Source organism: Papaver somniferum, chromosome 2 (assembly GCF_003573695.1).
Source record: "Papaver somniferum cultivar HN1 chromosome 2, ASM357369v1, whole genome shotgun sequence".
Classification (NCBI taxonomy): domain Eukaryota; kingdom Viridiplantae; phylum Streptophyta; class Magnoliopsida; order Ranunculales; family Papaveraceae; genus Papaver; species Papaver somniferum.
This window is the reverse complement of record NC_039359.1, coordinates 84062762-84134140: the sequence shown is the minus strand read 5'-3', so window position 1 is coordinate 84134140 and position 71379 is coordinate 84062762. Positions and strand designations below refer to the sequence as shown.

General features: G+C 36.6%; 8 protein-coding genes, 1 long non-coding RNA gene and 1 pseudogene across 9 annotated transcripts; 1 reads left to right on the top strand and 9 right to left on the bottom strand.

Annotated features, from left to right (window-relative positions):
* Positions 1-18262: 18262 nt before the first annotated feature.
* On the bottom strand, positions 18263-20852 carry LOC113351524 (annotated as a pseudogene).
* A 628-nt stretch (positions 20853-21480) lies between these two features.
* LOC113351523 (E3 ubiquitin-protein ligase WAVH1-like) lies at positions 21481-23255 on the bottom strand. The gene is made up of 4 exons (XM_026595490.1): positions 23238-23255; positions 22405-23155; positions 21847-22291; positions 21481-21748 (listed from the first exon to the last, which is right to left on the bottom strand). Exons 1-4 carry the CDS (start codon positions 23253-23255, stop codon positions 21481-21483), a joined length of 1482 nt encoding a protein of 493 aa, XP_026451275.1.
* Positions 23256-30608: 7353 nt separating this feature from the next.
* LOC113353647 lies at positions 30609-34735 on the bottom strand. Its single transcript, XR_003361441.1, has 7 exons — positions 34640-34735; positions 34334-34451; positions 34000-34077; positions 33627-33732; positions 33074-33115; positions 32209-32325; positions 30609-31073 (listed from the first exon to the last, which is right to left on the bottom strand). It is a non-coding gene; the product is annotated as an uncharacterized LOC113353647 (long non-coding RNA).
* A 2367-nt stretch (positions 34736-37102) lies between these two features.
* Positions 37103-37591, bottom strand: LOC113351522 (probable E3 ubiquitin-protein ligase WAVH2). Its single transcript, XM_026595489.1, has one exon. It carries the CDS (start codon positions 37589-37591, stop codon positions 37103-37105), a length of 489 nt encoding a protein of 162 aa, XP_026451274.1.
* Positions 37592-38245: 654 nt separating this feature from the next.
* Positions 38246-38611, bottom strand: LOC113351521. Its single transcript, XM_026595488.1, has one exon. The coding sequence runs from the start codon at positions 38609-38611 to the stop codon at positions 38246-38248; it is 366 nt and encodes a 121-aa protein (XP_026451273.1).
* Positions 38612-44949: 6338 nt separating this feature from the next.
* On the bottom strand, positions 44950-47703 carry LOC113351520 (E3 ubiquitin-protein ligase WAVH1-like). Its single transcript, XM_026595487.1, has 2 exons — positions 47618-47703; positions 44950-47209 (listed from the first exon to the last, which is right to left on the bottom strand). Exon 2 carries the CDS (start codon positions 47167-47169, stop codon positions 44950-44952), a length of 2220 nt encoding a protein of 739 aa, XP_026451272.1. The 5' UTR covers positions 47170-47209; positions 47618-47703.
* A 554-nt stretch (positions 47704-48257) lies between these two features.
* On the bottom strand, positions 48258-49514 carry LOC113351519 (E3 ubiquitin-protein ligase WAV3-like). The gene has a single exon (XM_026595486.1). The coding sequence runs from the start codon at positions 49512-49514 to the stop codon at positions 48258-48260; it is 1257 nt and encodes a 418-aa protein (XP_026451271.1).
* Positions 49515-54189: 4675 nt separating this feature from the next.
* On the top strand, positions 54190-56775 carry LOC113348247. Its single transcript, XM_026591951.1, has 3 exons — positions 54190-54610; positions 54943-55029; positions 56311-56775. The coding sequence occupies exons 1-3, from the start codon at positions 54356-54358 to the stop codon at positions 56458-56460; spliced, it is 492 nt and encodes a 163-aa protein (XP_026447736.1). The 5' UTR covers positions 54190-54355; the 3' UTR covers positions 56461-56775.
* A 58-nt stretch (positions 56776-56833) lies between these two features.
* LOC113348246 (E3 ubiquitin-protein ligase WAV3-like) lies at positions 56834-59551 on the bottom strand. The gene is made up of 2 exons (XM_026591950.1): positions 59364-59551; positions 56834-58819 (listed from the first exon to the last, which is right to left on the bottom strand). The coding sequence occupies exons 1-2, from the start codon at positions 59532-59534 to the stop codon at positions 57044-57046; spliced, it is 1947 nt and encodes a 648-aa protein (XP_026447735.1). The 5' UTR covers positions 59535-59551; the 3' UTR covers positions 56834-57043.
* Positions 59552-61511: 1960 nt separating this feature from the next.
* On the bottom strand, positions 61512-63309 carry LOC113353645 (E3 ubiquitin-protein ligase WAV3-like). Its single transcript, XM_026597180.1, has 2 exons — positions 63212-63309; positions 61512-62813 (listed from the first exon to the last, which is right to left on the bottom strand). The coding sequence occupies exons 1-2, from the start codon at positions 63215-63217 to the stop codon at positions 61689-61691; spliced, it is 1131 nt and encodes a 376-aa protein (XP_026452965.1). The 5' UTR covers positions 63218-63309; the 3' UTR covers positions 61512-61688.
* Between the last annotated feature and the right edge of the window lie 8070 nt (positions 63310-71379).

Sequence of the window (71379 nt, the reverse complement as noted above, 5' to 3'; positions counted from 1 at the left end):
GTCCATACAAATTGCTAATCGAAATATTGGGTGAGGTTGTTAGACCCCCGCTTTTTCAGATCAGTATAACATGGAGGGGAATAATGAAGAATATGAGGATTGTTAGAGCATTGCTCGGTCGAACTCGCATGCGTTGCTATCTCAAGCATGTTTGTCAATGTTAGTGATCAAAACTATAAGTCTTGATTTCTAGTCTACTATATCTAAGTCTCGGACTATGATCGAAATTGTAGTTGAGCTCAAGGACTTCATGGCGATTCATCATACAAGAAGAAGAACTACTCAAGGAAACGGTGGAACTTCTCGAAAAAAAGGTATGTGAAGACTTGAACTTATATGTCACTCAAAAGTCTATCTACTCTATCTCTTACTTCTTGAGACAAAAATTCGTATGCTATATATAGACTAAGATTATACACATTTGGTATTTCGAGACGAATATACCTCGCCTATCTATATCTTGAAATATGTGTTGGTAAACATTTCGCTTCGACCATGTTTATCTTTACCTAGTGACGAAAGTCATGATATGTTTCAATCACTTTGAAAATTGCTTTCACGAGAAATGGTGTAACAACTATATGACATCCTCTAAGAATGTTTCAATGGTTGGAATGAGAATTTAGATTACATAACCAATGATGGATATAAGTATTGTTGTGGAAACACATACGTGCATAAGTCCTATCCCTTGAACCAAAGTTCGCGAACTTTGTTGATCAAGAGAAACCAGAAGAATGCATTGTTGTCAAGTCCGCGAACTCCCGAACTTCTCATCCCGAGAAATTCTGCTGGAGTTGACAAACTTGTTGCGTGAGTACCAGTCCACGAACCCTGTTCGCGAACCGGCGGAAAGTCTTTGCCGAGATTTTCTGCTAGAGTTTGTAAACTCTGCCCGGTTGCTTAATTCCGCGAACCTAGTGTGCGAACTTAAGAAGGTTATATATCTGAAGACGATTTCTGAACTTAAACTTATAAAAACTAAGAAACGCAATTTGCAAACCGTGGCTATAAAGTTCATGAACCGATTCGAGTGAATCAAATCATCTTTGCTTCAATTGTGTCTTGTGTAGTACATAAGATTTCCTTTCAATTGAACAACTCTCTAACTAGTTCATTTGAGTCATTTGAACTAGTTATGGTGAAGAAGAATATGGTTGGTATGAAATGCTCATATGGCTAACCTTTTGGTTAACTATTGTTGAACCAACAATTTACACGTATCGGTACGAATAAGAAAACTAGAAGCGTGCATTTTATTTGTGTATAACAAGCTAAGTTTTCGATATAACGGTTGAGAAATATTAGCTTGAATATAAATCAGGTTTTCATCTAACGGTGGATATTGTTTGCTTTGTGACTTAGGCGAAACCCTGACTTGAAAGACTATATAAGGGGACATCTAGAAACTCTGCAAAACCAATCCCCACACTTCACGTGTGATACTAGTTTGCGTGCTAGAGTCGTTTCTCCTTTAACCTTTGGTTTTATTCTTCTAAAACCACGTTAACGACTTAAAGACTTCATTGGGATTGTGAAGCCAAACCGATACTACTTTTACTGTAATTGTGTGATCTGATCTTGTATCTTCTATCGTATGAGTACAATCAGATTGATTTGCTTAAGATTAATGTATCCGATAGCAACATATGAAAAGTAGTCACAAACATCTTCGTCTCATTGTTTGTGATTCCGCAACATCTTGTTTCGCTACCATACGATTAAGATTGTTGTGAGGTGATTGATTTATCCGGTATGCTCTTCGAGAATATAAGACCGGATTATCAATTGGTTCCGGTTCACCTTGATTATTATCAAAAGACGGAATAAAAACTTTAGGGTTTTTCTGTGGGAGACAGATTGATCCTTTGATAGACTTGTCTGTGTGAGACACATTTGTTTATTGTTAAAGCCTGTGATTTTGGGTCGTAGCAACTCTTAGTTGTGGGTGAGATCATCTAAGGGAATCAAGTGTGCAGTATCCTACTGGGATCAGAGGTGTAGGGAGTACAACTGTGCCTTGGATCAGTGGGAGACTGATTGGGGTTCAACTACAGTCCAGTCCGAAGTTAGCTTGGAGTAGGCTAGTGTCTGTAGCGTCTTAATCCAGTGTGTGTGTTCAATCTGGACTAGGTCCCGAGGTTTTTCTGCATTTGTGGTTTCCTCGTTAACAAAATTTACGGAGTTTGTGTTATTTCAGTTTCCGCATTATATTGCTTTATCTTTATAATTGAAATAATACATGTTTTGTGTTAGATCATCAATTGAACTAATCCAACCTTTGGTTGTTGATTGTCATTGATTGATCCTTGTATATTGGTCTTTGGTACCATCCAAGTTATTCCTTGTTTTTTATTAGTACTTGCAGTTTCTGTTTGAGGAACTCAAATCAAGAGAGAGAGATATAAACTCGTTGATGTACTTTTAATTGATTGAGTCTTATTGATTCTCTTAAAAGTATATTTGAGTTTGTCCTTACAGATTGCTAAGCGAAATATTGGGTGGTGTTGTTAGACCCCCGCTTTTTCAATTGGTATCAGAGCAGACAAACACGTTTAAGACCTTACATATCTGTGTTTGTAGCGATCTGAATCTATGGACAGAGGTACTATCTCTATTAACGTACCACCAGTCTTTGATGGCTCTAATTACTTGTGGTGGAAAATTTCTATGCGAGCTTTTCTTCAAGCGCGTGATTTTCAATCATGGGTATATGTTGTTAATGGATATGATGCTCCCGTCGTGGCAGTTGGAGATATAAACTTTCCCAAGAATATTGGTGAATATAGTCCTTCCGAGCAACTTGCTGCAAAGCAAAACTCCGACGGTTTGAATGCCATCATACATGCCATTACCCCATACCTTCAGCATCATGTGTTAAATTTCATTAGGTCTAAAGATGCTTGGGATATCTTAGAAAACGTATTCGAAAGAAATACCAGTGAAAAGGAAGCCATACTTCAAAATCTGAATTCCAAACGGGAAAATCTTTGTATGGCAGATAATGAATCGATTGATGATTTTTACCAAAAAGTGTCTGAAATTGTTAATGCATCATTTGCATTGGGTAAGACCATTCCTGAAAAGGACATTGTGATGAAAATCCTCAGATCGCTGCTATCAAGATACGATTCCAAGAAGCATGCCATCATTGAGGGAAATAACCCTGATACACTTTCCAAGACATCACTAATTGGAAAGTTAAGAATTCTTGATCAAGAGACAGGAAAAACGTTCGCACTCAACGCTGTGAAAAAACCTGAGATGTCTTCCTCTCACCTATCCTGGGCTGATGAATGTGATCATTCACTAGTAGTCAAAGAGGTTAAGAATCTAATAAAAAGGAAGAATAGATTTGAAGGTTTTCCATCTTCTCTGGTTGCTGAAAATAATTCAACAGAAGACAATACTTCTCTGTATAACTAAGATGAGTCTAACTGGTGCAATGGATTTATTTCCCTTACTTCAGATTCTCTTTCAACTTCAAATTCTGATTCGGAACTTGAATTTGACGCTGAGTTGGTTGATCTCCTGAATAAAGAGATTCTTCAAGAGAACCTTCATCTTAAAGCCTCCTTAAGGAAAGTTGAATCATCACTCCAGAAGAAAAATATTGAGATAGAGCATCTTTATATTAAATTCGTCAAAACCATGTCTCTAAAGGAAGAAGAGATTAATTCTCTCATAGATGACCTGCAAAGGTTGTCTGGAAGCTCTGACAAAATTAGAGCAATGTTGTTTGGTCAGAGATCCTTTGGGAACAATCATGGTTTAGGATTCAAAAGCAAAACAGTAAAAGTGATGGATTCTGCAAATCAGGAAATAATGGTTGGGTGTTGTGTCAAACAGGAAAAATTACATGGAGATGAAAAATCCACATTAATCTGCTCCTTCCGTGGACACTCAAGACATGATAAATATACCTGTTGGAGATTCAAGAAAAGCAACAAAAGAGTCACCAAACTTCAAAAGAACATGCAAAGAGTGAGTCTAGATAAAGATAAGCAAGGTAAATATTCCATAAAAAGTAAGAAATCTGTTAGCACAACCAACAGTGACAAGCCACGAAAAAACAAGGGAAGTGGACATTTGGCCCGTCCGATCACCAACTGAATGATGACGTTTGCCTTCTCATCTTTAACTTAGGAAAGTTGAGAAGTGTCTGAGAAGTGGCTCAAGTCCATGTTCGTGAATTTGAATTTGTGTAGGTAATCTTATTTTTAGATTCTTGGAAGACTATGTCGAAATGGTCTAGGGTTTGACACTTATAAATTTCCTTTTATTGTTTATTTTCTCCTTCTTTCAATTACGTTCTCATGGCTCCTGTAACTAGAGGTACTACCAAAAGAGATGCAGTATAAGCAGTCAATGTACATTTGTGCAAAGGAATCACTTCCTCGAGAATGATAAAGAAGAAGTCAACAATCAATGGAGAAGGTTCTTCCTCTAACTGTCTCTTTTCTGTTTGTCGTGCTAGAGACATGGTGAAAGTTTTCATCAACAAGCGAAATGATTTAAAATCTCGAATCATGTCCTCTTTGGATGAGATAACTCACTATGAACAAAGGTTATCTCTGACCAAGAATAGCCTGCGTGATCTAAAAAGAGACCTTAGTGAGTTAACTGATATTTCTGAAAATATAGAGGAATTGAACGATCCCATAATCAATGGGTTTTTCAATAATAAGAAGGAATTTTCTGTAGATGCTCTGAGAAAGATCTACAATGCCTAGTAAGTCTTATTTTTGATTTAATTGGAAGAATAACTAGTGCTCGAATAGCAATGACTGTGACTACACATAGCTATTATTTTCATCTTCTTGTTCTTTTTTAGGTTTATTTGGTTTAAATTCTAAAAATATTTGGAGGATAATGGTTTGCAGTATTTAATCTTTATGATTTTTTATATTTCAATTTGTTATGGGATATTGGTGTTTACGTCCGTGAACTATGTTGTCCCATATTTTGTCAAAAGTAAAGTCATTCATGATCGGTATTCATGTATTGATTTAAGAATGAATAGACTTTTGACATATACAAAAGTTAAGCCTATATTGTCAATTCTTTGATGGAAGATAGGTTAAAATCTTTTGTGTTCAAGGATTATGTCTATTAAAAATTGTTATACAAATAGTGATGGAAGATAGAATGAATCCTTGTGCATTCCACAGTATTGATCTTCACTGATCCATATTTTATGTAATACTGTGAGGCTCCGTAATGTGTCTTATATTGAGCACGATACAACCAAGTTGATTAATTTTTTATTAGCTTTGTTGGTTGTTACGTAAGGTACTTTATGTGGAGCATTCTTGAACTAAATTAATCATCTTGTTTGGTTATTTAGTTATTTCTCCATAAGTCTTTTTATGTCGAGCAAAACAAATGACAATTAAATTGATTACTTTTGTAATTAGTTTGGTTGTGTATTCCAATTAGATTAATTATGGGTTCTCTTGTAATTAATCTAGTTGAGTATTTTCATACTCCGTAAGATTCCTCTTATGTTGAGTATATGAACCACTATCCTATTCATTTTCTAATGGTTATGTTAGTCGTATGCTCCGTAAGTTCTCTTATGTCGAGCATAATCAATTAAGTTGATCACTTTTGTGTTTAATTTGATTGTGTATTCCGATTAAATTAATCATGGGTTTACTTGTGATTAATTTGATTGAGTTTTTGGATATAGAAAATCATTCTCATGGTTTTTGGTGTCCAATCAAAATCCTTCTTTTCTTTTAAAATTAAGGTCGCTTTTGTTGTTCCCTTGGGAATGACATCAAATGGGGGAGAGTTCTTTTGAACTTATGCTTAATGATCATATCTTGAGGGGTGTGCGGCTGTGGAATTTTAAAGGGGTTATGTTGTATCTTTAAACTCCTTGATGAATGCTATTAGCTTCGGCTATATGATTGCATCTACATTAGATGGTATGTATTTTCTTTTAGTCATGAAATGTTTCTTACGGAAATTTCATTATGATCCTGTTCTTGTACCTTTGCCAATTTTATTGACAAAAATGGGGAGAACTAATATGTAGTTCACATTAAAAATAAATATGGTTTACGGATCATTGTGTAAGGGGGAGTGGTTTCCATGTGAGATGGAGTATTGACTAAGGGGGAGTGATACATATCACCATAGTATTATTGTTGAAGTTGTGATACAATTGGACTTTGACACTGTGTAATAATACTATGACACTGTATAACAATGGTCGAGACCAATGCTTTGTCATTGTTATAGCTACGGATCTTCAACAACGGTGATGCTAAACTTACAACCTTTGGGATCATTGGAGTACTTGGAAGTGACGAATATTTCGAGGAATGTTGAAGATTAGACATGTGGAATAGGAGCTACTAAAGTTTCTTTATCTTTTTTATATTCCATATGTATTGATGGTTTTGTCACTAAAATTGACAAAGGGGGAGATTGTTAGAGCATTGCTCGGTCGAACTCGCATGCGTTGCTATCTCAAGCATGTTTGTCAATGTTAGTGATCAAAACTGTAAGTCTTGATTTCTAGTCTACTATAGCTAAGTCTCGGACTAGGATAGAAAGTGTAGTTGAGCTCAAGGACTTCATGGAGATTCATCATACAAGAAGAAGAACTACTCAAGGAAACGGTGGAACTTCTCGAAAAAAAGGTATGTGAAGACTTGAACTTATATGTCACTCAAAAGTCTATCTACTCTATCTCTTACTTCTTGAGACAAAAATTTGTATGCTATATATAGACTAAGATTATACACATTTGGTATTTCGAGATGAATATACCTCGCCTATCTATATCTTGAAATATGTGTTGGTAAACGTTTCGCTTCGACCATGTTTATCTTTACCTAGTGACGAAAGTCATGATATGTTTTAATCACTTTGAAAATTGCTTTAACAATAAATGGTGTAACAACTATATAACGTCCTCTAAGAATGTTTCAATGGTTGGAATGAGAGTTTAGATTACATAACCAATGATGGACATAAGTATTGTTGTGGAAACACATATATGCATAAGTTCTATCCCTTGAACTAATGTTTGCGAACTTTGTTGATCAAGAGAAACTGGAAGAATCGCTTGTTTCCAAGTCCGCGAACTGCCGAACTTCACATCCCGAGAAATTCTACTAGAGTTGACAAACTTGTTGCGTGAGTCCCAGTCCGCGAACCCAGTCCGCGAATTGGCGGAAAGTATTTGCCGAGATTTTCTGCTGGAGTTTGTAAACTTTTCCCGGTTGCTTAAGTCCGCGAACCTAGTGTGCGAAATTAAGAAGGTTATATATCTAAAGATGATTTATGAACTTAAACTTATAAAGACTAAGGAATGCAATTTGCAAACCGTGGCTATAAAGTTTATGAACCGATTCGAGTGAATCAAATCATCTTTGCTTTAATTGTGTCTATGTAGTACATAAGATTTCCTTGCAATTGAACAACTCTCTAACTAGTTCATTTGAACTAGTTATGGTGAAGAAGAATATGGTTGGTATGAAATGCTCATATGGCTAACCTTTTGGTTAACTATTGTTGAACCAACAATGTACTCGTTTGGGTACAGTTAACAAACCTAGAAGCGAGCATTTCATTTGTTTATAACAAGCTAAGTTTTCGATCTAACGGTTGAGAAATATTATCTTGAATCTAAATCAGGTTTTCATCTAACGGTGGATATTGTTTGCTTTGTGACCAAGGCGAAACCCTGATTTAAAAGACTATATAAAGGGACATCTAGTAACTCTGAAAAACCAATCCCCACACCTCACGTGTGATACTAGTTTGCGTGCTAGAGTCGTTTCTCCTTTAACCTTTGGTTTTCTTCTTCTAAACCAGGTTAACGACTTAAAGACTTCATTGGGATTGTGAAGCCAGACCGATACTAGTATTATCGTAGTTGTGTGATCTGATCTTGCATCTTCTATCGTACGAGTACAATCAGATTGTTTGGCTTGAGATTAATATCTCCGATAAGCAAGATATAAAAAGTAGTCACAAACATCTTCGTCTCATTGTTTGTGATTCCACAACATCTTGTTTCACTACCATAAGATTAAGATTGTTGTGAGGCGATTGATTTATCTAGGCTGTTCTTCGGGAATATAAGACCGGATTATCAATTGGTTCATGTTCACCTTGATTATTATCAAAAGACGGAACAAAAACTTTAGGGCTTTTTTGTGGGAGACAGATTGATCATTTGATAGACTTATCTATGTGAGACAGATTTGTTTATTGTCAAAGCCTGCGATTTTGGGTCGTAGAAACTCTTAGTTGTGGGTGAGATCAGCTAAGGGAATCAAGTGCGCAGTATCCTGCTGGGATCAGAGGCGTAGGGAGTACAACTGTACCTTGGATTAGTGGGAGTCTGATTGGGGTTCAACTACAGTCCAGTCTGAAGTTAGCTTGGAGTAGGATAGTGTCTGTAGCGGCTTAATACAGTGTGTGTTCAATCTGGACTAGGTCCGGGTTTTTTCTGCATTTTCGGTTTCCTCGTTAACAAAATTTCTGGTGTCTGTGTTATTTCAGTTTCCGCATTTTATTGTTTTATCTTTATAATTGAAATAATACAGGTTGTGTGTTAGATTATCAATTAAAGTAATCCAACCTTTGGTTGTTGATTGTCATTGATTGATCCTTCGATATTGGTCTTTGGTACCATCCAAGTTATTCCTTGTATTTGATTAGTACTCGCAGTTTATGTTTGAGGAAATCAAATCAAGAGAGAGAGATATAAACTCGTTGATGTACATTTAATTGATTGAGTCTTGTTGATTCTCTTAAAAGTATATTTGAGTTTTTCCATACAGATTGTTAAGAGATATATTGGGTGGTGTTGTTAGACCCCCGCTTTTTCAAGGTTAATGACGATGAAGAGACTAAAAATAAGGGTTATGGTTTTGTTGCTTCAAGCAGCAGTAATATTGGACGCGACTTTTTATTATGAGGAAGACGATCATGAAAGTGACTACGAAGATGATTAATGGTGATCATTGGAAGGGCATGAGAAGGACTATGTGAGGAGAATTTCTAAAGATTAACTTCTTTAAAATATCTTGAACTACTGTGTGAAAATTTACAAGAGTTATTCTTATGCTTGTAGGTGTTGGAACTGATGAATGTATTTAGTTTCTCGTTATCCTTGTATTGCTGCGCAGTTCTCATGCTGGTTGGAATTATTTTTTGGAAAAAGTTGTTGATGTAGCAGGTTGGAGTTGGTATAGAGATGAAATTGTTGGTGTTGCAGTAGATGTAAATATGCAATTTTTGATGTGTGAGATGGCCTGTCAGCGTCATAATAAGCTTATTGGTAGTGGTTGTGTTTTTCTGTATTTGTTTAATGGTTACAGGCTCAGAACTATCTCTGGTTTTTGATGCAAATTTGTTAGTTTCGAGTTTATAACTGTCGGAGTTCATGATGTAAAAATGTTTTGCGTAATGGATTTTTTTCTGGTTTGTGAGATTAAGTTTGATGTGAGAATTGTCTTAGTACTCAATCTGGATATTTGAGTCTTACGAAGATAATTTTTTGAATAAAATTTAAGTTATGATTTTCAGGTAATTGAAAATTTGGATCACACAGTTAGGGGGATTTGTTTGATAATTGATAAATAAAGTTAACAAATTTAATTAGAATGTAGAAGAGATGAAATTTAAAGTAATAGCCAGAAAAATAAAGATTCAAAGATGAAGAACAATTCTTACGTTACTATTTTCCAGTCTGTATTTTCTGATTATAGATTGTGCTTAGGTATATCAAACTCTGCTGGTTGTTTAGGTTGGTAGGAATTTAATCTAGACGATTACATAGAAAAAAAGTATATCTTAGGTTTAGAATCATAACCCTCGTTGCACAACTCCGTAAATTAAATCAAGGATAGAGATTGAACGAAACTTGCAGTCACTTTGTACGGCTCTGCAAATCGGGCGAAAATGAGTCAACTCGGAGAAAATTTGCATTCTCTTTATTTCATTATCTGATACTATGATCTCTTTTCTTCACTTCTTCCTTCTTTTCAATCTTAATCTCCTGAATCCTTTTTTCTGGTTCCCTTACTTTGTATTCAATTCAACTGTTTTTAATTTCTTTTAGTTTGTTTTAAAACTCGTTTTTCACTTTTTTTTTTCCCGCATTGTCATACTATTAATTGACATTATGTTTTTTATCTATATTGGTTCTATAACACGACGACGGTTTTCTAATTTTTCAGGCCTTTGTTGTTCATCAGATCATGGGAAGCATTCAATTTTGTACCTTTCTTTTCAATGGTTTCCTCCTTATAACTTTATTGTTACAACCAAATATCGACATTTCATCAAGCTATTCAGCAGTATTGCAAGCCTCCAATATTTAAGAGGATCTTACCAGTATGAATCAGTATTATTTTCTTTATCATGTTTATGATTTAAATGTTGTTTTCGATCCAACTTTGATCAACTCGGTCGCAACAACTCAGTTTTTACATTTAGAATATTTGAATTTCAAAAAGTTCAACTTTCCCCCTATTACTCTCCGTAATGAAAGGATCTCTATTACTCAACCGCAATCTACTCAAAGGATAGTCAACTTTCCTCTTATAATATATATCATGTATCTTGATAGAATTATCTTCTTTAACTCCTTTAAAGGAAAAAATAATTCCGGTATAACTAATTATAGTTATTTTAGCTGTAATTTTAACCTTTATATCAGAACCTCTTTATCCCTAGAAACCATCTTCCGTCCGGTCTTCTTCATATCAAAACCTTACAAAAGAGCACATCTTAAAAATTATATGGCTTCGTCGTCAAATAATCAGATCTCGGCAATCATTGGCAAAATGCAAAACACTTAAATAAGAGACATCTATGCTAGGCAGATGAGAAGAGTAGTAGGTACTAAATCAGCTTTTTTCAAGGTCTCTGAGGACTATAACACTACTCTTATTGGAAAGTTTTTTTTTCAAAAGATACTTTTTATACTGATGTTATAAGGAAAGAAGTCCAACAACTATTGAACCAATATAGAACAAAGGATGTGAGAGCCATTGACAGGAACATATATCTTTTCAAGTTTCATAATGCTGAAGTTGTGAATACCGTTCTCAAAAAAGGTCCTTGGAATGCAAAAAAATGTCACTTGAATATCCTAGAATATGACGTGACTATTCCAGTTGACAAATGGGTATTCTTTCACCAAGAATGGAACGTGCAATTCAGCATCATTCAAAGGAAATTGTTGATGAAGCTATTGAGGAATTGGGAATCAAAGTTTGGACTGAACCGGAAGATTGCACACAAGTTTATGGCAGAAAAATTACAACAAGGATCAAAATTGATTTATCCAAACATCTTCACAGGGGAGGATGGTGGAACAATGCAGCTGGAGGAGTAACTTGTATTCACTTTCATTGGGAAAAACAACCACATTCTCTTTGTCCCAAGTGTTTCACAATTGATCACAAGGATGGAAATTGTGACACGATAGATGATGAGCTCAAGATAAGAAGATACATAAATGAGGAATACATTTCCTATATTCATTAATTGGATGCAACTTATGGGGTAGAAATCATTGAAGATTTGAATCTGTTGATATAAAGAATTGCTGAAGCTAGCCATAACCAGAAAGAAGAATCTAAAGAAGAAGAGGAGAATAGGGAAAATAAAAGGTCTAGAACTGATGATCAAGACTCAGTTAAGTTGGATGATAACAACATGGAAAGTAATATTGGTAACAATCCTCTTGTAACAGAGGCTGATGAAATGGAACATGACCTGGTTGAGGATGGAGCTAAGGAAATAGAGGAGACTTCTCATGAGATGAATGAGGCCTCTCCAAAATTGGTAATACAAATTTCTTTCTCAAACAATATTTTTTTCGATCATTCTCATCATTGTCATTATTTATGCAATACGAATAATTACACAAAAAACTATCTTCATAATCTTCATGTTTTGTTTCCGTATAATAACTTGAGTATCAAGTTTAGTGTTTTTTTTTTCACTTTTTTCACAATGAAAAAAATGAGTTGGAACTTTCAGGGTTTCTTAGGAAAACAAACTAGAGAACATCTCTTGCATCTTAATAACTTACATTTTCTAGATATAATCTTTTTGTGTGAAACTAAAATAAATGATAATAAGATTATAAATCTCACTAACTGTCTTAAGATGCCCAACAACTCCTTTGTCCCTTCCATTGGTCAAGCTGGAGGGATTGTTCTTTTGTGGAAAGATGGTTTCTCTTTAGAAATTTTCAACTCCTCTACTTATATGTTCCATGCTTTAGTAACTAATGACCCCGCTATAGGTGAATAGTTTCTCTCTTGTGTTTATGGCACACCTTATAGAGATGACCAACCATATCTATGAGATTACATTAAAAATCTTAGTAAAGTGGTAAAAATTCCCTGGGTCCTTATAGGGGATCTGAATATCACTTTTGATCCGTCTGAAAGAAACACTAACACAAACCCTACTTCTGATGAGGTCATTGAACACATTAAAGAAGCTGAACTTCTTGATTTAGGCTTTAGTGGAAATCCTTATACTTGGACTAGCAATAGTCATAGAAATGGTAAAATTAAATCCAGATTAGATAGATCTTTGGTAAATAATGATTGGCTCATTACTTTCCCAGATTCTAAATTAGTGCATCTCCCTATAAAAGGTTCAGATCATGCCCCTATCCTCTCGTCCTTGTATACTAACTTTTCAGGTTCTAGTAGAACTTGGAAGTTCTTTGAGCATTAACTTCAAAATGACACTTGCATAAATGAAACCAAGAATGCTTGGGTATCTAACACTACATGTTCTTCAGCTTTTATTATGATCAAAAAATTGTCTAACACTAGATATATTTTATCTAAATGGAGTAAAAACATCTATGGGAATATTCAAGGAAGAATTACAGCTCTTCAACAACAATTAGCTCAATTTCAGTATGCAGATATTCAAGGAAACAACACTAATGAGGTATTGAATCTTGAGAAAGAAATTGATACTTTAAATGAAATACAAGCTTCCTCTAATAGGCAAAAGTCAAAAGATCATATTTATAATGATATGGACAGGAATTTCAAATTTTTTTATATCATAGCAAACCAAAGAAGAGTTAGAAACATAATAGACTCCTTGCAAGCTCCAGATGGTACATGGTGTCAAGATAAAATCACTATATAAGATCTTCTAGTGTCTCACTTCAAGAGAATAAGCACAACATCAAATCCAGCTGATAGTGAAAATTTTCTTCAACATATTCCTTCTTGCATCTCAGAGGAAGACAATGCAGCCTTAATTTCCATTTCTTCAAACCAAGAAATTCACCAAGCTCTAAAGTTAATGGATCCTTGGACCTCCCCAGGAATCGATGGCTTTCCACAAGGTTTTTATCAATCTCAATGGCAGACAGTTCAAGATGATGTGTGTAAAACAGTTCAATCCTTCTTCAGTTCTGGATTCCTTCTAAAGAAACTAAGAAATATCAAAATTACTTTAATTCCTAAGACAAATTCAGCATACAAGCCAGAAGATTTCAGGCCCATTGATCTTTGCAACACAATCTACAAGCTTATTTCAAATATAATTGCTTTAAGACTTAAAAAACACATGGTCAACATTATGCTGTCATCTCATAATGCAGTGTATCAATACTACTCTGTGGAAATTATGGTTAATGGATCTCCCTCTAAAGCTTTCAAACCTACAAGAGGAATTAGACAAGGAGATCCCCTATCTCCTTATCTATTTATTCTTGCAATGGAGGCTTTCTCAAGACAAATGAATCATTTTGAAAACATGAATATGTTAACAGGTATGAAGATATCTAGAAATGATCCAAAAATTAACCACTTGTTGTTTGCAGATGACTGCCTACTTTTTTGTAAAGTTAATCAGATGCAAACAAATAAGCTTCTTCACCTGATTGGAGATTTTAGTGCCTTCTCAGGCCAACTTATAAATTTTCATAAATCTGCAGTTTATTTCAGCAACAACATGAGTCCTTCTTCTTGTCATCTTATTAGTGGTATTATTCAAGTTAGGAAACTAAACATTGAAGAAGAAAAATATTTAGGTCTCCCTATTTTTTGTAGGCAGAAACAAGAAGATTCCTTTTTCCATTCTAATTACTAAGATGAAAAACAGACCCTCAAGATGGAATGGTTCAAATATATCTGAAGCTGGTAGATCAGTTATGATCAAGAATGTAACCAATGCAATTCCAGTTCACCATATGGCCAGTTTCAAGCTACCAGACAACACAATTGATCAACTAAACTCTATTCAACAAAATTTTGGAGAAACAAGAAGACTAATAGAAGAAAGCACTTCATAAGCTGGAGGAGTGTTAATAATCCAAAAGAAGAAGGATGCATGGGTTTCAGAGATTTGCACTTATTCAATAGAGCTCTCCTTGCAAAATCTGCATAGAAATTATGTTCTGATACTACTTCTATTTATACTTCCTCATTTAAGGCTACATACTTTCAAGATGGTCATTTTCAATACTTCAGATAATGATAATTCAACCTGGTCCTGGAAAAGTATAGCTCTGAACAGCTCTTCATCAAGAAATATAGCTGCTGGAGTATAAGCAATGGGAAAAAAATTATGATACGGCATCATAGATGGATTCCTAAACTGGATCTTCCTCCAAAGCCTAAGGCTGGTGTTTCTTACTCTCAAGATTATACTTATGTCCTCCATTTATTCTCTGCAAAAAATGATGGTTGGAATTCAAGTTTAATCCTATCTCTGTTTGATTCACATATTGTTGCCGTAATTCTGAAAATCTCTACCCACAGTCACCAAGAAGACAAGCTGGTAGAGACTCTTGAAAAAAGTGGAAAATTTATAGTAAAGTCATCCTATAACAAAATGCTTAAAGAAAGAAATGGAGATTACTCAGTGGGTACAAGGATGCAGGGAATTTTTAAGAAACGGTGTAGGTTACATATACTTCCAAGAACTAAACGATTCGTGTGGAAATATGTGAAACGGATCCTGCCAACAAGAGACAAGATGCTGGAAGTGATTCGAGATGATGATTACAGCTGTCCCTTCTGTTCTCATGAACTTTAATATGATAATCATATTATTCTAGAATGTTCATTATCTAAAGAAGTTTGGTTTGCAGTTATGGGAATTCATATTTTGCAAGGAAGTAATCTAGCAGATTGGATATGTGGATGGTTTGATAAGTTCATAGCAAGGCAGATTCAAGAAACTGAAGTTTGCAAAATAGGAATTGTATCTTGGTGTATATGGACTGCTAGGTGTGACAAGGTCTTCAAAGGAGCTACCTTATCCCCTGAAAGCATCATCCAGAAATGCAGAAGAGAATTTGCAGTTTTAGAAAACAAACCAGTTACAAACCATAGACTTCCAGTTCCTTAAAACAGGATCAATCTTCACTGGCAGCCATCTTTATCTGGTTATTTTAAAATTAATTCTGATGGATCATATCTTGCAGAAAATAAAACTGGAGGCATTGGACTAATTTTTCGTGATTTTGCAGGTATACATCATGGATCAAAATGCATCTACCTGACCACTGCAAGTAGTCCAGAACAAGCTGAGAGTAAAGCTTTATGGGGGGCAATGCATTGGACATTAAAGAAGAAGCTGGAAAAGGTGATTTTTGAGCTGGATGCAAAGCTTGTAGTGGACGTAGTTTTGAGAGTTTCTCTTAACATTGATTGAAAAATACACAACTTAATCGTAGATATAAAAAACTTATTAAGCATTCATTCCTCTTGGGAATGTTTCCATGTGCCCAAAGGAAAAAATAAAATAGCAAATTTTCTTTCTAAGTTAGCTAGGACTCAATTTATTAGTGGTGTTTGGTTTTTAGCTCCTCCAAATGAAATTATTAATCAACTTCGTAACGATACAAACTATGTAAACACTATTTGATCTTCAATTCAATTTTTTAGTTTCAAAAAAAAACAATTCTTACGTTATTATGACTGAGCAGAGCAATATTCATGTTCATGTTGAACCTTGTAGTATTTTGATCGATCATCTAACTCTAACAACCATTGACACTGAGTGAATTAAAAAAAAAAGGGAGTCTATCATGACAGGATGGCGTGACTAGGCGAGGTAGGAACTAATAAATGTCCCAAGTATTTTTCTTCACTTTTGTCTGTTTTCTTTTGTTTTTTTCTTCCCTTTATGTACATTCGCCTAGACACATATCTTGGACTTGCATTGTCAACCTGGTACTGAGATGTGGTATAATCATTCACCCTTAATTAGCATTTAGAGCGTCCACAATGGTAGGAGCATAACCAAAGACCAAAGACTAAAAAAAAAGATCAAATTTGGGTTTAGTCCGTCATGTGGCATAGTGGGAAAATAGTAAATTTGATCGGGCGTTAGTATAATGTTCGCCTGAACGTCAAACGTTGATAAAGCTTACGCCTGCCATGGGGCGTTTATATAGATTACGCCTGGCATGGGGCGTTTATATAGATTACGCCTGGTCAGTGAGATTCCAAAAAACAAAAAAAAAATAATGGGGCGGAGGTATAAAGCCCGCCCCAAGCAAATCTTATTCAAAATTTATATAAACAGGCGTTAAGTATATGAACGCCCCTGCATCAGGCGAATTTTATATAAACGCCCCAAATCAGGCGTAATCTATATAAACGTCCCAAATCAGGCGTAATCTATATAAACGCCCCATGCCAGGCGTAATCTATACAAACGCCCCATGCCGGGCGTAAGCTTTATCTACGTCCGTTACAGGCGAATTCTTTACCAACGCCCCTGCATCAGGCGTTAACTTTACGAACGCGCGATGACTGACGGACATTATATCAACGCCCGTTGTGTAGGATCAGATTATATCAACGCCCGACTATATTTGGGTTTGGTCTTGGTCGTCGACCAAATTTGGTCTGGGTTTTAGTCTTTGATCAAATTTTGATCGATAGTCCGTCCCACTACGCCTGTCCACTGGATCAAATATTTGGGTTTAGTCGTCCACTACAGTTGCTCTTAGGTATCTTAAATTCTAGATTGATCGTGGATATCGACCGCAATATGTATTGAGTGAGACATAAAAAATGGACCCCCTATAAATTCCTGGGTGATGGGTCACAAGAGCATGTTCCCCTCCGTATATCTCACCGTGTAAAATCACGGTAAGTCTATAACTGCTCTTTCCGTATAAACAAGACTATAAAGTTAGCGTTCCCGCCAAAAAGAAATATTGCACTTTCCACATTGACATACGGAAAAAATTAGGAATATGGCACTTTCGAACACATATTTGGACTGCGGTACTTTAAATTCCGGTAGATTCCCGTAGATGTATTCTTTTAAATGTTTTCGAGAGACAAAATTTGTTGGGGATTTTTTATATTCCAGCCAATATAATCAGAATAAAATTGATTTAAAAAGTATTTTTTCTCATAAAAACACATCCAAAATTGCTTGTTGTTTTCTTTCAACTAAACCAAAATATATTTCATTTTATTTTATGTTTTTGAATGATTGCACAACTTCTGGAATATCGTACTCTAGTAATTTTTTTTACGTTGATTACCGCATGATGAGACATTTGGTACGATGCTATTATGATCTGGTCCAAGATCATTCTCATCATTTATAGTTGACTCCATAAAAAAAAGTTTAACTTCTTAAAAAAAAATGTAAAAAACTAAAAACATTCTCTATTTATAAATTCCTTTTTATTTATTGATAAATAAATAATTTTGCAAAACGAATATATTTTTTCCAGTCTCGAGATTATTCATTTATTGGGGTTCTATTGTATAGGAAGTGTGACGAAAACTTGACCGAAACTGACACAAAAATAGCTCGGGCGAGTAACCAATCAGATCCGTTAAGGACTAGAGTTTTTTTTTTTTTCCCGACTGGAACAAAAATCCAAGTACTAATCAGTACCGACAATGAGTATATCATTTCTTTCCTTTTCTTGTTGGTTTGGGTCTCCAAGACCCAGCAGAATGTTTCAAAAAAAAAAAAAGTATATTATTGGTGCATCAATTCCCCAATGCCTCACGGAGTCACAGTGTAAAACCATCCACAATAGACATCCACAAAAGAAACTGAAAACAAGAAATCTTATGAACAATAAATATTTCCGTACTTGATCAAATCTTAAATACCATCCTTCTAAATTCTAATCAAATCTGTTGCCTAACTCTACTTTATTCACCTACAGAACCTAAAAACTACGAACACAATATAGAATGTCAGCAATCTACTAAACTTTTATCAAGAAGATAAAAAGGAAAACCTGACTAGACAAGTGAAGACGGAAAGAAAAAGGCAGCACTAACCAGTAGTATGAGATTTGCTCACCATGTTTTCCATTGACTTTGCCTGGTAGACACGAACAAAGCCTGAGCTATCACTAGAAGTATCTCCTCGTGTTGTTGCCCTTTGCCCGGAATGCGAACTTATTCCAGAAAGAACATAATCCCTCCCAGATGACTCGTATATTTGCATGTTCTCCATTCTTGATCGGATCTCTTTGAGCTCCGAGCCTAATGCTGCACATAATTGGTTCCCAGTACGTGCAGAAGTTGTTTCTGACAGGTCCTTTGGACAACTCTCCAGGCTAGACCATGCACTAGATAGGTCACCTTTCTCAGCAGCATCACGTGATTCTGACATTGCTTTGGTAGCTCGAAGCCTACATTTTTGCTGGTCTACCTCAATAGGCACAACTACGAATCCTTCCTCCACAATCTCAGGTCTTCACCTCCTACTGCTGGAACATTTAGCGAGATGAGAAAACCCTTCTCTTCATTCTCATACAGATCTCCAACATCAATGAATCCAGTTTGATTCTCATCTGTTAAAAGAACTGAATAACTCCCTGCATTAAGTGAACCAATACGTATATCGGGGTGCACAGACTGAACATGTACTTGAACGTCCTGCAAAACCACACTAAGAAGTCCACCGATGCATTGAGCAAAAGCATCTTGTATGAACCCCTCAGCCTCAATGGAAGAAAATGTGCCCTTGCAGCCCTCGGAAATTGAGTACAACAAGACAGGATCATGGTTAAACTTTTTTGGAGTCTTGTTGTATCGTTAGATGTGTCCTTCCCATCTGATAACAGCATGATACTACAGAAGGGATTCTTTTCTTTTCGGGAATCAATCACTGAAGCACCCATTCTTAGTCCATTAAAAATATGAGTCCCATTACCGGTTGCCAAGGAGTTCACTGCTGACAGTGCTTGCTGCTTTCCCAAGACATTCATCCGACGAAGAGGTAAGAGCTGGTTGGCGTAAGTTGAGAAAGTAACTATAGATAACCGGTCAGAAGGGCCAAGGTTCTCTATCACAAACCTCATGGCTCGCTTTAACAACTCAATCTTGGAGCCCTTCATACTACCACTTACATCAAGAACTGTGACAAGGTCAACTGGAGCACGACAACTCTGAGAAGCATGTGCAGCATCATTATCTTGCATATTATCGGTAAGAAGAGCTTTAAGATTAATCAGCACACTGAAGTTTTCTTTCATAATTGATCGTTGAACAGCTGACATTTCTGGGTACGTTTTGATATCAATGTATGGTGAGCTATTAGAGGTAAATTGAGGTTGTGAATCCAAGGAATCTTCATTGACCCAAAAGTTGAGAGTTCTCGGGCCTAAGACATTCGACTCAAACGTTCCGACATTTGCAGGCAAAGGTGCATTTGTTACCAAAGGATGGTAAGCTTCCATGTTGGTTCTTACCCTTTTATTAGAGAGATCTGGTGAAATAGCACCTAACTGGAAAGGTCTACCCTCCCAATTGGCTGCGTAATTTACCAGGCCATTTCCTAGGTTAGTCAATTGCCTTGGCTTCTGATGAAGGAGATTTGTAGAATTAACAACACCCTGTAAAGGATTTCCCATGCCAGTCACTAGACTTTGCTGTTGATGAAGGAGATTTGTAGAAGTAGCAGCACCTTGTAAAAAATTTCCGGTGTTAGTTAATTGCCTTTGCAGCTGCTGTTGCTGAAGGAGCTGTTGCAGTTGCAGTTTCTGTTGCTGAAGAAGCTGTTTCTGCCTTTGCTGTTGCTGTTGCTGAAAGCGAATTGTAGAAATAGTACCTTGTGAAGTATGTAGCGCGTCATTTAGAATCCTTTGCTGTTGCTGTTGCTGAAAGAGAATTGTAGAAGTTGTACCTTGTGAAGGATTTAGCGCGTTACTTAGCAGCCTTTGCTGTTGCTGAAGGGGATTTGTGGAAGTAGCACCTTGTAAAGGATTAACCTTCCATTTGGTTTGGCAAATGATGCAGGTCTGGCTGCCACTCTTGGCATTTGAAACGACGCACAAGAAAATGGAAGCAGTGAGAGCATTCTGCATGGGCTTTCCATCTCCTACTTCCATAGCTAAGTTGCATATAGCACAAGTCATCTACATAACACACCAAAACACAGACCAAAGTAGAAAATCAAAAGCCAACAACAACAAGGACTGCAATAATGTGTAATATCAATCTTAAGTAATGCTAAAAATGGAAAAAAAAAATGTTATGCCAAGAGTAAGATCCTAATTTCAATACATTCACTTTAGGAATCAAGAAACACCATTTGAGAGACAACATCATATTGACCTTAAACAAGTTGAATAGTTCATGATCAGTGATAAAAACAGTAAAGATCAAACAGAAAATCATGTCAAATTTGCTTAGGAGCTAAGATTATACCATTAGAAGTACTATAATACACCCAAACAATCAAATACCCCCAAACCCTAAAATTCATGAACAAAAACAAATATACAATCAGTTCAAAGATCAATTTTTTTCTTCAAAAGTAAAATTATACGCACCATATTTTTTTGAAGAAAACTAAACGATGATCACTTCTGGAGAGTACTCTTAGGAGCGAAGGAATACTAATAATAAAGAGAAATGGGGAGTCATAAGTCAAGTCCTTGAAGACTTTATATAGTGAGAGACTTCATAATCTTAAAGACAAGGTATTTTTGTCAACTACTTACGCTGCCATCATGCTCGTAAACTACCACTTCCATTTAGGAAATGCGATACTTTCATTTTTATTTTTTTTGAGGTAGTATTAGATATTTACAACACAGTATATGAGATGATACCATTTTATTATTCAGTTTGGAGGCTTTGGGAAGCTCACCTAGAGATGACTTCTTTAGGGCGCAAGACCAAGTTTTGGTTTGCAGTGTCCCCTAGCAAACCATTAGTATTTCCTACTGATTTACATCTAAATTTAGCTCGCATTAGTTGTCTGTGTCAGTCAGTCTTACAGGAAACACCTGTGCGCACATTATATGATCTCACATTAAGAACAAGGAAGCCTGACAGAGACTCCGGTGAACTCTTCATAATAAAAAAGTTTTCACAAATATTATTACTTATTATAGTCCTGGACAAGAAGAAAAAGAATAACAAAAGTCAGTTGTATCCTAAAATGAGAATCACACTAATGTATCCAGAGAAGCAAAACCAAAGAAATCGCTATGTAAAGCTCATTTTTGTTCAACTATTTTTTGTCTGTCTTGTCAGTAGCACGAGATCTATTAACCATTCCACGCATACAATCTGTGTCGTACATACTGCCAACAGAAACTCCTCGAGTTGCAGCCGTTTGTCTCGAATGTGCCCTCATTCCTGAAAGTAGATATCCCCTTCCTGCTCTCTCATATGTTTTCTTGTTTACCATCCTCGATCTTACCTCTTCAAGCTCTACATCTAAATCAGCAGAAAATGTGTCACCGGCGTGTGCAGAGGCAGTTTCTGAAATCTGTATCCTACAATTATCAATTATAGACAACGCGGCGTGCAGATCACCTCTCTCAGCAGCAGCATGCGAATCACACAAAGCCTTAGCCGCTCAGCGACCTGCAACCGATTCTTCTGCCTATCAACCTCTATAGAAACAGCCATATCTTCATTAACGATTTCGGGTCTTTGAAGTTTCACTTGTATAGCTTCAGTAGTGACAGGTTCTTTAATAAAAGGATCTTTGTAAACACACCACACACTAACCAACTTCATCTGATCGTTGGAATTCCCATCAGTTGCAACTGGAAGGTTAACAAGCACGAGAAAATCCCTCTCTTCATTTGCATACAAATCCCCGATGTCGACAGATCCTACTTGGTTCTCGCCTGTCAAAGAAGTGGAATAACCCCCTGCTTTTAGTTGACTAATGCAAAGATGAGGGTCAAGCGATTGAATGTGTACTTGCAAGTCTTGCAAAACTACACTAAGGAGACCACCAATACGTTGAGGAAATGCTTCTTGTATTACTCTTTCAGCTTCGATAAAAGAAAAAGTTCCCTTCGAACTCTCTGCAATTGAATGCAACATGATGGGGTCATGGTCTGTACCAAATCCAAATGTATGGACTGGAATTTGCAACTTAGAAATTTCTTTAAGGTTGATCGTCCTTGTGTGCGTGCACGTGTCCTTCGATCTTCAATAACCTTTGTGCCTTTCTTGAGTCCTTCTACGATGTTTGTCATACTAGAAGCAAACAAAGAATTCAAAGCTTGTAGTGCACGTTGTTTACCAGAATCAGTCATGAGGAGAAGGGGGAAGAGGCGATGGGCATCAGATGAGAAGCTAATTACAGATAATCTGTCAGAAGGGCCAAGGTTTTGTATCACAAACCTCATGGCTCCCTTTAACAACTGAATTTTTTCACCTCGCATGCTACTATTTATATCAAGAACCGTGACGAGGTAAATTGGTGTACGACAAGTATCACTATTACCAGTAAGATTAGATTTGAGATTGACGAGTATATGGAAGTTTTCTTGCGAAACTGACAGCGGGACTGCTGGGAATTCAGTGTGTGTTTTGATATCTATGGACCTGATAATAGAATTGTTGTTAGATGAAAAGTTGGATTGGAAATCTATGGGATCGTCGTCATTGTAGACAAGTGGCTCAGAAATGACCCGATTATGAATTCTTCGTTTAGGAATACGCGGCCGTAATGCGGCTGGTGCAGGGCCAACGGAAGGAATATCCTTCCATTTAGCATCACCAGTTGGACAAATGGGGTTTCCATACTTGACATATGTTCTGATGCAATTGAAATTATAGCACTCTGCAGTAAAAATGGCATTACCAGCTCCAACTTTCAAGTCGCCATCACAATTAGTAAGCCTTCTGGCAATCCTCAAGATTTTCGTGGTCAGCAGCGAATTCTATAAAGAGATTTTTTCATGAATGGCCAAATTTACAGTTTCAAAGCAAATATTCAGAAGTGATAATGATTGTAATAAAAACTTGAGAAGTACTCACCATGATTACTTGATGAAGCTCCGAGGAAGAAAACTGTTAGTAAAAGGGTAGAGGTTAGGAGGAGTCCAAGACTTAATAAGACTGCTACTGTTAGTGGGCTTAAAGATATGAGACCAACAAGACTTGATTTTGAGCATGAAGAGCAAGTGGAATTGACAGAAGCATCTGTTGCTGACAACCATGTTCATGAATCTCAAAGTATTCCTACACAGTCATCTGTTGCAGCCAACCATGTACAGGGGTATGAAGATGACCAGGTGAATTTGCCTAATGTACATCAAGATGAGTGTCATCCTGATGACAAGCCTGACTTTCTCTTTAAGGACTATGATGAGGAAGAGGATGGTGAAGATGAAAGTGAGGATGAAAGTGGAGATGATAGTGAAGAAGAAACACAAGAACAGATGAATTATGAAGATTGGGTTTCTATGTGTGCTAGGGGTATAGATGTTGGTAATGACCCTGATGATGTAATGAAGATTTCAATGTAGGTGGCTTTTATGAAGAGCAGAGTGCACCAGTGAATGCATCTTCAGATGAAGATATTCCCAGCCAAGAAGTCACTCAAGAGGAAGAAACTAAGTGGGAAGAAGATTTTGGTCAGCATTTAAATGAACCACAACGTCTAGAAATGATAAATGAAGATACTCCTGAGGTCACACCTGGTGAAATAAGTACTGGTATGGCTTTTGGAAGTATGCAAGCTTATAAGGATCATTTAAGAGAATATGCAGTGTTGAAACATAGGGATTTTAAGGTGAAGAAAGGAGATAAAATCAGACATTATTCTTAATGTGCTTACAAGGATGCCCAAAACTGTGCTTGGATGGTGAATGCAAGAAAGGTACCAGAGAAAGATGATATGACAGTCACAGTCAGAGAATGCAACATAGAACACACTTGTAAAAATCCCAATGAAGACTACAGCAGAAAATGCAATGCAAAATTTGTAGCTAAGTATTTGTTGAAGACGATGGATGTTGCTTCACCAGTGGAGAAGGCAGATGATATATCTAAGAAAATCATTAGACCTCAGTTGCAAACTGAAATACCAAAATGGGTTGCTCGTCATGCAAGGGTATCATGTTTATGCTTTGTTTTTGTTACCTTTTGTTTGTTTATTTAATAAATTTTGGTATATTTGAATTGCTAATTTTTTATCTGTGTGTGTACACAGAGATTGGTGCTAGCAGAAAGGGATGGAACATTTGAGACTTGTTACAAAAAAACACCACAATTGGTCATAGCTGCTACCTCATTGAACCCAAGGAGCATAGGTCATTTCAGCTGGTCCAAAGATGATAAAGATAACAGATTTGAGAGTCTCATTTTGGCGTATAATGCACAAATAAAAGGTTTTATGAATGGTTGTAGAATGGTTATTGGGTTAGATGGAGCTCACCTAACTGGTAAGTTTGGTGGTGTGATGCTTTCAGCAACAGGTATAGATGCTCAGAATGGGGTATTTCCTTTATGTATGATGATTTGTATGGGTGAAACTGAAGAAAATTGGTTTATGATGTTAAAAGAATTGAGAAAAAGGATACCAGATATGGCTGGACTGACCTTTATTTCTGATAGAATGAAGGGAATTCTTGAATCAGTAAAAAGATTGTATCCTTTGTCAAATCATAGATACTGCCTAAGGTACATTTGGTTTTGACTGGTAATTTTGTTTAATAATTTTTAAAGATAACAAATTTTTTTAACAGTGAAATTTATTAACATTTGTCCTTGTTTATTATCTATTTTTTTTCAGGCACCTATACAAGAATTTCTTGACCAAAGGATTCAGAAATCCAAGACTGTACAGCTTCTTTGGCAGGCTGCAAAGGCATACAAATATCATCATTGGGAGGTAAGAAATGTTTGATTATATTGAATGTTCATTTTTTTAGTCAAGCCTTATTACATCAGATTATTTAACTTAGACACCTATTTGTAGGAGGAATACTTCCAATATGATAACATTACATTAACCTTTTCTGACATGAGTTTTGGTTGTGCTTTATCTTCTAATTGTGCACTTTATCTTTAGTTGTGCACAAATTTGATATTCAATATTATCTAATTGCTTTTGTTTCTTCATAAAGATTGCATCAGAAACCCATTGGAAATCTTCACATTCTAGGCATTTTAGGTAGCCAATACCATAATTCCATGATGTTTGAGCTATGTTTAAAATCCTCACCTTTGTTGAATTGCATTTGGGGTTGATACATCTAATCTGTGACCAAGGACAATCAGAAAATTTGTGATCACCAACACAAGCTTTACAACCTCCATTGTACTGAGGTGCAATGGATTTAATTGCATCATCAAACCATTCGAAGTATGAACACATGGGATTAGAGCAACAGAAGAATTTCTTCCCTGAATTAGCACCATCTTTGACCTTTAAAAGTTTACGAATACCATTACAAGGAACTAATTTACACCTTGTGTAGATCCAATGACAATCAATTGATTGATGATTTCTTTCATTGCACATCTCACATTCCCGGCTTGATGTAGCAGCCATTATGAAGAAAAAAAATTTTTTTACTGATTTTTGGTTGGATCATCTTCACAATTTATAAGTCAGGGGAGACAAAAAAAATGACCGTTATTACAACGGTCGGAAAATCTAGCCGTTGATTAGCTAGGATGTTCCACGTGTCGCGATCCTAGCTAATAGGATACCGTGGTCATTTAAAAAAAAATCGGTAAATGTAAAACCCAAAATCTATCGCCGTCCATTTTTGTAATCGACACGTGTCGCAATCTCAGTAAATGACGAAAATAGGACCCTAGATTTTCATCTTGGTGAACAGAAGGGTATAAATGTCAATCGATTTCCACGTGCGGGCCACATGCTTACGCATTTGACCACTTAACGCTCTGAAACGGAAAACATAACAGAATGGGGCATTTTGATACGGTTTTGGGGCATTTTGATTTCTTGCCTAACGTCCGGGGCATTTTCAAACCTGAGGGGTCGATTTTGGGGCATTTTTTCCTTTAACCCTACAAATATATCATCCACAATCCATAACTATAATTAGATTTTCATGTTCGTAAAAGTGATAACGATTGCAATTAAAACTTGAGAAGTTATATATACTCACCATGATTACTTGATGAAGCTATCTGATCAGATTTTAACACCAATATATATCTTGTATGTGGCCTGTTATTGGATATTGATCACCACCAACACCAATGAGCACTTCTACAAACAAAGTTGTGGAATGAAAAAACAACCCAAGACCTTATACAAGAAACAATAAAAAGTATACAGAAGTTAAATAAGAACGAAAGGATTACCGTGGTTCAGCGATGTTCTACTCCGCTACACTCTCAAACCTCGCAGCTCAGAATTCACGCGATGCTTAAGCCAAAGAGTTACGAGTACTCCTAGTTTACTTCAAAAAAGAGCGGCGGTAGTTATAGGTTTCGTTTCATTATTAAAAAACAGCGGTGGAACTAGGAAAACCAGATGGGATGGGCTTGGCCATAATTTTTTTTTTTTTGGGATCATGGATTTTTTTGAGGGACCATAATTTGATTAGGCCACCTTTCCTATAATTATAAGTGGTGTTCTAAAAAGTGGAGATGACTAGTTTACTCTTTTACCTAATTCAAATTATAACTAATCTATAACTTCTTCTTCCTCTATTCTACAATTTTCTTCTTCTTTTCTTCATCAATTTATGATCATCTAAACCTGATCATATACAAATCTAATCAAAATCATTAAATTTTCATCGTCGTCGATTCATTGAATTTTCATCGTCGATTAATCAATCTTTTACAAACAAACCTATCCATAAGTATTTTCCCACAAACCCATTACTTCTAATTCGTTTTTAATTGAAATTTTGAGCCGTAGTCATCAACATATGTTGAATTTGGAGGTTACAATAGTAAGTTCGGTTAGGATAATTTTGAAAAAAAAACCCTAGTTTTACAACCGAACTTTTAAAAATGAAGAACGCGACAAGAACACTTCGGCTAAGAATTTTTTTTTGCCTAACCGAACACCTGAGTTTGGTTGAAAAATAATTTCAAAACCGAACTCTTCTTCATATAGCCAAATGTTGAGTTCAGTTTAATCTCAAAAAAAAAACCCTAACCGAACTTTACTCTGGAAACCTATATAACGAGTTCGGTTAACTCGCAAAAATAATTTCAAAACCGAACTCATCTCTATATAGCCAAATGTTGATTTCGGTTTAATCGCAAAAAAAAATTTTGGCGAACTTACCAAACTTTGTTGTTTAAAGTTAGGTTACAACATGGTCGAGTCGATTGAAACGAACAAAACTCTGTAAACTCAAGCATAGTAGTCCGGTTACATTTGATTTTTCATCAGCTAGCCGAACAAACAAAAACTCCATTAAAGCTCTGGTTCGGTTGTCTGTAATTTTGGATTTATTAACCGAACTGCATTTGCAGAAAGTTCGGTTACATGTTCTTCATATAATGTAACCGAACTTTGTTGACCTGGTTGAAATTTTTTTGTTACAATTTTGATTTTGAAGATATTTTAGGCCATTTATAGCAATATTCACTAAGTTACAACCATACTTTGGTACCCAGAGGATGTTTTTTCTCCATATACATCCATCTCAAAATAAAAAATTTCTCCATCTTCTTCTTCTTCTATCACTTTAGTCACTCAATAATTCTGCTTCTTTAAAAAAAAATCTATTAATTTAACCTTAATCAATGATTAATCACACTAACTAATCATTATACAAAAATAATCAGGAGGGTAATTTTGGTATTAATATAAATATTTAGATAAGGGATGACCTAGAATTACTTTTAATGTCTTACCCAAAATAAAACAATGGTCCCCCATAAAAAGGCTGGTCTCCAAAAACCGTTCTTATTTATACCGGGTTTAAGCCCAAAAATATATAATTTCTAAGCCCACTTAAAATTGGGCAATCAAAATGAAACGTGTTTTGAGTGTGGAGGCATACCAATTTTTTTTGAGACACACGCAATAAGGAAAAAATAGTGTCACTAGGTAGTAAAACCAATAACCCCATATCAACGATATTTGATAAGGACAGTAATGCCTTTATCATTTATATTTTTTTAAATTTTCTTTTTTTTTAAATTCTTTTTTATAGTTTTTTATAGTTTTTTTTTTGTGTTTATAAAACCTAGATCTAAGTTCGGCTGATAACTTATTATCCAAACTATATTTTTTTAAAACATAATTTGGTTCGGCTGATAACTTCGCAGCCGAACTTCACTGTTTAACTGTCAAACTTAATTAAGTTCAGCGGACTCGAGCAAAAAATAGGATAACTGAACTTAGCATTGTTCTTCATAAAGTAAAGTGCGGCTGACATTTTCGTGTTTAATTATCAGCCGCGAAATATTCATCAACACGTTCATAATGAAGATCAATGAGTGGTTCAGCTGATAATTTGTTTGATTATAAGCCGAACTTCACTCTATAATTAGTTGAAGATGATGAAAATTGTAGTCCGGTTGACGCCAGTTGGAGTAAATAAGAGAGAAGAAAAAAAAAGAATTAAGAAAAAAAAATTGAAATTGAAATTTTAAAAAATTAAATAATAATAATAATAATAAAATTAACAAAAAATTAAATAAAAAATTTTCAAATAAAATTATAATAATTAAAACAAAATAAATAAATAAATAAATAAGTAAGTTAATTAATTAGTCAAGGTTATCTAAATAATTTAACTAACTTTAGACATCCCTTATCAACCTAGGCTAGTTAGGGTAAGTATTGAGTATGCCTCAAAAAAAGTTTGGTATGCCTCAAAACAGGATGAAATGAATCAAAAAAATTCATGAAAGTGACAATTGTTTAAATTTAAAGAGAGTTTGAGAAGTTATATATAGATGGGATACCACTAGAAATTGGGGGATACTAAAAAAAGAAAAAAAAGAACATTATCAAGTAATTTGAAAAACCTCTTATGAGAAAAAATAGGTAATGACTAAATCACCCTTAAATATCCCCCATTAAGATTAAACTTTAGATATTGTGTATCACCCTTGCGTGAGTATCAGTAATTCGCTGAATTTTGTGGTGAGGACTTGTAGATACTAGATAGCATTGGGCGGAGCAATATATACTAACACTCTTATGCTGCAATTCATTCCTGGACAATATCTTGCAGGGTCTAGTTGCCACTTGCAATCAATGATTTAACTTCATCATTAGAAACTTAAAAATCCAATACCAGGAATGGGGTCTTCATCTCCACTAGCTACTTCAAACTGATGCGTGAGTTTAATAGTATTCAATTACCCTCATTTCATACTCTTTTTCGGTATTGTCAAACAAAACTTTCGGTATTGGATTCAAATACCTACCAATACCAACAGTTGCAGTCGATATTGAGTTTAAACCAAAATCAATACCCATAGTTCCGTTCGGTATTGCATTCATACCCTAAGCAATACCGACAGTTAAAATGTTAACCTAATTTTTGATTAAAACCTATCAAAAACCTATCAAATACAATCAAATCAATACGAAAATGAATGGGTATCATTCACATTCTAACCGGAGCCATTGTATTGAGGTGAAGAAGAAGAGGAGCAGTAGAAAACTAGAAATCGTGAAAAACAAGGGGATACATTTAATGTTTTCTTTTTAGTTTATATTAAAGGAAGGATATTGTTGATTTTTCATCACTAGAAAAAGTACCCCTTAACTAAAATCTAGTCCTAGATAACGGTGAGTATCCCCCAATTTCTCGTGGTATCCCCCAATTGTGGGTTCTATATATATACTCACCACCATGGTCATATTAAGTTCACTAAGACCAAATTATGAGTCCAAATCTAGTCTAATACAACATGTCTTTCCGCCATTAGATGTTCATATCATTCAACTCCGAATGGGTTCACGATTCCAAGATCTATAGTTAACCGGTTTTTAGTTACAAGAAAACTTCAGAGAAACTATTTCATTAACAGTTTCGGAACCAAAAAAAAAAGATATTTCAGAGAAACTATTAATTTATAAGTTTACTAGGTATCACTGGGGCCTTACGGCCCCGGATCAACCTCTGGTTAGTGTCATGCATCACGTATTCTTTGGTATTTATGTTCCATGAAAATACTTTAAAGTATTATTAACATACTTATCCGGGTATCTCATTGATATAATTCGGTTTATATTATCTAGGTATCACCATAATGATTTCCAAAATATTTATCTTGGTGTGCCTTTTATTTGTTGCTTCCAGGATAATTAAATGGTGATCATTGATTTTTAAAGTTAATGGAAGTAAAAGTATAATGTGAGTTACGTGGATGATGATGAGCATTTTTATCTAACAAATTAGAACATGCAAGCGTGGTTTGAAACGAACAAATGAAGAATTAATTATAATAGTATTTTCCTATTATCTAGAGCATAAAATAGAAGAATCTGAAAGCAATAAGTTTCTAAATTTTTAAAATCAATCCAGAATATCTAGTCGAAGAGAACAACGGTCTGGTTTGAAGTTGTTTTCCCAAATTCATGGTCAGAGACCTTTGATAAGTGAAACATCACATTGCCAAATTAATATTCAGGGATCAGTAACTTTGATGTCCACATAAGTACCTGTCTCAACTATACCTTGGAACTCCATGATTATCCCTGGTTGCAACTTCGACACTTGTGAAAGGAGTGAAGTACAACCTTTTGTTGCATAAGACAGGCCTGTCACCAGGGATGTATGTGGTTATCCTCAAGTTGTTGATCTGTTGGCCTCATCTCTTTGCGCTTTGTGGTGTATTCAGCCTTGACAACCGCAAGGATCGAATTCCCTGCTTTTTAATAAGTTGAACCATCTACAAAGTTAAAATAATAATATAGCAATCAGAATAACTGTATATGCATGTAGTAATGCATCAAATAGCAATCAGAATAAATGTATAAGTATGTCGTAGGTAACAGATATGCTTGGATCATCTGATCCGTAAAAATCTATTAAAAATTAAGTTGAAAAAGCTGATAGTCAACGAAAACCTGGTTCACAATCTGAAAACTTATGCTTACCATTTTTTTCACAACTTATGATAATCCTTGTACAATAAGCATCGAATATGAAACACCATTTCAACAAACTATGATAAACCTGAATTTTTCAAGCCCTACAATTCAGCTGGATACTAAAACTAATTCATCATTTTACTGAAGTTGGTTTTATTTGTGGCAATTCTCCATTAAGAGAAAACACACACCCCAAAAATATCCCTCTAATAGCATTCTCTCAACTCTATGACACAATAATCACATCACAAACATATAAGGAAAAATCTTTGGGTCTAATACTTATTCCACTGATACAAAACCTAGTCTAGAAAAGTGAAAATCAATTTTATGATATTCCTAAAAGATTGATGTTTCGAAAAACAAAACCATAAATTGAAATTTATCATTTTTATATCAGATAATTCAAAGGCAGAGCTGGGAGATGAAAGCATGCAATTCTTTCTGGAAATAAAGAGTTGAAGAGGAATATTACTTTCTTAATTACTCAGAAGTACAAAAGCTTAATTCTTGTGGCCATTATATCCCTAACAAACGCGCATTGTAAGTCAAATTACCAAGTTCATAGTAATATAGTATCAAAAGGAAAACAAAAAACGAAAAATAAAAAATATCATTATATGTTCTTATGAGGTTTGGAATTAGCAAGAGTTCTGCTTGATTCATAGTTTCAAATCCATGAGAATAAATATATCCGGATTAATCAAATTTGCTAATATGGAAATAAGGATATCCAAGCAACAGAAAAAAGATTTTCAGGATTCCATTCGTAACCATTCAACATTATGGTCAAATTTCGTCCATGTACACTTCCTAATCGAACTGTCCACATACACTTAACCAATAATAAGTTTAAAAATCGAAAAGAGATCTTATGAGGTATACTTTTCCGCATCGTTACTGTTCTCACCATTAAAAAGAAACTTTAATTACCGTTTTATGGTTCGTAACTGCAATGAAAATGCTCAGATTCTTCATAATTGTGCAATGAGAATAAGATCGAACTTTCTGTACTCGCACTTTTTTCGTTGTCATCGTCCATTCCTTTACCTGCTTGCATCAGAGCATCAAAAGTAAGTAAGACGCGGTAGGAGTTAAAATTTGTAGAGGACCAATTTGATTTTGCAAGCATGTGCAAAGAAATCAGACTGTTAAACAATAACAAAAGCTTTGTAGTACATTGTAAAAAGCTTGATTTTATGACGAACGAAAATAAGTGGCATGTGACAGATCCACATATATCACTACAAAACAGAAGGCCTCTTGGGACGGCTAAAAAACATCCCAAGAGAACAAAAAACCGTCCCAAGAGGTATTAGGGACGGTTTATGTACCGTCCCCTGTTCCACCGTCACTAATACTATTTGGCCATGTTTTCTTTTTGGAACGGACATATTTTAGCCTTGATTTAAATATTTTATGACTATTAGGGACGATCAGGCCATCACCGTCCCAAATATCCTTCTTTAGGGACGGTTTTTTCAAAACTGGCCGTCCCTAAAAGCCTTCTTTTTTGTAGTGTATATATCAAAAGGTTAAGAACAAAAAATGCCACTTATTCAAGAGAAACACCCTCAAGATAATTCTAAAGACTCATATTGGTCGATGGGTGCTTCAAATATCTGGTATGATGATTTTCATGTTAAATTGTGCACACCACACATCTTATTGAATGGTAACAATACAACCACTAACACGGCATTAACTATGACCGCTCTAATCAAAATATGCATACCTTCCTAGGAAGATAGCGGTGACGCAGACATTCATAATTTCAGAAGGAAAAAGATTTACTTACATACTCAGATTGCCTTTGCTACAAAGCAGCCATTTTTTTTTCCTGAAAAATCAAAAGCAGAAGAAAAATTAGTTACTATACAGGATAATACCGTTTGTATGCATTCCCCATGAATAGCAACTAATCTATCTTGAACAGTTGCATCATAAAAAGATCCGCATTAAAAGATTTCATCTTGAGCACATTACATAAACCTCTTTCCTAATTTTTCTTTAAACCCTAATAATTCCATTTTGTATGCATCTAAAGACTACAATGGTGCATTAGACAGATTGGATGGTAGGGTGGTAATAGCTTAATCAAAGAGAGAAATTGAACGAAACCAAATCTTATCCTAAATGGATGTCAAGAAGGCAAACGTAAAAAAATAAAATAAAAAAAAAATAATAAAAATAAATAAAAAAAATAAATAAAAGTAAACGAACCAAACTACATCATTTTCTCATTTTAGTTTGTTTGCTATAACTATTATATCGCAGTGATATATGCACCCTAAAAAAAAGAATGAGCAACACAACTTAATTCTAAATGTAATTTAAAGTATGTAACTTACACTTTATCCAAAGCCATAGCTTTCCTTATCTAAAGGACCTTAGTTTCAGTTTCAGAAAACGCCTTTGATTCGTGTTGCAAACTGCATTACCGTGGATTTTCGATGGCTTTATACGTGCATATATCAAAATAGTGAGTAATGTAAGCATAAGTGATCATGAATACTAAACCAATACTAAAACATATTTGTGTCATTTAAATTAGTTTTAAATGTTAGCAAAAAACAGTGAGCAATATGCACGTACACAGTAGCTAGAGATTGTAGATTTCTCCATAGCCATCTTAAATATCCTCCGCATATTCCAAGGTCATAATGACTTAGGCTACACGTTGAAACTAAAGTAGAAAGCAAATTTGAAAACTTAGATTCTTACATTGACAGCAACATGCCTATAAGTAGTTGCAAGCTCCAAAGTGAGAGAAACTCCAACTCCAAACAAATTGAACATACCCTGATGAGCGATAACACAAATTCTTAGAAAAAAGTGTAACCATAGCAATAACATAGACCTTATCGATGAAGAAACAAAAAAAAAAAAAAAAACATTGATTTCTCTATGATTTTTAAATACACCAACATTGATTTCTCATGATCTTCAATACTCTGAAACCAATAACCAAGGAATATAATGAAAAATACTATAAAACATAAAAGATAAGAAAGAAAACCAAGAAACTGAACTAATTTGTAATTCCTAGGAGAAATACCGTGGAAGTAACGTAAGTTTTGGTTGCGTCAATCTTGGTGTCGATCACAATTAGACCATGTTCTCATACGTCTATCAGTCTAAATTGGAACCCAATCCTGGAATCAACCTATTATCACCTGCAATATCAAAAAGAAATTAAATCAGTAACAAAAACAAGATATGACATGTATGCAAAACGAAATTAGACAAAATAAGTTAACCTAAAAATCATAGAGAACCCGGAACAACCTGTTTTTAATCACGAATATCAACCAAGCATAAAACTCAAAACTATAAGTAGAGAGAATACGGAAATCAACCATACCAAACTATTCAAAATTCAATCAGAAATAAAACTTGCTCGGAGAGGAGAAAGAACGAAGGGAGAGTGTGTTTTAGGTTTCACATGACGAATTCGCATACACCCCATATTTCTTTCACCCAAACCCACTTTTAACATTACCGGGGAGTTCTTTTCAGCCGTCTAATGACTACTTCATCCGGAACTTCCCGACCTTCGGATCGGGTCTATATTAAACGTCGTCCGTCTAATAGCTTTTGTCATCATGGAGACAAACCCCATACCTTTTTATAACAATGATATTTAGCTTATGTAAACTTAGTTGGCATCCCAGTTGAATGTATCAAAAAGAAAAAAAATTAGTTAGGACCAGTAATTTTATTACTTTAGCGAAGTTGATAATTTAATGAAATTTTCAAATACTCCTGGTGAACCGTCCAAATGGACCACCCTAAAATCGTGCAGAGAGAACTAAACCTAAAATGGAACCCCTTATAGTTCCTATTACGACGGTCCTTCCTCTCTCTTTGCAGCTCTCCTAGAACTACTGTTTTATTATATATTATTGTTGATGGTAATTAATTTTTGGCAAGGGAATTTGTAGTAAATTAGCTTGAACCTAGCTGTATAAATATAATGAGAATCCCTGACACAACATCAGGATTGTTGAATCTGCGTCGGCTATGTATTTCGCAAGAAAATTAATAAACTGTGTTCAATTAACGGACTCAATAGTCCTAAAGCTATTTTCAAAGTGTATATGCATGCCAAATTTCAGGGCTTTCCCCAACAGAAACCTCGGTATTTCATGTACGCCAATGCACATACCCTTTTATGCCATATGCATGGCATCATTCATAATTAGAATGAGATTGAACGTCATTCTCGGATTAACATGCTATCAAGAATATAGTATTTAGCACATAATCATACCAATATTGTCTCAAATCACAAACTCCCACGGCCGAGTTTCTTGAATATAACGTAGCGGTACTATTGTATTCAAAATCGATACTAAAATAGCACTACACCCTCAAAATCTAGGCCCGTCATATTTTCCTAAACTCAAACCATAGGATATAGCTATATGATGATCACATCGTAAGCATTGTGGCATATTGGCTAATTCCATACACAATTTGGCAAAATATAGCATGTTGCATGCCTGCCACTGCGCCACAGCGTAAGAAGAGTACTCTTAGGAGTGAAGGAATATACTAATAATAAAGAGAACAGGGGAGTCATAAGTCAAGTCTTCGAAGACTTTATATAGAGTGAGAGACATCATAAACTTAAAGAGATGGGTACTTCTGTCAACTACATACTTTGCAAGACCAAGTCTTCGTTTGCAGTGTACCCTAAGAAAACCATTGTTTCCTACTCATTTACATCTAAATTTGGCTCGCATAAGTTATCTGTGTCAGTCTTACAGGAAAGACCTGTGACATTCTATCATCTCGCATTAAGAAACAGCCCGACAGACTTTGGCAAACTCTTCTTTACAATAAAACACTTCAGTCTTCACACCTTGCATAAAAACTAGTTTTCACAAATTTTATTACTTAGTCATGGAGACGAGAAGAAAAACAAAAACAAAAAACGGTCCTTAAAATAGCACTCCACAGAATAAGAATCACACTAATGTATCGAGAGAAGTAAAACCTGAAAATGGGTCACTTGTCCAAATATTTTTAAAACATGGTTCAAATGGACGAATAAAAATTATTATGGGTAAAATGAACACCAAAAAAATAGCAAGGATGAAACTGGATTCATCCTGACTTAAATTTAAAAAATAGTAAGGATGAAACTGGATGCATCCTGATGTAAATTAAAAATAAGAAAAAGTATTGAAAAATATGTAGGATGAAACTGTTTACATCCTGGCTATTTTTACATTTTTGTCCATTTAAACAGTATCAAAATCTAACTGTCCTTTTCACCCATGAATTATTAATTTTGGTCTTTTTAACCAATTTTGTGAAGTAAAACCACATAAGTCGATATGTAAAGCTCATTTTTGTTCAACTATTTTTTTGCGTCTCTTGTCAGTATCCCGACGAGATGCGCAGACCATTTCCCGCATACAAAGCGTCTGGTACATACTTCCAGCAGAACCTCCTCGAGTTGCAGCCATTTGTCTCCAATGTGCCCTCATTCCTGAAAGTAGATATCCCCTTCCGCCTGACTCATATGTTTTCTTGTTTCCCATCCTCGATCGTACCTCTTGAAGCTCTAAATCTAAATCAGCAGCAAATTTGTCACCGGCACGCGCAGAGGCAGTTTGTGAAATCTGCATCCTACAATTATTAATCATAGACAACGCGGTGGGAAAATCACCTTTCTCAGCAGCAGCACGCGAACTACTCAAAGCCTCAGCGACCTGCAACCGATTCTTCTGCCTATCAACCTCAATTGAAACAACCATATCTTCATTAACGATTTCGGGTCTTTGAAGTTTCACTTCTATAACTTCATAGTGACAGATTATTTTGTAAAAAGATCTTTGTAATCACACCACACACTAACCACCTTCATCTGATCGTTGGAATCCTCATCAGTTACAACAGGAATGTTAACAAGCACGAGAAAATCCCTCTCTTCATCTGCACACAAATCCCCAATGTCAACAGATCCTAGTTGCTGGTTCTCGCCTGTCAAAGAAGTGGAATAACTCCCTGCTTTTAGTTGATTGATACGAAGATGAGAGTCAAGCGATTTGATGTGCACTTGCAAGTCCTGCACAGCTACGCTAAGGAGACCACCAATACGTTGAGCAAATGCATCTTGTATTACTCTTTCGGCTTCGATAAAAGAAAAAGTTCCCTTCGAACTCTCTGCAATTGAATGCAACATGACGGGGTCATGGTCTGCACCAAATCCAAATGTATGAACTGGAATTTGCAGCGTACAAATTTCCTTCAGGTTGATCTTCTTCGCGCTAGTGCACGTGTCCTGCCCGTCAGATAATAGCATGATACTATAAACAGGATTTTTGTGTCTTCGATCTTCAATAACCTTTGTACCTTTCTTGAGTCCTTCTAGGATGAAGAAGATATCTCTATGGAGAAGTTGAAGCCAGTTGAGGAGGTTTCCCGATGGGTACCAATGACTAAACAAGAAAATATGGACAAACTTGCGAAGTTCAGTTCCTCTTTTGGTGTTGCTCATGGAGGTAAAGAAGCTGAGGTTAAGAACATCTTTGGTAGTATTGTAGACAGATATCACTCTTCGAAATTGGTCAAGGATTTGGGTCCTAGCAATGAAGATTTGGGTAGAGGGAAAAGAACCCCTATATTATAAAGGCCTTGGTGATTTCATATGTTAATCTAGTCTAACATGTTGTGCTTTTTGTTTTCTCCAGCGTGTTTTTCTTGTAGCTTTTTTGCTGGGTTGGCTTGTACCTTCCCTTGTTGCGCTTAGGCGCCGCTCATCTTGTTTCTCATTTTTCTTTTTCTAATAAAATTCTAACCTTTTTAGTCAAAAAAAAGTCCTTCTGGGATGTTTGTCATACCAGTAGCAACCAAAGAATTCACAGCTTGCAGTGCACGTTGTTTACCAGAATCATTCATGAGAAGAAGGGGGAAGAGGCCACGGGCATTAGATGAGAAGCTAACAACAGATAATCTGTCAGAAGGGCCAAGGTTGTCTATCACAAACTCCATGGCTTGCTTTAACAACTGAATTTTTTTCACCTGTCATGCTAGCACTTATATCAAGAACCGTGACGAGGTCAATTGGTGGACGACAAGCTTTATCACTATTAACTTGATCAATACCGGTAACATTAGATTTGAGATTGACGAGTATATGGAAGTTTTCTTGTAAAACTGACCGCTGAACAGCTGGGAATTCAGTGTGTGTTTTGATATCTATGGACCTGATAATAGAAGTGTTATCACAGGAAGAGCTTGCCTGGAAGCTTATGGGATAATCATCATTGAAGACAAGTGGCTCAGCAGATGGAATTTGTGATTTAATGACCGGTTTGTCCATTCTTCGTTTTCGTTTAGTTTAGGAATACGTGGCCGTAATGTGGCTGGTGCAGAGCTAGCGGTAGGAATATCCTTCCATTTTGTACCACAAGTTGGACAAATACGGTTTCCATACTTGACAGATGTTTTGATGCAATTGAAATGGAAGGAATGAGAGCACTCTGCAGTGGAAACGGCATTACCAGCTCCAACTTTCAAGGCACCATCACACAAAGTACAAACCTTCTGTCAAATAAAAAATAAAAACACCCACAACTATTTTCAAGTTAACCACTAGAAACTTGAATGAATAACAAATAACTAAACAACTCAATTAGTAAATCTTCGGGAACATAGACGTTATGCATGTGCAGTTCGTAAGCCTTAGAACAATCCTCAAGACTTTCATCGTCAGCGAATTCTATAACGAGAATTTTCATGAATGGCCAAATTTACATGTAGGTTAAGCGCTGCAGCAAAATAATCTTCGACAATTTCCCTCAAACCTCCCAGCTCAGAATTCACGCGATGCTTAAACCAAAGAGTTACGAGGACTCCTATTTATAGGTTTACTTTTAAAAAAACAGAGGTGGAACTAGGTATCCTAGATGAGATGGGCTTTACCATTGTTCTTATTTATACCAGGTTTAAGCCTAAAAATTATACAGATAAATTCTAAGCCCACTTAAAATTGGCCAATGAAAAGTATCCAGCAAGTGTTCCGAGGGTTGATCCCGTCACAATTTAAGCTGAAAGCTACAACCGAAGTAGATCGTGTTCATGTGAAACTTGCAGTATTCTGTTCAATTTATGTATGTAAATACTTAATTTCTTGGTAATGTGGAACAAGGTAAAATAAAGCAATACTAGATTGCTATAAGCAAGAAGAGAAGAGAATTCAAGCAAGAAGAGAAAGGTAAGTTTTGTGTTTAATAATTTGATTGAGTAATAAATAGATCTTACAAGACTTAATCTAGCCTTTATATAGGCTTGAAGAATAACTAAACTAGGAAACAGAAAACTAAAAGGAAATCTAAAAGAATCCTAAAAAGAAGAAAGACTGAAACTAGGAAACCATGGAAGCCAAACCTCTAAGCAGAATCTTCTGGAATTGTAGTATGCCCTGCATCAGTCCCCCCTTCTAGAGTAAAGCTCGTCCTCGAGTTGTCCAAACAAACCAGAAGTTCATTGTCACCATGAAACGTAAAAATCTCTTGAACATTAAATGTGTTGGAGATATTCCAATCATTTGGTAGATCAATAACATAAGCATTATCATTGATCTTCTTTAAAACCTTGAAAGGACCATATTTCTTCATCTTGGTTTTGTTATAAGTACCCACTGGAAATCTCTCTTTTCTTAGATGTATCATCACGAGCTCCCCTTCCTTGAAGGTTTTAAACCTCTTGTGTTTATCAGCATCCTCTTTATATTTAGAATTGGACTTCTCCAGTTTAGATTTTACTTCATTATGTAATTCAGTTGCTTTGTCTACAAAAGAGTCGGCTGCAGTGTTTGTACTCTGTGTGGTGGGTAAGGCTACCAAATCAAGAGTATGATTAGGTATTTAGAGTACACAATCTCAAATGGAGTTTTCCCAGTAGAATGATTCACGGAAGTGTTGAAAGCGAATTCCATATGTGGCAATAACACATCCCACTGCTTACTATTATCCAGGCACTTAGTTCTAATCAAATTCCCAAGTGACCTATTAACAACCTCAGTCTGTCCATCAGTTTGCGAATGTGAAGTTGTGCTGAATTGTAGAACTGTGCCTAAGCGCATCCATAAACTTTTCCAGAAATAACTCAAAAATTTGGTATCTCTGTCAGAAGTGATAGACTTTGGAACCCCATGCAATCTTACTACTTCTTTAAAGAACAAAGAAGCAACATTAGAAGCGTCAGTTGATTTCTTACAAGCCATGAAGTGAGCCATTTTAGAGTAACGATCAACTACGACCATAACAGAATCATTACCTCTAGCAGTACGAGGTAAACCAAGTATAAAATCCATACTTATATCAACCCAAGGTGCATCAGGAACTGGTAAAGGAGTATACAACCCAGTATTTTGAATTGTACCCTTTGCTCTCTGACAGACCATGCATTTTTGTACGAACTTTTGTACATCACGTTTCAAAGATGGCCAGAAATATCTTTCTTCAATCAGGGCAATGGTTTTATCTCTCCCAAAATGACCACCAAGACCACTGCCATGTAATTCTCGCATAAGATGTAAACGTAAAGACCCTTGAGGAATACATAATCGATTCCCTTTAAAAAGAAAACCTTCTTGTATAAGAAAATCATCAACCCCATGAGTTTGAGAACTGCATTGATCCCATAGTTTCCAAAATCTTCATCTTCTGGATAAATGTCTTTGATATAGTCAAATGCATAACTCTCATTACGAATTGTAGTTAATAGATGACTTCTTCTACTTAAGGCATCAGCAACTTGATTCAATTTGCCACTTTTATGTCTCACGGAGAAAGTGTATTTGTTGAGTGTGGAAAGCCATCGATCATGCATTCTGTTAACTTTAGCAGAAGTATTCAAAAACTTCAAAGCATGGTTGTCAGTGTTGACAACAAATTCCCTATGTATAAGATAAGTATGCCACTGCTTAAGAGATTGAACAAGAGCCAATAACTCTAATTCATATGTAGACCATTCTTTTGTGCATCTGAATTCTTCTCACTGTAATATGCAATTGGATGACCCTCCTGTGATAATACTGCACCAATACCAACAACAGATGCATCACAATCTATTTCAAAAGGCTTGTTGAAATTCGGAAGTGCAAGAATTGGTGCCGTACAAAGCTTTTTTAAGAAGAATAAAGCTTTTATCCATTGCTTCCGTCCACTCAAACTTCTCCTTCTTGAGACAGTCAGTCAAAGGTGCAGAAATAGAGCTAAAGTTCTTCACAAATCTTCGATAGAAAGAAGCCAAACCATGAAAACTACGAACATCACGAATAGAAGTAGGAACTGGCCAATCTTCAATTGCTTGAACTTTAGAAGGATCGACATGAATACCATCAGTAGAAATCACATATCCCAAAAATGTTACTGAAGAAGCCATGAAGGTACACTTCTTCAAATTAACATTAAAGAGTTGTCAGCAAGAACTTGAAACACTTGTGAAAGATGTTGGAGGTGTTCTGGCTCACTGCGACTAAAAATTAGTATGTCATCAAAATAGACAATAACAAATTTACTGAGAAAGGGTTGGAGAACCTGATTCATAAGTCGCATAAAAGTACTAGGTGCATTAGATAACCCAAATGGCATGACCAGCCATTCATATAAACCTTCACGTGTCTTGAATGCTGTTTTCCACTCATCTCCACCTCGAATGCGTATTTGGTGGTAACCACTGCGTAAATCCAACTTAGTAAAAATAATAGAGCCCGACAGTAAATCAATCATATCATCAATACGCGGGATCGGAAATCTATAAGGAATGGTGATGCGATTTAATGCTCTGCAATCGATACACATCCTCCATCCATTGTCTTTTTTACTAACCAAGAAGGCAGGACTGGCACAAGGACTGTTGCTAGGTCGTATCAAACCCTTTGTAAGCAAATCATTTACCTGTCCCTGTAATATCTCATGCTCAGCAGGACTCAAGCGATAGTGTGCTTGGTTTGGTAAAGAGGCTCCAGGAATAAAATCGATGCAGTGTTGAATATTCCGTAAAGGAGGTAATGCAGTTGGTAGTTCATCTGGAAATAAAACATTATATTGAAATAATAAGGGCTTCACCTTTGCAGGCAACTCAATCATAGGCTTAGAATCTTCATGGGAATGTAAAGAATGTTGTGGGTGCAAAGAACGAATAACAGTGGCTACGACAGCATCAGTCTGCGCACAAGAGTTTGAAGTGGAATTGGATGGACTAAGAACCTTGGTTTTCCCATTATGAACAAAAGTGTAAGTATTCTCGAATCCATTGTGAACCGCGTGAAGATCGTATTGCCAAGGTCTGCCAAGAAGAAGATGGGTTGCCGTCATATTAATGACATCACATAGAACTGTGTCTTCATAACCCTCAAAAGAGAATGACACATAACACTGAAGAGTAATCTTCTGTGTGCTAGAGGCATTAACCCATCCTACAGTGTAAGGTTCTGGATGAGAAGTTACTGGTAGTTCAAGCTTCTTAACTACGTGATCAGCAATATAATTATCCACACTGCCACTATCAATTATCATCTTGCAGATTTTACCCCCAATATAACATCTGGATTTAAAATACTGTGTCTCTGAGACTTGCATTGTTGAGTAAGAAATAATGGACGAATCATCCCAACAAACTTCGTCATCACCAGGTGAGTCTTCATCTTCGAACTCATTAAGCGCACCAGTGACTTCATTAATGAACTGAGGTTCACCAATCAAAGCATTGAATTTCCGACAATCACTAGACGTGTGCCCCGATTGCTGGCATTTATTGCACTTATCTCCACGAAATTTTGCATAAGTATTTAGTAGTTCTCTGTTGCGGTGGAAATTGTTGTTGCCTGTTATGAAACCGATTCCCTGTAGTAGGAGGAGTTGGTTGCAGAGAGTGAGACTGCTGACCCGGCTGAAGATCAACTGGATTGGCTAAGATAGGTGTAGCCAGAGGTGGAGTATAAGGCACAATATGGCTAGGTTGTCGATGTGAATGGCTAACATCATCATAAGGAGGCCTGGGAATAGTCAAAACAGTATCTGGAGAAAAGTTTTGAGATGAATTGGTACCCCTGGAATTATTTTGATAACGCCCTTGTCTGGATGGATAATCCTAGAAAACGAAAGGCGATTTTCTATCTTAATAGCTTGCTGCACAGCTTCGACCATAGTAAAAACTGAATGAGTCATACCATTTTGTATTAATCTATTCAGCCCCTCAATGAATCTTGCAACTAACTGTTCTTCAGATTCTTTGAGTTGATTTCGTGCCACCAAATTATAAAAATCGAACACATATTCTTCAACAATGCGTGCCCCCTGCTGAATGTTCTGCAATTTGATGAAAAGTTGCTGCATAAAGTCTCTAGGTAAGAACTTATCCCTGATCAAATGTTTCATACGTGTCCAAGTACGTATTTTCGGTTTGTTAGCGTTTCTACGATCATCACAGATCTTATCCCACCAGGCTGCAGCTCCTCCTTTGAGCTTGTAAGTCACAAGTTTGACCTTAGAATCTTCAGGGACTTCCATAAATTCAAAAAAAGCTTCTACCTCAAAGAACCAATCAGTTAGTTCTTCAATACGAAAATTTCCAGAGAAGTTGGGAATATCATCTTTTAGCTTATATTCGGGTAAAGAACTGTTAGGGTTGTGACCAGTTTTTAAACGTCGTTCTTCAATCCAATTCTTCTCTAGATCGTTCTCACGTTCATCTTCATCATCATTGTCGAGTGTAGGAGAAACTAGCTTCTTCTTTGAATGACCTATGAACCCTTCATACGGTTTCTTAATGTTTAAAGTACGCAATACATCTTTAGGTACTTCATCATTCTGTAAAAACTGAAGTGTATCGTTTTTAGTTTTGTCTTCTAAGTCTACAAGCTCAGGCGTATCCAAATCTATATTTATGTGTTTTGCAACCTTGAAAAGCTGATTCTGCATTGCTTCAAGCTTGTTATCTCTTAACCCTAATTTTTCCTCCATGGACTTCTCAAGAGTTTCAGTAATGTTTTTTGCCAAAATCTCGGTATGAGATTTGATGAGAGCTTCGATTGCTGCTAGAGTAACTGGTTGAGCAGTCATTTTTTTTTTTTTTTGTGTACTTAAAAGGAATGAAAAGGTGTTGCGGAATCGAAGTAAATGATCAAGTGATAGGATGAAAAACCTAAAACTAAGCGGGTGATACCAACTAATGTGGAACAAGGTAAAAGAAAGCAATACTAGATTGCTATAAGCAAGAAGAGAAGAGAATTCAAGCAAGAAGAGAAAGATAAGTTTTGTGTTTAATAATTTAATTGAGTAATAGATAGATCTTACAAGACTTAATCTAGCCTTTATATAGGCTTGAAGAATAACTAAACTAGGAAACAGAAAACTAAAAGGAAATCTAAAAGAATCCTAAAAATAAGAAAGACTGAAACTAGGAAACCATGAAAGCCAAACCTCTAAGCGGAATCTTCTGGAATTGTAGTATGCCCTGCATCACTTGGAGTCGGCTGGTAGAGAAAATGTGGTGGATCATCTCTTTAACCACTACTTTGAGCTGTTTTGTGGATATGAGATGGACCCTTTTCATATTCAGATCGGAAAAAACAGCTAGCTAAGCTGCGAAGACAACTAACTACATGCCTCTAACATACGATGGCTTATTCAGTTTGGGCAGGGCGGATGACTAAAGCAATCCTTTTGTGTTCTCCAACCAAGCATCGAAAACATCATCCTCGAATAGAATAAAATGCACCTCTTTGAAGTCACCATCTGATTCCATTACAGTAGATATTGCAGTTGCTGCAGCTTCGTCACAGGGATAACCATGAAGACCACAGGATATGGCAGGAAAAGCGATATACTCTATCCCGTTCTCTTTTGCGAGCTTTAAGCAGTTTCTGTATGCATTTCTTAGAGTAACTTCCGGGTGATCGTCAGCAGCATAAATAGGACCAACAGTGTGAATAACATGCGAAACAGGCAACTTAAATGCTGGAGTAATTCTCGCTTCTCCTTTTGGGCAGCGAATTTCAGGACAAACCTCTGCAATGGTATAACACGCTGCTCGTAGTTCCGGTCCTGCAGCTCTATGTATAGCTCCATCAACTCCCCCGCCTCCAAGCATCCGTTCATTAGCTGCATTTACAATGGCATCAGAGGTACCATTGATAGACCACTTTGTAATATCACCTCTTTGAATATTGAGACTACTTGATGAAGAAATTTTGAAAGCCTTAGAACCATCACCAGCAGTGCCCCCACCTCCGCCAGCGTAAGATGCCATTATAGGTGAGTTATGTGCAAGTGATTTTGGAAGAGATGCACGAGATCGGTGAACCATTTTACTCATAGAAGCTGTCTGGTAAGTACTTTCAGTGGAATCTCCTCGAGTTGTAGCCATTTGCCTCGAATGTGAACTCATTCCTGAGAGTAGATATCCCCTTCCTGTTGATTCATATATTTTCTTGCTTTTCATCCTCGATCTTACCTCTTGAAGCTCTAAATCTAAATCAACGGAAAATTTGTCACCCGCATGCACAGAGGCAGTTTCTGATATCTGCAATCTAAAACCATGAATTATAGACCATGCGGTAGGGAGATCACCTCTCTCAGCAGCAGCACGCGAATTGCTCATTGCCTGAGCTGCCTGCAATCGATTCTTCTGCCTATCAACCTCAATAGAAACAACCATATCTTCATTAACCATTTCGGGTCTCTGAAGTTTCACTTCTACAGCTTCAGTAGTGACAGATTCTTTAGTAAAAGGATCTTTGTAATCACACCACACACTAACCAACTTCATCTGATTGTTGAAATTCGCTTCGGTTACAACTGGAATGTCAACCAGCACCAGAAAATCCCTCTCTTCGTCTGCATACAAATCCCCAATGTCCACGGATCCTGTTTGGTTGTCACCTGTCAAGTATGTGGAATAACTCCCTGCTTTTACTTCACTGATACAAATATAAGGGTCAAGCGACTGAATGTGTATTTGCAAGTCTTGCACAACTACACTCAGGAGACCACCAATACATTGAGCAAATGCATCTTGTATTAATCCCTCAGCTTCAATAAAAGAAAAAGTTCCCTTTGAATCCTCTGCAATTGAGTGCAACATGATAGGGTCATGGTCTGCACCAAATCCAAATGTATGAACTGGAATTTGCAACCTTGAAATTTCTTTAAGGTTGATTGTCTTCGTGTACGAGTCCTGCCCGTCAGATAATAGCATGATACTATAAACAGGATTTTTGTATCCTCGGTCTTCAATAACCTTGGTGCCCTTCTTGAGTCCTTCTACGATGTTTGTACCACCACCAGCAACCAAAGAATTCACTGCTTGTAGTGCATGTTGTCTGCCAGAGTCAGTCATCAGTAGAAGGGGGAAGAGGCGGCGGGCATCATATGAGAAGGTAATAACAGATAATCTGTCAGAAGGGCCAAGGTTGTCTATCACAAACCCCATGGCTCTCTTTAACAGCTGAATTTTTGTACCTGTCATGCTGCCACTTATATCAAGAACCGTCACGAGGTCAATTGGTGCACGACAAGTTATATCACTACCAACTTGATCAATGTCAGTGACATTAGATTTGAGATTGACGAGTATATGGAAGTTTTCTTGCGAAACTGACAGCGGGACTGCTGGTAATTCAGTGTGTGTTTTGATATCTATGGACCTGATAATAGAAATATTATTAGAGGAAAAGCTTGGGAAATCTAAAGGATCATTGAAGACAAGTGGCTCAGAAGATGGGATTTGTGATGAAACCCGATTGTAAATCGTTCGTAAAGGAATACGTGGCCGTAATATGGCTGGTGTGAGTCCACCAGTTGGATTTGAAGCAGGGCCAGTGCAAGGAATATCCTTCCATTGAGAATATGGAAAATATGGCATTACCATCTCCAAATATCATGGCACCATTACATAAAGTACAAACCCTCTGTCAAACAAAATCATAAAAACACTCATAATCGTTTTCAAGTTGACTATTACATGAAGAACAAATAATTAAGAACACAATTAGTAAATCTTGCATGGTTACAGATATAACCTTGGAGAATGAATCCTCTAGGCTTTGATAGTCGACCGATTTAAAGAAAAGAAAAAAAGAAGAACCAACAAGGAGGCTCTTACACTTTTATAAAATAACATAGAGATTTTTCATCAATGGACAAATTTACAGATATATGCGGTAGCACTAAAAACTGATCATCTAGCAAAGTCATATAATGATATACTGATTGTAATTTAAAACATAAATGCAAGAAAATTGAATGAAAAAGACAAATTGATTAGCCAGTGAGTTGCAACTAAAAGAGATTTTGAGAAGTTATATATATATACTCACCACCATGAATAATTAAGTAGTCTGAAAAAACCCAAACAGAGAATGAGCAACGAAATCACCACCAACACAGCAATTAACACTTCTGCAAACAATCTTGTGCGGAATGATAAATACTAGCAAGTCTTTCTTAAGTCTTTGAGTTTTGAAGAGTGCAATGAATTGGTTGTAGTTTTGTAAACTTATTAGAGACTAGTAATTTTGCAAGCCGACCAAAAAGAAATTTCGAACTTTCCACACGGAGTAATCATTAATATATTGTATTTGCAACGGATGGGATAAAGAGAAGAAAATAGTCGGTGATACAACATTGTTTTTGGTTTAGAGGCCTGTAAATTGATTTGGACGGCTGACTTCTTTCTTGAAGTCAGCTGGTATACAGAAATGGTGGTGGATCACCACTTCAACTGAGGATATTAGATGTGACCATTTTCTTATTCAGATTGGGCAAACTCTTTACAATAAAACACTTCAATCCTTATTCAAATTTAACAAATTTTCTTATTCAGATTGGACCAGAAGAAAAAGAATAACAAAAACCGGTTGTATTCATAAAGTAGCACTCCACATAATAAGAATCACAGTAATGTATCCAGAGAAGTAAAACCAAGGAAATCGTTATGTAAAGCTCATTTTTGTTCAACTATCTTTTGCGTGTCGTAGCACGAGATCTCTCAACCATTCTACGCATACGATCTGTCTGATACATTCTGCCAGTATAACCTCCTCGAGTTGCAGCCATTTGTCCCGAATGTGCGCTTATTCCTGAAAGTAGATATCCCCTGCCTGCTGAATCATATATTTCCTGGCTTTCCATCCTCGATTCAACCTCTTGAAGCTCTAAATCTAAATCAGCAGAAAATTTGTCACCAGCGTGCGCAGAGGCAGTTTGTGAATTCTGCATCCTAAAATTTTCAATTATGGACAATGCGGAGCGCAGATCACCTCTCTCAGCATCCCGCAACCTGATCTTCTGCCTATCAACATCTATAGAAACAACCATATCTTCATTAACGATTTCGGGTCTTTGAAGTTTCACTTGTATAGCTTCGGTAGTGACAGATTCTTTGGTAAAAGGATTTTTATAATCACACCACACACTAACCAACTTCATCTGATCGTTGGAATTCCCATCAGTTACAACTGGAATGTTAACCAGCACGAGAAAATCCCTCTCTTCATCTGCATGCATATCCCCAAAGTCGACAGATCCTTGTTGGTTCTCGCCTGTCAAAGAAGTGGAATAACTCCCTGCTTTTAGTTGTCTAATACAAAGATGAGGGTCAAGCGATTGGATGTGTACTTGCAAGTCTTGCACAGCTACGCTAAGGAGACCACCAATACGTTGAGCAAATGCATCTTGTATTATTCCTTCGGCTTCGATAAAAGAAAAAGTTCCCTTCGAACTCTCTGCAATTGAATGCAACATGATGGGGTCATGGTCTGCGCCAAATCCAAATGTATGAACTGGAATTTGCAACCTTGAAGTTTCTTTGAGGTTGATTGTCTTTGTGTAATTGTCCTGCCCGTCAGATAGCAGCATGATACTACAAACAGGATTTTTGTGTCTTCGATTTTCAATAACCTTTGTGCCCTTCTTGAGTCCTTCTACGATGTTTGTCCCACCACTAGCAGCCAAAGAATTCACAGCTTCTAGTGCACGTTTTTTACCAGAATCAGTCATGAGGAGAAGGGGGAAGAGGCGGCGTGCATCATGAGAGAAGCTAATTACAGATAATCTGTCAGAAGGGCCAAGGTTGTCGATCACAAACCTCATGGCTCGTTTTAACAACTGAATTTTTGTACCAGTCATGCTACCACTTATATCAAGAACCGTGACGAGGTCAATTGGTGCATGACAAGTTACATCATCATTAACTTGATCTATCTCATCAGTCATATTAGATTTGAGATTGACGAGTACATGAAAGTTTTCTTGCGAAACTGACCGCGGAACAGCTGGGAATTCAGTGTGTGTTTTGATATCTACGGACCTGATAATAGAACTGTTATAAGTCGGAAACTTCAGAAGAACGATAAATCCATCCATTTACAGGTAAGATTACTTCGGAATATTCCCTGAAACCTTAAACAAACCCTATTCTGGCATATTGTATGCATATCGTGGCTCCGAGATCGAAACTTGGCCGTCAGTGGACTACTATAAGTCGGAAATTTCGTAAGAACGATGAATCCATCCATTTACAGGTAAGGTTCCTTTGGAATATTCTATGAAACCTTAAACAAACCTTAGCTATTCTGGCATATTGTATTCGAACCCTTGCTCCGAGATCGAAACCTGGCCGTGAGTGGACTACTATAAGTCGGAAACTTCGTAAGAACGACGAATTCATCCATTTACATGTAAGATTCCTTTGGAATATTTCCCGAAACATTAAACAAACCTTATTCTAGCATATTGTATGCAAACCCTGGCTCCGAGATCGAAACTTGGCCGTCAGTGGACTACCATAAGTCGGAAATTTCGTAAGAACGATGAATCCATCCATTTACAGGTAAGATTACTTTGGAATATTTCCCGAAACATTAAACAAACCCTATTCTGGCATATTGTATGCAAACCCTGTCTCCAAGATCGAAACCTAGCCAGGAGCGGACTAGTATAAGTCTGAGAGTTTGCAAAGACGATGAATACAACCATTTACGGGTAAGATTCCATGGGAATATTCTCATAAACTTTAAACACACACAATTCGTCAACTTCGAGAAAGAAACTGGCTTCGTGGTCGAAACTTGGCCATGAGCAGACTACTATAATTCTGAAAGTTTGCAAAGACGACGAATCCAACCATTTACGGGTAAGATTCCATGAGAATATTCTCAGAAACCTTAAACACATACAAATTTGTCTACTTCGAGAAAGAAACTGGCTCCAAGATCGAAACCTGGCCAGGAGCGGACTACTATAAGTCGGAAACTTGGTAAGAACGATGAATCCATCCATTTACAAGTAAGATTCCTTCGGAATATTCTCTGAAACCTTAATTAAACCCTATTCTAGCATATTGTATGCATAACTTGGCTCCGAGCTCGAAACCTGACCGGAAGTAGACTATATAAGTCGGAAACTTCGTAAGAACGATGAATCCATCCATTTACTGGTAAGATTCCTTCGAAATATTCTCTGAAACCTTAAGCAAACCCTTTTCAAGGGGGAATTTTTTGCAGAAGTGAATAAAATTTAGCAGAAGTGAGAAGAATTTAGCAGAAGTGTTTATACCTATACGACAATTCTTATAAAGGTTGTGAATAGTGATGACAATTTTTTTTTGCAGAAGTGAGAAAAATTTAGCAGAAGTTGAATAAAATTTAGCAGAAGTGAGAAAAATTTAGCAGAAGTGTTTATACCTCTACGAAAACTCTTATAAAGGTTGTCAATAGCGATGACAAAATATTTAGTACAAGGTTGAAAAATTTAGCAGAAGTGAGAAGTTTTTGCAGAAGTGAATAAAATTTAGCAGAAGTGAGAAATATTTAGCATAAGTGGGGATTTTTTTGCATAAGTGAATAAAATTTAGCAGAAGTGAGAAAAATTTAGCAGAAGTGGGAATTGTTTTGCATAAGTGAATAAAATTTAGCAGAAGTGAGAAAAATTTAGCCGAAGTTTTTATACCTCTACGACGACTCTTAGGGTGGTTGTAGAAGGTCTATTTATCCTTTTCTTCTTATCTTTTCCATCTCCCATCATAACCATCCATTTACATCATAATCGTCCATTTATTTATTTTCCTTATCACTTTTTTATAAAAGTAAACGTAAAATATAAGCAGACATGTAAATGTGGAAGGGTGGTTGAAATCCAAGTCTTAGACAGAGGAGGTGCAGGTTCGATTCACCCTAGCCTCATTTTTTTTTCAAAGTCAAATTATCATTTTACAACCCTTGTAAAGGTTGTGAATATTGATCAGAAAAAAAAAAAACACAAATCTACCAATATTGTGAAGCCGGAAGGATGGTTGATGACTTGTGCGAACACCCGGTATGCCTGGGTTCAAATCTTTACAAGAACATTTTTCAAAATCAATTTTTTTTTATCTTCAACAACCTTTTTTTTTTATCTTCAACAACCCTTATGCGTGTTGTTATACATTTATTCACTACCTTTAAGATATGAGTTGTAAAGTCTAAAGGTGGTCACTTCTCTCTGCAACCCTTTTCACACAAAATGTTGTGGTTTTTCATTCTCGTCACTACTCTTTGGACCTCTTTGGTCCTACGAGTTTGACGGTTTTTACTTTGACAACTTTTTCATTGGAAAAAGTTGTAAAACATGCTATCTTTTACGACTTTAAAATGACGAGTTGTCAATCTACAGTTGTAGATTACTATTTTTCCCGTAGTGTTTGTTGATTATGCAAGTTTTATACTTGTGAGGTGAAAAATAATCTAGGCCGCACGTCGGGTTGCATAAGTTCGGATTTTGAGGATAACCATACTTTTGTCAAGTTTCTATCGATTTTCATCACCTGGATATTTCGTTTGATCTGATCATCCATTTAGATCATAAATCAGGAATAAGCTTAATCTGTGGGAGGAAGATTTAGTTTAAAGTCTTCAATTGGGTTGAAGCAACTCTTAGTTGGTGTGAGACCGTCTAAGGGAATCATCTGCGCAGAGTCCTACTAGGATTCAAGAGGTGTAAGAGCGCGACTGTACCTGAATCAGTGGGAGACTGAGTTTGGGCTCAACTACATTCTAGACAAAAATTAATTTGTAGTAGGCTAGTGGATGTAGCGTCTTAATACAGTTTGGTGTTCAATCTGGACTAGGTCCCGGGTGTTTCTCTGCATTTGCGGTTTCCTCGTTAACAAAATTTCTGGTGTCTGTGTTATTTCTTTTTTCGCATTATAATGTTTATCTTTATAATTGAAATATCACAGATTGTGCGTTGATCAATCAAAGTAGCTAGGTCCAACCTTGTTTGTTAGATATATAAGACTGAATTGATCCTTGGAAATTGGTATTTGGTACCGTCTAAGAACTCTCTTTCTAGTTAGGTTCACGGGTTCAATTTTGTAAACGTTCTAGCAACAAGAGAAAGATGGAGATATAACTCTAGACACTTTCTTTGATTGAGTTTCTACTCTCGGTGTTGTATTGAGTTTGTCCATACAGATTGCTTATGAAAAAATTGGTGGTGTATTTTGGTACCCCAGTGTTTTTAGTAAGGTCTGGATTTGTGAGGTTTGCTAGCTTTGTCTATTGCAAACATATTTCCTCACCTTGATATTTGATTTAAATGGAAATCATATAGGTTTATTTGTTAAAGGCATATTGGTATCAAAAGATAGATTATGGCTAAAGACTGTTGCGCAACTCAAGACTTAATCAACTCCAGATTAATCGGGTAAATAGATGTTGGACCACATTATTTGCAGTGTGGTTTTACGAGGAGAGTTTGAGCTTGGATTTCTCATACTCTCTAGATTGAGCCAGACATCGATCTGGTGACTTCTTATAAGGGTGCAAAAGGTAAGAGCCGCATGATCAAAGACCTTTGGCTTGTGGTAAACTTGGTCATAAGGTACGAATTATAGAAGGTAAGGAACACAATTTGTTTTGAAGATTACAAATAGGTGCACTTTCAATCTCGCATCTACCAGCTTGTGCATGATTGCTCAACTCGAATGCGTGGTCATATGCATGGCGTGTTTTAAGGTATTTCAAAGTTTCCCATAAAAGAACTAAATTCACCAATTCTGTAGAGGTTCTTTGGTATGCTCCATCTTCGAATGAGATACTAATCTGCTATGATGGTATGGGGCGTGATAATCCTGGCCCAGCTGGTACCGGTGTCATATGAAGAGACAGATGTTGTATGGTTTTAGGTGTTATTAGCGTTGGCCTTAGTATCCGTAATTAATTTGGCCGATATTTATCTGATTATTAATGGGATGGAATGGGCATTGAGGTGGACTACTGTAAGAATCCGTGTTAGATCTGATTTAGCAGTTGTGGTGCAATTCTTTATTTCTGACAGTTTGTCGTGATAGGCCTCGGCATGTGCAAAATTTTTGTCAGTTTCTTATGAACATATTTTTAGAGAAACTAATTCTCCTGTAGACATCTTAGCAAAACTAGCCCGTTTATTTGCTAAGGGTTATAGTGAAAGTTTCGTCCAGATTTGATTTAAACTGTTGAATGACTGACATATTTTATTAAGAGTTTTTGGTATCTTACTAAGGCCAAGCATTATGGTGTGCCATTTCGCTAGCTATCCCCTATTTGTAGCGAAATGTAATTACTATGATCTCCCATATTTCTTTAAACTAGCGATATCCCTCCACACTTAGAAGTGGATCAGATAGGATCCTTCTTGTAGAGAAGGGAAATCCGTGTGTTTTTTCACTTTACACATGTTCGGTATCCGTAACTGTTTAAACGGAAACAAAGTATCCCTTTCGTTTTTCCAATTTTTACACTAAACTTTCCCTTTTCATGAAACCTTCTATGAACTTTTTTTTTTTTTTTTTTGCTTTAATAAATTTTTGACGTAGAAAAGAAAAAGCTATGCACACGAGACTGAGGGATAGCTTGCTGCAGGACTCCCAAGTTGGCGAGTTCCCACCTGGTTCCGAGAACGAACCAATAAGTTTACAACGGTCGGCTTACTCCTCTCTCACCTCTGTATATAGAAACTCCCAAACGTTACTTCAGCAACCGTACTTGATCAAGAAAAAAGAGAGGAAACCCAATAAAAAATTTTAATTAAAAGATAAAATGGCGAAGAAAATAAATGGGATTGAGGTTATAGATATTTGTTCTTCATCTGATGAAGAAGATGAAAGTCCTGTTGTACCATATAGGTCGATAAATTCTGCTATGAAAGACGAAAATAAGAGAAAACAAAGAGTAATCGATGATGATTGTTTGATTTTGGACTTCAATCCTTTTGAATCTATAGATAAACTCTCTATCAACGACGCTAAGGAATCTGAGGATGAAGATCTTACTGTTGTGGCTGAAATTGGCCAGGTAAGTTTATAGAGTAGAACAAAACCCTAATTTTTGTTTATTTGTTTTGATTTTAGTGAAATTTTAGATTTTTAGGGCAAATTGGAAAACCCCTTTTTTTTTTATTCAAGAATCCGATTAACTGAAGAAACCCCTTTCATATATACAAGAAAGAATCTAAGTTTCTTGTCGAAGAATCGGTTTTCAGGGTTTAATTTAGGGTTTATGTGCTGTATAAGTTTTCTTGATGTAACCAAAAATGTGGTAATTTGAACTGGAAAATTGATTTACTTTGAGTAGTTAGAGGCGTTGCATCCCTAATTTCGCTAATATGATTTATTTTCCTGTTGAAGGTTGCTTGCAGAGATTATCCGCATTCTAGACATCTTTGTGTGAAGTTCCCATTCAACAAGACACCACACAGTAGCTACTGTAAGCAGGTATTAAGTTTGATATATGAGGGTTCTAAGCACACGACTTCAATGTATCTAAGAGGCTGTTATGTTTACTTGTTTAACTGCAAAGTAAAATTGCTTTAATCTCTTTTCGTGTTCATATTACTAATCAATACTTGTGTTTACTGTCTGATGTCCTTTTGAGTATTAGATGTGTTTTACACTTGAATTGTTTATTTTGCAATATGTGCAGTGCTAATGAACTAGGAATCCTTCATCGGCATGGTATGTCACATACCGTCAGTAATGATGAAGTAGATTACAAATTACTAGCACCGGCAATGCTTTAGATATTTGGATAAAACCCCAAGAGTGTGGTTAAACCACTAGCACTATCAATTCCGTATGCTAGATGGTAAAAAGGAAAAAACTAGTTAACAAATTGAAATAGGGTATCTTTTACGATGTTAGTTGTAGGAAATGTGGACAAATGTGTGTGCATACTCTCAAAGAATTGTTTGATCTTGTTAAGCATTTTTCTGAAAGAGAGTTTTACTTGAGTGGCAACTTGCTAGGATCCTCTAGTTTCTAGATGGTCTGATGTTTGGGCTGCGCTTTGTTGAAGAATTAGATGCAGAACAGCAGAAGTAGTTTAACTTGATGAAAATGTTTAATGCTAGGTTTATTAAAGCTGATCTTGAGTTAACCATTATTAGGGCTCAACCAGTGAAGTAAACACCAAGGCCATGGCCCATGATACTACTTCATATCATGAAAAGTTAAATAGTGTAAAAATCAAAATTGTCTAGAGGGACCATTTTCAGAGTTCTGGGGCTGCACATGGAACACTGCCATTAGCAACATGTCTTATTGTTATCTGTTGACTGTTGTTAGGTTTACATAAATCACTAGATGAATAAGGAGATCTTTCTTGTACTAAAGCTTGTGCTCTTGGAAGATTTCACCTGCTTGAGTAAAATGTATCAAGAAATCGATGTTTGTTTGCATATGGCTGGATGTTTCTAAGTTATCAGTCGTAATACTTCACGGGTTACTTGGAATATAATCTCTGTCTATATATACATTCATGTTGGTGTAGTCAGTTCTAAATTCAATAATTAAGATTGTAACATTTCGTCTAACTCCTGGCTTAATTAACTGTTGTACATTGATGTGCCATTTGAATACTTCATCGATTTAACCAACACCGAAAATCCTTTTATTAAAAGATAATTTTACTTTTTGAAACTCTCTGGAGTGCACTTTGTAAATTTTGGAGAGAAGATAAGATTCATCTAACCAGGCATACTTATATGTTTGTTGCAGTGCTACTGTTACGTTTGCGATTCAATTGCTCCTTGTAAATTTTGGTCAGCCCCAGTGGATCATTGTCATGCAACGGCGCATGACCCAAAGTGGAAGATTCTGAGAGAAAATGGGAGACTCAGTTTCTGCAAGGACCCAACACGTATTTGATTATTCTGGGGAGTTTGACGTACAGAATACCCTTGTACAGATATTTCTGCAAGATCGGTTTACAGCTTTCGGTTCCAACTGTTTACTGAAACAGTAGTAGTGTACTGAGGGAATTTATCTTTTCCACTCAGCTGATATGTGTACAAATTGTTCAGATTCAGACTTCAGAGCTAGTGAAAAATGAAAAGTTCGCTATATTTTTCAGAAAAATGAAAAATGATCCACATGTTATAGCACTGCATTTTCTTTGATTGCTGATTGTAATTCATTAGCTTAATAATCAGTACGTTGGATTCAGCTCACTGAAAATTTATGCCAGGAGTAAGCTCACTGATCTTGAGGTATATCTGAACCAAATTTCACAGTAAACAAATAAAATAAAAAAGAAGGTAAACTCTTTTACTCTAAAACACTTCAATCCTTGCACATTAATAAATTTTCAGAACTTAAAAAGAAAAAATAACGGTTCCATTTTGAAATAAGCGTTCCATAAAATAAGAATCCCACTAATGGATCCATCCAGAGAAGTAAAATCTGTAAAACTAAAGAAAATTGCAACGTAAAGCAGTTTATTGTTGAACTATTATTGTTGGTCTGAACTGTTGGGAGGAGGGACATCTCGAAGAGACTGACGAGATAGAAGAACCATGTTGCTCATGGAAGTTGTCTGGTAAGCCTGACTGAAGCTTGAACTACTCTCAATAGAATCTCCTCGAGCTGTAGCCAGTTGCCTCGAATGCGAAATCATTCCGGAAAGTAGAAATCCCCTTCCTGTTGACTCATAAATTTTCCTGGTTTCCATCCTCGATCTCACCTCTTGGAGCTCTAAATCTAATTCATGAGAAAATCTGTCACCAGCATGCATAGAGGCAGTGTCTGACATCTGCATCCTACAACTATCAATTATAGACATCGCGGTGGCCAGATCACCTCTCTCAGCAGCAGCACGTGATTTACTCAATGCCTCGGCAACCTGCAACCTGTTCTTCTGCCTATCAACCTCTATAGAAACAACCATATCTTCATTAACCATTTCGGGTCTCTGAAGTTTCACTTCAACAGCTTCAGTAGTAACAGATTCTTTAGTAAAAGGATCTTTGTAATCACACCACACACTAACCAACTTCATCTGGTCATTGGAATTTCCATTAGTTACAACTGGAATGTTAACCAGAACGAGAAAATCCCTCTCTTCATCTGCATACATATCCCCAATGTCGACAGATCCTGTTTGGTTATCACCTGTCAGGTAGGCGGAATAACTCCCTGCTTTTAGTTGACTAAGACAAACACAAGGGTCAAGCGAGTGGACATGTACTTGCAAATCTTGCACAACTACACTGAGGAGACCACCGATACACTGAGCAAATGCATCTTGTATTAATCCCTCAGCTTCAATAAAAGAAAAAGTTCCCTTAGAACCCTCCGCAATCGAGTGCAACATGTTGGGGTCATGATCTGCACCAAATCCAAATGTATGAACTGGAATTTGCAACCTTGAAATGTCTTTAAGGTTGATTCTTTTCGAGAACGAGTCTTGCCCATCTGATAATAGCATGATACTACAAACTGGATTTTTGTATTTCCGATCTTCAATGACCTTTGCGCCCTTCTTTAGTCCTCCAACAATGACTGTCTCACCATCAGCAACCAAAGAATTCACAGCTTGTAGTGCATGTTGCTTACCAGAACCAGTCATGAGTAGAAGGGGGAAGAGGCGACGGGCATTAGATGAGAAGCTAATTACAGACAATCTGTCAGAAGGACCAAGGTTGTCTATCACAAACCCCATGGCTCGCTTTAACAACTGAATTTTTGTACCTTTCATGCTACCACTTATATCGAGAACCGTGACGAGGTCAATTGGTGCACGAGAAGTTTGGGACATATGACTATGAACTTGATTTTTATCAGTAACATGAGCTTTGAGATTGATCAGTATATGGAATTTTTCTTGCGAAATTGATCGCTGGATAGCTGGGAATTCAGTGTGTGTATTGATATCTATGAACCTGACGATAGAAATGTCATTAGAGGCTAAACTGGAGTGCATGTCTAAGGGATCATCGTCACTGAAGACAGATGGCTCAGAAGATAGGAATTTTGTCCGCAGAGGAAAACGTTGCCGTGGTGTGGAATTAAGTTGAGATGGGACAATTGTTGCCTGTCCAACGGTAGGATTTGGAGGGCCAGTGAAAGGAATATCCTTCCATTTAGCATCACAAGTTGGGCAAATGCGGTTTCCATACTTCACATAAGAAGCAATGCAGTTGAAATGAAAGGAATGTGAGCATTCTGCAGAGAAAATGGCATTACCAACTCCAACTTTCAAGGCACCATCACATAGAATACAAACCATCTGCCAAAAAAAGAAGAAAATGAACTCAGATTAACCATAAAAAACTTAAATGAAGAACAATCAATAAGTTAGCAAAAGACTAACAAACTCAGAAACACAATTAGTAAATCTTCCGATTTTACGTAATTGAACGATTTTGTTAGATTTTTCATAGCACAATGACAACCCTCAAGACCAAATTTCATACTCATGAGTCATGGACCAACAGGCTTACATAGTGATTCTTCATCAACGGCCAAATTAGCAGTTTTTAAACAAAAAAAATTCACAAAATTAAATCAACAAAATGATAACAGGGTATCAAAGAGAATAGTCAAAAAACAAAATCACTAAGATGAGTTGACTGATGGTTATATCATTCAAAATCCATAGTTTCATAAAACTGATACCAGCATGCAATTAAAAGAGATTTTGAGAAGACATTAGAGAGAAAAATAAGATAAGGCAAATGAAATGAATCAATGTTCATACAACCCATAAGTTAGACCTCGATCAAGTCAATATACAAGTGATTACAGCATGTAATTAAAAATTATATACTCACCACCATGATTATGTTTATGTAGTCTGAAACAAACCCAAGAACACTGAAAAGAAGAAGTTGATCAACACCAATTAGCAAACTCGTGGAATGAAAAAAATACCAAGGATTTCTTTTGATCTTCTGAATTTTGGAGAGTCCAATGAAGTGGTCTTTATATAAGTAAGGTTTCATCTCTCTGATGAAAGATAACTTCTTGAGTTGTATTTTCTCTTTAAAATGTAAATATAAAAAAGACCCTTAATATTTGACACCTCATAGTCTCCCTTGTAACAACCAACCAATTTTCTAGATAGTGTATTTTATTTCAAGGATTTGCAGCATTTACTTGGACATGGTCTAGGTTGTTGTTTAGAAAACTGAAGGTCATTAAATAACAACCAATTTTTTTTGTGGAGCCATGACTTTTGGTATCAACTGCCACCTCACCTCGGAATACCGTGGGATACTAGGATGGGTAATAAGTCTCAGTGGTTTAGTGGTTTCAGTCTTTGTCCTTTTGTTATTAAATTTCGCTTTTCCTTTCTAGAAATTAAATTGAATTTCCTAATGAGGGAAATTAGAAATATGTCTATTTTTCATTGCAGTTTTAGGGTATGCCATTTGCCACCCACTACACTCTTGCAATTTTGGAAATATGCCCTGATGGTTAGCATTTCCATTTTAGTGTTGTTAATCGGTCCAACACGCAAACGTGTGGACTTACCTGTGTAAAAAAAAAAGAAAACGAATTTATATTTTAATCTTTATGTAAAATTTACTTGTAACTTACCTGTTACAAGTATTTTCTTTTTTCGATCTAAATTACTGAGTAATTGGAATTGCAAAACAGTTTCGAGTTTTAAGTGAAGTGAGCTATGCTTTCGGTTATACCGATTTACTCCATAGGGTTTATAACATGTATATATCCTATTCAGGCTAAGTTGTATGAGCTAGATTGAGCTGCTAGATTAACTAAAAAGTGTTGCGGTTCAAAAAACGAAAAAATGTTATCTATTTGTTAACACTCCTCTTGCATAGCATTTGCTCGCACTTGAACTAACAGCGAGATAGTTACGGCGCCAAAAAAATCATCTTTTTCGCTGAATGGTTTAGCGCATTTAGAATTATATTTTGATCTGACGGCTGAGATTGGTTGTGCTTAACCAAACAACACTGATGCTGACGTGGATTGTTAATCTAGTTGTTAGATTAGCACTGCCATATCTTAAAAAGTTGTCCTATCGTGGACTGTTAATCTAGCCGCTAGATTAACAAGCCGTACAACTTAGCCTTAAAAGTACTGTCGTACTGTATATGAAACCCACCTGTAAAGACACCGGATGATAACCAATTGCAGTGGAATCACGACTTTTGGCGTCAACAGGCGATTAAAGTGGTGTGTGCAGCTGGCGCTAGAAACATTACATCACCTTATGGATAAGTCTGACGACTTTCACATCAATGTGACCCAACACCAACACACCTGTTTAAATCTCATGTACCCTCGGCTTCTAGTACTACAGGCAGGCAATGCACCCACAGGCCACAAGGTTGAGTTTAAGAAGTCAAACCAATAACACCCCCAAAATACAATCTTGTGTATTTTTCTTCTGTCGTTTACATGGACCGTCAAAAAGAAAAAAAAAAAAAAAAAAAACATTTAAAAACTGTACATCCAAAAGAGAAGTAAATTAGTATTACCAGAGAGTGGTGGGTTACAGCCGAGTGGCATAAGACCTAGAAATTGTAGGAGAGAGATGTTTTTAGGTAGCTTTTTAGAGGGTTCATTTAGACTTTTTGTTCCCATGGCAAAGATTTTCTTTTTTTTTTTCATTTTTTATTTAGAATTGTAAATTTTGATTTATGTATTCTTTGATCAAGTAAAATTCTAGTTTGATCTTAAAACCTATCACTACAACTGAGAAGCAAAAGGTAAAAGTGTGAATATTATCTATGATGTTAATTTGTTATAGTTCAATGTCTCTGGACACTCTACTCTACTGCTCACTTTTTGCTTTGTAAGATACCTTGCATTTGCCATTCTGGTTTGAGTCCTTGCCGTCCAAAAAGAAATTGTGCATTTTCTTTCCGCACGGACGTCTCATCATTAATATATTGTATTTATTCCACCCCTGGCTGCCCACATCTTATCCTTATTTATGAATGTTGTTTCAACTAATCCAAAGCTTTTTATTTTTAAACCGTTTTCGGTGTACATTGTTCGTAGGAGGAATTTTCAAAGAGATGTACGAGACCGATTAACCATATGACTCATGGAAGGCGTCTGGTAGCTTGAACTCACAGTAGAATCTCCTCGAGCTGTAGCCTTTTGCCTCGCATGTGAACTTAGTCCTGAAAGTAGATATCCCTTCCCGTTGACTCATATGATTTCCTGTTTCCCATCCTTGATCGTGCCTCTTGGAGCTCTAAATCTAAATCAACAGAAAATTTGTCACCAGCATGCATAGATGCAGTTTCTGATATCCGCATCCTACAATCATCAATTATAGACCACGCAGTGAGCATATCCCCTCTCTCAGCAGCAGCACGCGAATTACTCATTGCATGAGCAACCCGAAACCGATTCTTCTGCCTATCAACTTCTATAGATACAACCATATCTTCTTCATTAACGATTTCGGGTCTCTGAAGTTCTACTTCTATAGCTTCAGTAGTAATAGATGCTTTGGTGAAAGGATCTTTGTAGTCGCACCAAACACTAACAAACTCCATCTGATCATCGGAATTTCCACCTGCTACAACTGGAATGTTAACTAGAACAAGAAAATCCCTCTCTTCATCCGCATACAAATCTCCGATGTCAACAGATCCTGTTTGGTAATCATCTGTCAAATAAGTGGAATAACACCCTGCTTTTAGTTGACTAAGAAAAAGACAAGGGTCAAGCGAGTGAACATGTACTCGCAAATCTTGCACAACTACACTGAGAAGACCAGTTTGGGACATGCGACTATGAACTTGATTTATATCGGTAACATGAGCTTTGAGATTGATCAGTATATGGAAGTTTTCTTGCGAAAATGATCGCTGAACAGCTGGAAATTCAGTGTGTGTATTGATATCTATGAACCTGATGATCGAAATATCATTAGAAGAAACACGGTATTGGTTTATTAAGGGATCATCGTCATTGAAGACAGATGATGGCTCAGAAGATGGGAATTTTGATGTAGATTTTCTTAGCAAAGGAATACAAGGCCATGGTGGTGCTGGTGTGGAATTGAGTTGAGATGGCCAGTTGAGTTGAAATGTCGCCTGTCCACTGGTTGGATTTGGAGGGCTAGTGAAAGGAATATCCTTCCATTTAGCAGCACAAGTTGGACAAATGCGGTTTCCATACTTCACGTATGAAGCAATGCAATTGAAATGAAAGGAATGTGAGCATTCTGCAGAGAAAATGGCATTACCATCTCCAACTTTCAAGGCACCGTCACATAGAGTACAAATCCTCTGTCCAAAAAAAAAAAAAGAATTTCATAATTAAATTTCAGATAAACCATTAAAAACATAAATGAGGAACAAACCATAAGCACAATAACACTAGCACATGAAGGTAATAATTCCCAGACAACCCTCAAGACGAAATTTCACACTCAGATGATTTTAAAAATGAGTCAAGGACACAACAAGCTCACATAATACATAAGAGATTTTTCATCAATGGCCAAATTAACAGCTTTATACCCAAAAAAAAAGTAAAAAATAAATTGAACGAACGAAATGATGAGAGAACAGTAAAAAAAAAAAGACTGAGATGAGTCTGAAACAAAAGTTGATCATATAATCCGCAATCTATAATTTCATAACAACATGCAGTTAAAAGAGAGCTGGAGAAGTTTTACACTCACCACCATGATTATTATGTAGTGTGAAACAAACCCAAGGATTTTGTTGATCTTTCGATCTTCTGAGTTTTAGAGAGTCCAATGAAGTGGTCTAATATGAGTTGTGTTGTCTCATTAAAATGTAATAATATAAAAAGATTCTTAAAGTTTGACGACCTCAAAGTCTCCTTATAACAACCAACCAATTGTGTTAAACAAATAAATAGCCTTATTGTTTTTCTTTTGAAAAAGAAGATCAACAATGTACGTCGGTCTAAGAATCTAAGTTACTCACCGACTTATACCAAAAATATTGGAAAACAAATCACTTGCTGCGTAGGTAGGGTTGCAGGTTTTGGATTTTTGTTTTGCCAGTCAGTATATGATATTCAGCTTAACAAAGCACACTGAAGTAATTTGCTTGTCCAATGAGCGAACAAACACCTGTACCTCCACTATGATCAGTTTTGCAAATGCATGTGCGTATGGTCACGGTCCAGTTCGTCGGCATTTTAAGGTTGTTGTTTAGAAACTCAAGGTCATCAAATAACAACCATTTACCAACCGCCATATTACATCGGAAAACTGTGTGGATATTGGGATGGGTACTAAGTCTCACAATGGTTTAGTTGTCTAGCTTCTTTTTTTTTTGGTTATTAACTTTATTTTTATTTTTATTTTTTAAAATTAAATTTAATCTCCTAAAAGGGGAAATTAGAAATATGTCCATCTAAATGCATTTTAGAGTATGCCATTACCACCCACTTCACATTTTCTGAATTTTGGAAATACGCCCCGATTGTTAGCATTTTTAATCAAGCACGGAAATGTGTGGAATTACTGCGTGTGAGAAAATCACCAGGGATTAGTCCAGTTGGTCAGGAATCTGACTCTCAAATAGAAGTTAGGCTAGTTAACGGATCGAGTCTTCTCTCAAGAGTCTGGAGATCTAAGTTTAAGTTCTTAATGTATCTTTTTTCCTGTTAAAAAAAAGAAAAACAGTGTGTAAGGAAATGATATATTCATTCAGCCGTGTATTAAAAAGCAATCCACATTTCCGTAAGTTTGTATCTGTTCACCTTTTCTCTTCTTTATTTTCCGATCTCATTCACGAAGGAAGTAAAATAAGTTAATAATTTCCCAAAAGTGGAGGGTGGTAGGGGTGTAAATAATACCCGAAATTACTCGGTCTGTCTGTATCCGCCTGAGTCTGTCTGTACCCGAAGTAGCTCAAAGCCTGTTATGGCCCGTAGCGGACCGCCTGACTTGAATTAATTTATTGGGCGGGCTCCAGTTTTGCAATTAATTAAGATGCCCGGCCTGAAAGCCTTCTTTATGCCATCAATCATTTAGGATCCTCTTAAAAAGACTTAAAAATTACCATTTGATAATTGTCAATTGTGCATCCAGAAAAATAAAATATATAGTTGTTTTTACATATAATTAACTTTTTCTTAATAGTTTTATTTTTCATAGATTAGGCATAGCTATTCAAAAAGATGTTGGAGCCAGCTTGTTGCTAGGCTGTCAACAAAAAGCTTTGTGTAATCATATAAAATTACCAATTTTTCACGGTTTTAACATATTAAGAAAAATTAATGGTAAAATATTTTCTTATTTAGAAAGTTTATTGTACTCTAATTAATTATTTATTATAGGTTAAAATAAGAAGTTTGTCATTGTAATTTAAATATAAAATAATACTATCACTTGCGATATGCAATGTTAGAAAAAAAGGATATTGTATTAAAAATAAATAAATTTAATACCATCCATTTGAAAATTTAAACTTTTTTAACAAAAAAATATTTTCAAAATAGTGACATGTCCGGCCAGATCTGGTCTGCTTGTATAAAAAACAAGCTTTCGGTAACAAATTATCTACTTTTATCCAACCTGCCCGGCCTGAACTATTTTACGGGCTCCCAAATAGTAAGCCAAACCTACCCGGCTTGTCTTAGATTTTGGACCTGCCGGTCTGGCCTACCCGAATTTACACCCCTAGAGGGTGGTGTGGGGGCAAGGAACATAATAGCGTTATTATTTTTCTTCTGAAAGATGGACGATCCATTTCAATAATGTTGGTCTAAGAGCGTCCACAATGGACGACTAAACCCAAATATAGTGTCCAGTTGATAGGCGTAGTGGGACGGACCATCGATCAAAATTTGATCAAAGACTAAAATCCAGACCAAATTTGGTCTGCGACCAAGACCAAACCCAAATATAGTCGAGCGTTTATATAGTCCACGCCCCATAACCAGGCGGACGTATAGTCCACGTCCCACCCCAGGCGGACGTATAGTCCACGCCCCACACCAGGCGAGCGTATAATGCACGCCCGTCTTTTTTTTTTTTTAATCTTTTGTCTGGGGCGGGCTTAATACCTCCGCCCCACTCTTTACAAGCTTCAAATGCATGGGGCGGGCATAATACCTCCCCCCCCCCACACTTTTTTTCTTTTTTTTTTTATTTTTTTTTTCTACACCGGGCGAACGTATACTCCCCGCCCCACACCAGGCGTTGGTATATTCTACGCCCCACACCAGGCGTTGGTATAATGTCCGTCTGACCAAATTTAGTTTTTCCACCGTAGGGTCACACACCAGATTAAACCCAAAATTTGGTCTTTTTTTTCCTCTTTGGTCTTTGGTTATACTCGCACCACTGCAGTTGCTCTAAGTTACCTAGTGATCCGACCAAAATCGTTACCTAGTGAAAGTAACCAATTCAATGTGACCCGGCGCGCACCTGTTTTAGCTTATTATCCCAAGCAAATTGTGTATGATCTGTACGAGGTACACTTGTTGGCACCGACTATTAAGATGCCTTATTAGATCTTTCTCTCTTGTCTCTTTAACAGTTTTCTTTTTCCCCTTTCGGGAAACTTCTTGGTGCATTACTTGGTTCGTTCCCAGAATTGTTATAAATCAAATTAGTATTTGGGATAAAAAAACGGATAATGGGTCATTTGTCCAAATAATTTTAAGATATGGTTCAAATGGACGAGTAAAAATTAGTATGGGTGAAATGGACACCAAAAATACAGCAAGGATGAAATTGGATTCATCCTGACTTAAAAAATAGCAAGGATGAAACTGGATGCATCCTGATATAAATTAAAAATAAAAAAAAATATTTGAAAATGGATAGGATGAAACTGTTTACATCCTGACTATTTTTACATTTTTGTCCATTTAAACAGTATCAAAATCTAAATGTTATTTTCACCCAGAATTGTTGATTTTGGTCTTTTTAACCAATTTTGTGTTTATAGAAACGGAGGTGGTACTATTTTCCGTAGCAAAAGTACTTGTTTTGCTTCTTTTCATTTTTAAAACTTCCATTTTTATTTTAGAAATGTAAAATTTTGATTTATATGTTTTTTCATTAAGCAAAATTCTTGTTCGAGGACTCGGAATCTTAAATGCTATCATCACTTGTGACTAGACTGAGAAGTAAAAGGTACTGCCAAAAAAAAAGGTAACAATGTTGATTATTATCACCACAACCAGCTGGTTGTACCAAGATTATTACCACATCTATGATGTTAAGCGCAATTCCTATGGTAATATGCAAATCCAATTTTTTGTTGAGCCAGGTGGATAGCTAAACAGGTTTCTCCACTATGAAAACTGAAGTGGGCGGTTGATCATCAAGCGCCAGGACTAGGGACACTCGCTCGTGTGTAGTTTACATGCGGCGTGTTAACGTTAGACGCGGCGTTGGTTGCAAAAACGCTGGCGTGCAAGACACAAACTCTGGCGTTGGTCACACAAACGCGGGCGTGAAAAACAAAATCGCCAACAGTCATTTATCCAACGTCCATATTTCCAATGTTATAATTTTCAAAACTTTAAATTCCTCCAACTGAATTCATTTTCAGACAACCCACTACTATTTCATTCTTCTAAAACTCTTCTAAACCAAATTTTTTTGACACAATATGAGTTACTTAATAAGAAAAGCGGTCAATATTGTAAAGAAGAAAAGAGATCGAAGAAATGAACTGGTACCGCTGCCTTCCACGGATGTAGATTATTCTAAAAATCGGGAAGAAGAGTTTGCTTCATCGAGTGTCGTTGTTACTCCATCATTAGTCCAAAGTCATGTGTCGGGGAATCAAGATCGGTCTGAGGGTTATTATAGAATGAGAGGCAGATTTCCAGACTTAAAGGCTGTTTATGAAGGTTTACCCCCTCAAGTTCGTGAAAGGGTTGACAAATATCCCTGACATGCGCTTTATAGTGTGAAGTCTAGAAGATACAACAACAGAATTATGACAGTATTGATAGAAAGGTGGTGGACGACGACGAACACGTTCCATTTTATGGATTTTGAAATTGGTAAGCTTGTTTAACTTAATTTAATTTTTATTTTTTAAATAATTATTAAATAATCAAAAGAATTAATCAGAGATGATATTATTCTTGTAATAGGAATTACGCCTCTTGATTTGTATTTCATTTGTGGGATCCCAAGTGGAGTGGGAGATCTGGCACCATACAACCAAGACGAATGGATATCAAATAGTAAATGGCAGACACTTCTTCCCCCGTTTATAGAAGCAGATATACGTGAGGATCATAAAGAATTGAAAGGAGGTGTGATATTATGTTCAGCGTTAAAGCTTTTCCTTACCCAAGACAGAAAAATTGAAAATGTAGATGACGATCTTGAACTCGAAAAGGTGTTTATCTTATGGGTACTGGGTCAGGCGTTCTTTCCAAATTCAAATTATGTTGCTCGTGTTGGTTGGCTTGAAGCGTTAGAAGATCTTGACAAAGCACCAAATTTATGACTGGGGCTCTACAATTTTAGCAGAAATGTATTGTGGGGTGGATCAAGTGTCCATGGGTATAGCTAAGCTAACTTCACTGGTTTCTGGGGCATCATAGAGGTAAATATCAAAATTATTATTTTTTAAATTTAAATAATTTTTATGAACAAATGTAGATTAAGTCAAAATACTAAAATTATGGAGTAATTTGTAGTATTGGTGGTGTACCTACTTTAGTGTTGGCTGTTGAGGGGTGATTTTGATTTTGGTTCTACCCGTCCTAGTCTCACCAAGTGACCTCACTTTACTAGGAATGATAAGAAAGATAGTTTCCTTTCCATTGTACTTTGTCCTTCCTTATATAGACTTTCCCAAAAGTCCCTCCTTTAATGACATCATGATACATGTCCTAAATATCTTTAATTACTTCCAATGCCATTCCTTAATATAACATCTTCCCTATCTCTTAATCCCCACTTGTCCCTACTATCTTGTGGGTATTTTTTTTAATTGGACTTGAGCTTAGTCCCCAGGTCCTAGGCTTATCCCCCCTCCTCTTAAGGTCAACCTATACTTGTTGAGGGATATTATTTTTCAGGTATCAACATTAGTCCCCTGACTATTGGGTCAATTGTTAAATGACCCTGTAGTCAAGTTATTTTCGATCACCTTCCTCTTTATTGATTCCACGACCACGAGCGACGCTTAATCTTCTTTTATCGTGCAAACTTTTCCCTACTCTTTTCAGTTTCTGCCGGTTACCATTCCCTCTGCAAAACTGCCACGTTCAGGCTTTGAGGCTCCCTATATATAAACTAGTTAGTTTGTTTTTCCCCTTATATTTTTCTCTTCTCCCTTCCTTTTGAATACACACATACACTGGCCATTTCTAGTAATTCCACCAATAGTAGTTCATCTGAAGAATCTGACGACTCTGAAGGAGCCATGAGCAGGGGTTCCGAGGAGACCGAATACTCGAGACAGGATGAAATTCTCCTACCTCCTCTGGCGGATGGCAAGTCGTATACGATAGCGGAATTTACTAGAGGGACCTCTCTAAAATTTGCGCTAAAGCTGAGGGAGTTCCGCAGGGGTAAGCGCGTTTTTCCTCTTGATGATGTCTTGGTCCCTCGCCTTCTAAACCATCCATTATTACCTTACCCTTCTATCCCCGGATGGCTTATGCAACCCGAATCGGAGACCATGGATGCTTTTGCGTTTAAAACAGTTTCGGGGATGGCTATTCACCGTGGCGACTATGATCTTCCTATCATCGATATTCGCTCCAAGCTAAAGACTCATCCGATATGGCCACACTGGGCATCCTATACACGTTCCACCCCTGGTCACGCGTCCATCCTTCGTGAAACGGGTATTGATAAAGCTATAAATTCATCTCTCAACGGGAAGTGAGAAGGACTAGGTGCGACCTAACACGACACTTTTGTCGCTGGGATCCTCCCGTTCATACCCTTCTCACGGCATGGGGAAAATCAACCATTGTTCTGGAGGATGTAGTCGCCCTTAAAGGGCTATCTATCCATGATAGTCATTCGTATGACGAGGCGGCTGTCTACGGAGCGTTGGACGATGAGGATAAAGCGTTGTGCACTTATCCGTTGAACTGTAAAGACGCTTCTCGTCATGAGTTGGTGCGGAAGGATTAGGCGTCATCAAAACATGGCGAGGACAAGAAGATTGTCGTAGTGAGCAAGAAAGAGGCGTTGTAGTCCGCCGCAAAGGGGAAGGCTAGATGGGTTAAGGATAAGACGACTCCTTTGGCGCGTCCAGCGGATGAGCGACTGCTTGCTAGCTCTTTCCTTTGCACATGAGGCGATCCATGGTGCGTCGGCTCCTTCAGCAGGGGCGGGGCCTGAATTGGTTACCAAGACCAACCACCACGCTTCTTTCCCTCTTTGGATCAAGTATTGGGCTCCGCGATCTGGCCGACCCGATCTGACCTGCCTGTATAAAAAGCAGTCTTTCGATAACAAATTATCTATTTTTACCTGGCCTGCACGGCCTAAATCTTTTTACGGGTTCGCAAATAGTAAGTCAGGCCTGCCCGGCCTGTTTTAATTTTTGGGCGGGTGGCCTGGCCTGCCCGAATTTACACTCCTAGAGGGTGGTGTGGGGGCAAGAAACATAATAGCGTTATTATTTTTCTTCTGAAAGATGGACGATCCATTTAAATAATGTTGGTCTAAGTTACCTAGTGATCAGACCAAAATCGTTACCTAGTGAAAGTAACCAATTCAATGTGACCCGGCGCGCACCTGTTTTAGCTTATTATCCCAAGCAAATTGTGTATGATCTGTACGAGGTACACTTGTTGGCACCGACTATTAAGATGCCTTATTAGATCAGGACAAGGAAATGTCTTTATGTCTTTCTCTCTGGTCTCTTTCGCAGTTTTCTTTTTCCCTTTCCCGGAGTTCGTTCACCAAATTGTTATTTTTATTTTTTCAATTTGGTATGTATTTGGGCTAACACGAAAGAAAAATCAAGTTAACTCTTTTATAGAACGGAAAATGGGTTATGTGTCCAAATATTTTTAAAAACATGGTTCAAATAGACAAGAAGAAATTAGTATGAGTGAAATGAACACCAAAAAAATAATAAATAGCAAGGATGAAACTGGATGCATCCTGATGTAAACTAAAAATAAAAAAAGTATTTGAAAATGGGTAGGATGAAACTGGATATTTTTACATTTTTGTTCATTTAAACAGTATCAAATTCTAAATATTTTTTTCACCCAGGAATTGTTGATTTTGGTCCTTTTAACCAATTTTGTGTTTATATAAACGGAGGTGGTACTATTTTCCATGGCAAAAGTACTTGTTTTGCTTCTTTTCATTTTTATACCTTCCATTTTCATTTTAGAAATGTAAAATTTTGATTTATATGTTTTTCCATTAAGTAAATTCTTGTTCGAGGACTCGGAATCTTAAATGCTATCATCACTTGTGACTAGACTGAGAAGTAAAAGGTACTGCCAAAAAAAGGTAACAATGTTGATTATTATCACCACAACCAGCTGGTTGTACGAAGATTATCACCACATCTATGATGTTAAGGGCAATTCTTATGGTAATATGCAAATCCAATTTTTTGTTGAACCAGGTGGATGGCTAAACAAATTTCTCCACTATGGGAACTGAAGTGGGTGGTTGATCATCAAGCGCCGGGACTAGGGACACTCGCTCGTGTGTAGGTTACATGCGGCATATTAACGTTAGACGCGGCGTTGGTAGCAAAAACGCTTGCGTGCAAGACACAAACTCCGGCGTTGGTCACACAAATTAGCACGGGCATGAGAAACAAAATCGCCAACGGACATTTATCCAACGTCCATATTTTCAATTTTATAATTTTCAAAACTATAAATTCCTTTAACTGAATTCATTTT

What these genes read in the sequence shown, in the direction of transcription:
- LOC113351523 (XM_026595490.1), bottom strand. An exon ending in TATTGAAGATCGAAGGACAC is followed by an intron (nt 22,292 to 22,404) that starts GTGCACGCACAC and finishes ATTCAATTGCAG; the next exon opens with AGAGTTCGAAGGGAACTTTT. An exon ending in GTTGATAGGCAGAAGAATCG is followed by an intron (nt 21,749 to 21,846) that starts GTTGCAGGTCGC and finishes TGATAATTGTAG; the next exon opens with GATACAGATTTCAGAAACTG.
- LOC113351522 (XM_026595489.1), bottom strand. Translation starts at nt 37,591, where the DNA reads ATGCTATTATCTGACGGGCAGGACACGTGCACTAGCGCGAAGAAGATC.
- LOC113351521 (XM_026595488.1), bottom strand. Translation starts at nt 38,611, where the DNA reads ATGGACAAACCGGTCATTAAATCACAAATTCCATCTGCTGAGCCACTT.
- LOC113351520 (XM_026595487.1), bottom strand. Translation starts at nt 47,169, where the DNA reads ATGGTAATGCCATATTTTCCATATTCTCAATGGAAGGATATTCCTTGC.
- LOC113351519 (XM_026595486.1), bottom strand. Translation starts at nt 49,514, where the DNA reads ATGACTGATGAGATAGATCAAGTTAATGATGATGTAACTTGTCATGCA.
- LOC113348247 (XM_026591951.1), top strand. Translation starts at nt 54,356, where the DNA reads ATGGCGAAGAAAATAAATGGGATTGAGGTTATAGATATTTGTTCTTCA. An exon ending in TTGTGGCTGAAATTGGCCAG is followed by an intron (nt 54,611 to 54,942) that starts GTAAGTTTATAG and finishes TTCCTGTTGAAG; the next exon opens with GTTGCTTGCAGAGATTATCC. An exon ending in ACAGTAGCTACTGTAAGCAG is followed by an intron (nt 55,030 to 56,310) that starts GTATTAAGTTTG and finishes TGTTTGTTGCAG; the next exon opens with TGCTACTGTTACGTTTGCGA.
- LOC113348246 (XM_026591950.1), bottom strand. Translation starts at nt 59,534, where the DNA reads ATGAAACCTTACTTATATAAAGACCACTTCATTGGACTCTCCAAAATT. An exon ending in ACATAAACATAATCATGGTG is followed by an intron (nt 58,820 to 59,363) that starts GTGAGTATATAA and finishes TTTTTTTGGCAG; the next exon opens with ATGGTTTGTATTCTATGTGA.